General features: G+C 37.3%; 3 protein-coding genes and 1 pseudogene across 5 annotated transcripts; 3 read left to right on the top strand and 1 right to left on the bottom strand.

The window, feature by feature from the left end:
* The first annotated feature begins 16,658 nt into the window (after positions 1-16,658).
* On the top strand, positions 16,659-21,694 carry LOC132283362 (probable inactive leucine-rich repeat receptor-like protein kinase At3g03770). Of its 2 annotated transcripts, XM_059785302.1 has the most exons (7): positions 16,664-18,500; positions 18,683-18,816; positions 19,316-19,559; positions 20,151-20,362; positions 20,446-20,471; positions 20,671-20,782; positions 21,197-21,694. In XM_059785302.1, the coding sequence occupies exons 1-7, from the start codon at positions 17,144-17,146 to the stop codon at positions 21,425-21,427; spliced, it is 2,316 nt and encodes a 771-aa protein (XP_059641285.1). In that variant the 5' UTR covers positions 16,664-17,143; the 3' UTR covers positions 21,428-21,694. The 2 variants fall into 2 exon arrangements, 1 of the variants encoding a protein (XP_059641285.1); XR_009472015.1 differs by lacking the exon at positions 20,446-20,471 and having other exon boundaries at positions 16,659-18,500; positions 21,197-21,334.
* A 2,254-nt stretch (positions 21,695-23,948) lies between these two features.
* LOC132283363 (uncharacterized) lies at positions 23,949-37,317 on the top strand. 2 transcript variants are annotated; one of them, XM_059785303.1, is made up of 6 exons: positions 23,949-24,373; positions 24,471-24,897; positions 35,681-35,904; positions 35,988-36,013; positions 36,211-36,322; positions 36,795-37,317. In XM_059785303.1, exons 3-6 carry the CDS (start codon positions 35,845-35,847, stop codon positions 36,900-36,902), a joined length of 306 nt encoding a protein of 101 aa, XP_059641286.1. In that variant the 5' UTR covers positions 23,949-24,373; positions 24,471-24,897; positions 35,681-35,844; the 3' UTR covers positions 36,903-37,317. The 2 variants fall into 2 exon arrangements, with proteins under 2 accessions (XP_059641286.1, XP_059641287.1); XM_059785304.1 differs by having other exon boundaries at positions 24,468-24,897.
* Positions 37,318-39,403: 2,086 nt separating this feature from the next.
* On the top strand, positions 39,404-65,521 carry LOC132281148 (probable inactive leucine-rich repeat receptor-like protein kinase At3g03770; annotated as a pseudogene).
* LOC132284903 (uncharacterized) lies at positions 52,592-65,145 on the bottom strand. The gene is made up of 2 exons (XM_059787047.1): positions 64,905-65,145; positions 52,592-55,429 (listed from the first exon to the last, which is right to left on the bottom strand). Exon 2 carries the CDS (start codon positions 54,826-54,828, stop codon positions 54,139-54,141), a length of 690 nt encoding a protein of 229 aa, XP_059643030.1. The 5' UTR covers positions 54,829-55,429; positions 64,905-65,145; the 3' UTR covers positions 52,592-54,138.
* Positions 65,522-72,089: the final 6,568 nt, after the last annotated feature.

Raw genomic sequence — 72,089 nt, 5'->3', positions numbered from 1 at the left:
TTATATATATACTTATGGTACCGTGATACGAGCTTGAGTCTCCTTATCACGGTTAGGGTGCGTATATCGCCTAGGATTGATAACCAGACCTGATGACGTTTCCCTGGTTGTTCTACTCGGGTTGAAACGGATTATGTGGGCTGGTGAACGTCCTATAGTGTGTACTTATATCTATATGGACTACTTTAGCTATTGTTGAGCTATCTAGGATGTATTTGCATATCGGGTTTATGTATGGATTATAGTAGTTTGGAATTTGCATATGGACCTGACCCACCCTTATTTTTCAGGTGTTCGACAGTACTAGGCTTAGAGCTTGTTCGTGGTGATGCAGATACAGTCATTCACTCTTCCAACCAAATAGGATTTTCTTTCTGATTTTAGTTTTGGATTTTAAATTCTATAAAGTTTTATCATTTGGGATTATTAGGGGTCCACTAGATGGATTCCCAAGTTGTATGGATTGGAAGGTTTTAAATGATATTTATTTATTATTTAAAGTTTGAGGTTTTTACTTTAGATTTCTATCAGCGGATTGTTATTTTATTCTTAAATTAGTTTTTATTCTTACTTGTTTACATATTAATTGTCTGGTATCCCTCGGATCTGTGCTCGGACTTGATCACCCGTGGCTCTAGAATCGAGGGGTATCACAGATGTCATATAATTATATTCTCATATCTGTATGTTTGACTCCATCAGGTGCATCACAGTGACTTCAGTGAGAGAGTGCTACCCAATTTTCAAGACCACCCTTATACCTCTCTCATTTCTTTATCTGTTTATTCTATTTACACTTGCATGTCCACTGTGCACTGATTATCCAATTTTGTTATCTGATGAGTTTATCCAAGTGCTAATTTTCAAGACCACAGTTAATCCCAAGTTTTGGGGGGCCATGCCACCCACTTCGGATACTTCAGTCTTGACCATTCTTGCTTAGTTGCACTGGTATACTCTTTCCTTTGTTCTCTTTGCACATTAAGGACATTGTGCCATTTAAGTTTGGGGGGAATGGTGCTTTACAGTGTTAGTTTTAAATTCAAAATTTTGAGCATGACTTGTGTATTTGAGGGATATTTCTATGATATCCATATCTAGCTATGATTTTGATCTTTTGAGGACTATATTGCTTAAAATTTAAAAATTGCTTGACTTGAGAGTCCAATACTCCTTGTATGCCTCAGGGATATGCCATTTAGGAGTAAATTTTTTGAAAGATTGATATCTTGCTTGCACTTATGGTCCACATCATCTTGATTTTGTGATTGCTTTGAGATTCACTCTAGGATTCTACACTAGCACCGGCGCACTCTAGCATTCATTTGTGCGGTACATGCTTTGTTGATTATTGAATTGGTTATATCACAATTGGACTAGTAGTGCATTGAAAGCTTTCATTCTTGATAAAGGTGGATAACAACCCCTTTTCACTAAGTAGCCGAGATTCTAACCTTATCAAGCACTGAACTTCTCGCACCGAAAGGTGGAGGGTCCAAACTCTAGGTTAATAATTGAATTAGAAAAAAAAAAAAAAAAAAAAAAAAAAAAAAAAAAAAGAAGTTACAAAAGTAATAAAAAGTGAGGACTTCTTCCAAAAGGAAAGAAGTAGGAAATGATTAGATAGAGGTTGTCTTGATTTATAGCCTAGTTGATTTGAGCTTGTAAGTCCATAGGGGTGTTTGAACGCCTAATGCCCTAAAGCCGTCTGGTTTGGGAGTCATTGACCTAACGCTCGACCTCATGAATCACTAGAAAGCTTAAGAGATCAATACATTGCACCATGCTTCCATCTTTGATCCTAAAAAAAAATAAAAAAAAAAATTGAGTGAAAAGAATAAGCGCACCTACAACAATAAAGCTTTAATAAAAGGTCCACTTTTTGTCTTGATGACCGGTACTAGATTTGTATGCTATTTTGAGGGTAAGGATATGATTAATTCTTTAGTTGGCTAAGATAGCAACATATTTGATGTCAGTCCACTCAAAAAGGATTCTAGAGTTGTTTTGATTTGCATAATCGTTTTCTTGATATATGGAGGACCATACTTGCTTGCTTGATGTTGAAATTTTAGGAGATTGCTCAGAAATGTTTGAAACATTGCATACTTGAGGTAGTTTTCTCCCAATGCTTGTTTGCAATATTGGTGCCTCTTTTGAAAGAATGAGCTTAATGTTTGTGGGTACTATTTCTGGAAACCCTCACGAGACTTCACTCGTCCACTAGGAGTAACCTAGGGGTTTAAAAGGCTTGTTGCATATGCTAAGTGCAATCGTGTTTCCTACGAAAGTGGCGTTATTCATTTATTGTTTTCTAGTTATAGTTGTTTAGTTGTTCATTTCATTCCTTTACTTTTTAGTTCATTACTAGGGACTAGCAATATTTAAGTTTGGGGGTGTGATGAGCGCTGAAAAGTGCGTATTTAAACCCCTTAAGCTTAGGCATTCTAGCACCTTTATCTATCTTACTTTACCGTTTTAGATTGATTTCGTATTATTTCCATTTTTAGACACTTATCCCGAAAATAAGCTAACTCAGCCAAATAAGAGCTTAATTGAAGCAATTCTGGGATTAAACAATGAAATGAGCAAAGTGGAGAAAGAAGAAAGCAAATGAAGCCAAAGGTAGGAAGTAGCAAAGTTCGATCGATCCAACTTCAAGGTTCGATCGATCGAACAATGATCGATCTCAGCACTTCAAGATAGATCCAAGTCTTGGCCCAAAAGCATAAAGTCCAAAAAGTTTGATCGATCCAACACCACCCTTCGATCGATCGAACACTTTTGTCCTTATTCAAATGATTGATCCTATTCACAGTTGTACCACCCACTAACCACTTTTGTCCTTTTCCCATAAATATCTCCCAAAATATCTCGGATTTGTCTTTTTCCAAAAAGCTTAACCAGTTGGATTGATCCAGCCTAAGTTCGATGGATCTCAGCCAGTTCGATCAATCCAAGTCCAATGTTCGATCGATCGAACTTCTTCCAGTGCGAAAAAGTTAAATTTCCATCTCATTGAAAGTTGTCCTTTATCCAATCATTAGGAAATATTGTGTGCACAACCCTAGCTCATTTTTTTTGTGTCATTTTGACCTACCTATATAAGGATAAGGATTGTTTTTTACAAAGGAGTCAATTTTATTTTTCATATCATCTATTGGAGGGGAAGTTTAGAGGAGGAGGAGGCTAGAAACACCATTGGAGACTCTTTATCAACCAAGGAGCAAATCTCTTCCATGGAGTTAGCCCTTGAGGGTTGGAACAACATCACCATGAGTGGCTAGACATCCTCTTGGGGCTAGAGTTAGCCCCAAGCATGCTTTCTATATCTTAACCTTGTGTATTATTGAGGGATTAGTGTTGTAATTGATGTTTTGACACTTTGATATATATAGATCTTGTTTATTCAATGATTTATGTGGTTTAATGCTTCCAATTGATCATTTCATTCTATCTATATGTCTATGTATGATAGAATAGATGTTCATGTGTTTGTCTCTAGATTTAGTGTTATTGATGCATGTCTATGTGTATTGATATTATAGATTTAGAGATTGTAAAAACATAGTGCTTAAAAGAATGCTCTTATGATTTTCTTGATGGTTCATACTTATTCCTTGATGGATTGTGCCTCTCCCCTAGTTTATTTTCATGTTAGTAGTGTAGATGTAGTGTAGTTGTAGTGTAGTATTAAATGGGAGGACAATCTATGCTTGTTGTTTGATGATCCAAGCTTTTGAATGCAAGTAGTATATGTCTCATCCTTGTGTTGTATTTAGATTGTGAGCTTAATGAAAGGATTAATGACTTGTTTTGATCTATTGTGCATTTCACATGTTGTTTAGACAATATATGCTTCATTGTTTAGATATATTATGCCTTTCACATGATGTTTAGACAATACATGCTTAACTAGTCATCATTACTTGTTGAAACAACCAAACACACACACACCAATATTGCAACACGCCATTTGCCCTCATTAATCACTTGTCAATTGTATAGAAATGAATTGCTTGGTGGTGATCTCTAAACCCCAAGATCTCTCTCTTTCTTTTACTTACTCTTAATTGCATTCTTTGTTATCACTTAGTTTAATTTAGTTGCTCTTTAATCAATCAACCAACCAATTGTTTGATCACTCGACTTACTAGCCCAAATAACGATTCCACGACCTTATTCGATCCTCACAATCCCTTAGGACGATCCCTACTCGCCCTAGCTATATTTATAGTGAAAGGTAGTAGTGGTTTCTATAAATGTAAAACTCTTGGCCCTCGCCTAAAATTCACACTCTTAAGCTTATAGTAAGACGACGACCATAGTTGATGTACTGTTTCAATTCTGTTTTATCAACTATTTGGATTATGTGGATTTATGTGATGTACTGGTTGAGTTGTTGCATCATTTATGGATCATATGCATGGTATGTACCGGTATGGGATGGTGACATCCAGAGGGGCGGATTAGATCAAAACGCTAATTTCAACCCATTCATACATACGGAATGGATTAGCTAAAATAGTTAAATCCTACATAATTTCATGTCCTGTCAACTAAAACAGTTGAACGACATATTAGATGGTTATTTATATTTTCTGTTAGTAGAATGGATAGGGATTTAATTAAAATATTTAAATCCTAATTTGATGTCGTGTCATGGCAACGAACTGTTGAGCGGCACTATATTGGTTTGGATGGGAATTTATATATATAAATTATGGTACCGCGATCTGAGCTTGAGTCTCATAGTCGACGGTTAGGGAGCTTATATGCAGTAGGATGCGTAGCTAGCTATGTTAGTTGAGGTATACCCTGTTAGGCTTAGGTAGTCATGCCCACTCAGGTGCGTTTTTGCATGTTGCCTTCTATTCAGGTTGAGACCCTCAGCATAGCCTAGTGAGAGTCCTGTAGTGTGGTTATATGTATATATTTACGGACTATATAGATATGGTTGAGACATTTAGGATGTATCTGCGTATCGGGTCTCTGTTTGGATTGTAGTTAGGATAGAACTTGTTCGTGAGCCTGACCAACTATTATTTTTCAAGTAACGGACGGTATTAGGTCTTAGAGCTTGTTCATGCCGAAGCAGAGATGACTACTCACTCTACCGACGGCATAGGTGGTTCCTGCATGGTTTAGCATTGGATTCCTTTCCGGTGATTCGTTTATCAGTGTTGGTCTTATTAGGGGTCCACCAGATGGATTCCTGAGTTGTATTAGAATTGGAAAAGTTAGATGTATCAGATTAATACTTTATTTATAAAATTGTATTCTGAGGTTTTCAGTTTTGGATTATCATTCTAGTTTCTTTTCAGCAGTTTTATTTATTCCTGTTTCCTTAATTGTATTCTGTGTTCGTTTATTACTAATTGGTTTGATATCCTCGGGTAGTCGGGCGTGGGCCTGGCCAACCCGCATCCGAAAATCCGGGGGTATCACGGTACTCGACCAATGACCTTTCATTCCACACCTATAGCAAGGCTTGTATCATATATCTCAGGAGCTTTGTTCTGCAAAGCTTTTTCTTTTGCTTGCGTGGTTGCATTTGAATTCCACTTCTGGTGGGACGGTGTGGAGTTCCTTTTAGGAACCAATGAGGAATTATGACCACCACGATTATTATAATTATTTCTATAGCGACCATATCCACGACCACCACGACGTCTGTGTCCGCGTCCACGTCCATGGCCGTGAAATGATGACACATTTGCTTCTGGGAATGGTACAGATCCAATGGGACGGGACTGGTGGTTTTACATCAAAAGCTTATTATTCTGTTCAGCCACCAACAAACAAGAAATCAGCTCAGAATATTTGGTAAATCTGCGCTCTCTATATTGCTGCTGCAAGAGCACATTTGAGGCATGAAATGTGGAGTATGTTTTTTCCAACATATCATCATCAGTAATTTTTTCTCCACATAATTTCAATTGTGAGCTGATTTTAAATAAGGCTGAATTGTACTCACTTACACTTTTAAAATCCTGTAATCGCAGGTGGATCCAGTCAAAGCGAGCTTTTGGAAGGATCACAGTTTTTTAATGCTCATATCGTTCTTTCAAATTTTTCCACAGTGTAAATGGATCCTTAACCGTGAGGTACTCTATTTTTAATTCCTCATGAAGGTGATGGCGAAGAAAGATCATGGTTTTTGCGCGGTCCTGCAGGGACGCATTATTTTCTTCCTTAATTGTCTCTCCTAGATTCATGGCATCCAAGTGGATCTCGGCGTCAAGGATCCATGACAAGTAGTTTTTGCTCGAGATATCAAGTGCCACAAATTCAAGCTTGGTAAGATTTGACATTATGAAGGAACTATAAATGATAAAATAACATAGTTAGAATTATTTCACACAAAGAATAATCAATTTGAGATTATAAAAATACTGCAGTCACTATAATATGATTTGTCAGTAAATATACTATATAATGTCAAAAAGTTAATCATGTACTTTCAGTAAACAAAACAATAGCAAAAAGACAAAATATGTTTACACTAAAAGGCACATATAATTTATATTTCTACGTTTTGCAAAACTTCAGGTTTGTAAGAGTACTCAGTGTAAATGACTTCAGGTCAAAGAATTTTAGATTCATTTGGACTTCAGGCCAACAAATTTTGCGAAACTTCGGATTCGCTAAGAGTACCAAATATTTGTGAAACTTCAGGCTCACAAAGAGTATATTAATATATGCAAAACTTCAAGTTTGCAAATTAAATAATTTAGTATTTGCGAGACTTCGGACTCAGCAATTTACTTTTTAAGAATGGACAAAAATATTCTATATATATAAATAAATAAGTATTTGCGAGACTGCATGCTCAATAATTTTAACTATATGTGAGACTTGAATAACAACAGTTTAATATAAATCATTATTTTTCTTACCCTTTGAAGTGAGAAATATAAATAGAATTTTCTTCTCAGTTGATCGAGTCTCGTGTTGATAACGTGTAATGAATATATGTTTATATGTATATTGTACTAATATTCAGAGAAACCACACACAGAGTGAGACAGAGAGAGAACACGAGAGAGAGAGAGAGATGAAAATGATTTTTCATTGAAGTATATCCCAAATGGTACGCCCACATGGTCTTTATATAGGCTGAGCTTTTAGCTTCCAGTATAAGCCTTTAACTGCGATCTTTCTTTCCAAGCTAGAGTGACCTCATGGATGACATCATTTATTATGGATCCCACACAAACATAGATATATATAACATTAGCCACTAAATAATTGTTCTAAACAAACTCAAATGTGAATACTATTAAGGATGAGGTGTGGTGGCCCCACCTTATTGATCATAGATTGACAAAAACAAAAAACAAATAAAAAATATGAAGAGAACCATGTCTATATAAATAATTATGTCGACTTGACATACTTGAAAACAAACCACCTTATTTTTATACAAAAGATTTTTACTTTTTAATTTTATTTTTTTTATCTATCTTTTGGTGAGAAGTGCTTATCACCATTTTCGCCGTTATTAGCCCAATTCTATATAATTGAAACTTAATCTATTATGGATGGAAGAATAAATGATTAAAGAATCTTGGATATTAAGTTTATTAACAGAGAAGATGATATTTAATTTTTAATTACTTTATATTAGGGTATTTGAGAAACTCTGACCTTTACAGTTGGATTACTAATTTCTTTACTAATTTCTATAAATTCTCTAAATAGCACTCGTTTAATATTTTCAATTCACTTCACTCCTCTACCTTTTAGCTTATTTTATATATGGTCGCTCAACAATCATCAGACAAACCAATACAAAATAAAAGTAGAAAGTAAAATTAAGTAGATTGTATTGAAGCTACTATTTGAAGAAATAAATCACAAGTGACTTTTGATTTCTTAAATAATTGAAATACGTGTGTTTGGCAAATGCAGTAGTTTTTCTAATGGTATGTATGTACCCTATCACATTCAGTACCTCTATTATATTCAATTTCACGTAATTTTCACGCAATTAATAAGTTTGTCAGATTGGGTAATTTTATCAAGGCTATACAATATTCCAATGATTCCAATTTGTTTAAAGCTTTATCGAGTTTAGGACAATAAGTAACAACTAACTTTTTTTTTACTTTTTCAAGTCTGTTTGACAGATGTGCTTTTGTCAAAGGTATTTGGACTCACTCATCTCCTAAAGATGCCAATTGTGGCCAAATTTATTTTGTGATAAATAATTTTTGAGAGAGATATAGAGATGAACTTATAGAAACTTTGATAGATTCTTCAACTACAAGGCAATCACAAATAGGGGACAGGTTAGAATCGAATGAAGACTTCCATGAATAGGAGTGTAGCAACACTTGATTTCACCACCTTCAAATTTACCAAATGTTCCATATTATTATATGAAATTGTAGAATAGTATGAAAATTGCATTCTTTGTGTGTTTCTCCTCCAATGTCATGTATAAATATGATCGCTGTCACCAAGGCTTTGAAGAATTCCAAACACTTAGGAACTAAGTAATGATTTGTAGCAGCGTAATTCCGTCAAAACAACAAAAAATAAAAAATAAAAAATAATTGGTTCGTGTGAAAGTTTCTTCTTCCAGGTAAGTCGTTACCACAGAAAAGATTGGAGAAATAGGTACTCTCTCTTCTAGTAAAATAGAGAAGGTTAATCTAGAAATATATTATAATTTATAAGGTTAAAATTGTCATCGCAACATTTATCACTTAAATACTTTATCCGCTCTTGCTTGAGAAGTGAATTCTTTTCCTTTTTTTTTTCTGTTTTTTTTTTTTTTTTTTTTTTTTTTTACACTTGAGAAGTGAATTCCAGAAGCCACTTTCTTTGAACAATCTTTTGAACAGTTGGGCGTTTTGAAGAAACCCGTTTTGGAGCCCAGTAAGCTTGGCCAAACTACACTTTCTTGAATTCCAAGGCCCAAGCCACGATAAGCAAGTAGGTCCCAGCAAAATATATGTAGGTTTGCAGCGACCCTAATCAGAAATGGTGGTTATACGTAATTAAACGACATCGTTGAAGTTCTATGTAATGCTTCTTAAAATGTGTTTAACAATGCAATCTAGGGTTTTTCTGGTCGATCGAAACAAACCCAAATGAAGAGGGAAGCCATTGGAGTGCACAGAAGTGTATGTATTCTCGATTCTAAGATATGGTAATCTTATATATACAAGTAGATATATTTATATAGATATCAGTACAGTGATTCAATTACATGTCATGTGTCTTTGTTTTCAACCTCATCAGTCAATCCCATCTTGGGTGGTTCAAATTCAACAGACCCACAATCTCTTACAGTCTCTTATCTATTAAACTCATGTGGGTTGTTCTTAGAGTCAACCATTTCAGCTTCTAAGAAGCTCCAGTTTGAAAAAACAAACCAACCAGACTCAGTCTTGAACCTTTTGAAAACCCATGGTTTAACTCCGACCCATATAAAAGATCTGACAACAACTCGTCCTCTGATACTTCTAGCTGATCCACACAAAACCATCAAACCCCATATTGAGTTGTTACAATATCTAAGGACTTTCTGGCATTACTAACCTTGTACAAGCGCTCAAAAAAAAAACCGCGTGTGCCTGAAACTGATGCACATGCAGTTGTTTGGCTTTTCAAATCTAATGGTTTCAGTGAAAAGCAAATTTCAAGCTTAAGCATGAAGCTTCCATCTTTATTTTCATTAGAATAAATAGTACCATTTTAACCATTGCTTAAAAAAAAAATTTATACAGAGAGGCTTGATTAATTAGAATAAATTGGGCAAACATTTTAACCATTTCTTAAAATATATATATAATTAAAGTATTATTAATTTATTAGTAGCATTTTTTTCCCTTTTTTAGTAGCATTTTTAATTTATTAGTAGCATTTTTAATTTATTAGTAGCATTTTTTTCCCTTTTTTCTTCTACTAAATTATTTCAACATGAGTAAAGGTTAATAGTTATCATCTTTTTTTTTTTGCCCTTTATAGTTAATTATTTTTAAGCAAATATCGATTATTACTTAAACATGTTTCTATTCTAATTTTAAATAATATACAATAATGGGTTAAAAAACATGTTTAAGTAATGCAAAGACCGACGTAAAATAAAACTTTAATAACGTGTGCCATGTTGTAGTGAATGCTAGAAGAAAACTTACTATTGAATTCAATAAATGACCTAATCTTTAATATAAATAAATAAATAAAAGGCCTAATCTTTTGGCACCATGATGGGCAATTTTTAGCCACCTCCAAGTTTGGCAACTGATTGCTTTTCCTTTGGTCCTCATCCTTCTTTATTACGTGATTTCGTTATCTCCATCAATTAAAGAAAAAGTACTATTTTTTTATTTTTTTTGTTGAGAAAAGTATATAATTTTTTTTCTTTCTATCTTTGTCAGTTAAAGAAGAGATACTTTTCTAAAGTTAAAGATTTTCTTAAAGAATTTTATTTATTATTTTTTTATTCATGCAAATAATAAAAACATAAACTTGCTTCCATAAGTATCACTAGACTTTTCACTAGTTAAAGATTTAATTATTTGTTATTATTTTTTGATAAAAATAAATAAAAAGAAAATGTTTACAACTAAATAGAAGATGACATTTTTTTTTCTAATAATGATTCTAACTGATAACTTTAGGGTGGGTTATATTAACGCTTCAAAATAGTTCTTGCGCTCCACTATTATTTTTATTAAAATAAAATACCAAGAATGCCCTAGTTCCACTTCGACAAAAACTCCACCACCACCCACCACACGGTCGTCTTACTTCTCACTCTTCCTCTTTCCTATTCCCATCATTCGTCATATTCTTTTCTTTTCTTTTTTTTGGTTCAATCGATTATGCCTAATTCGTTTTCTGACTCAAAAATATGAATGCAAACTCATAGCAATGTTATTTATATCATTTATGAATACTTTTTTAATTGTCCAGTGATATATAGATAGGAAGAAAATTATGAAGCCAGATAGAGAATAATACAAAGTCTCATTATAAAGAAGAAAAAAGAAAAAAGAGAAAAGAGAAAAGAGAGATCATTATAAACTTGGAAGTCAATTCCATATTGTGTTGGGAGGTTTTTAATATCAATGCACCGCCTTTCATATCACATCCATTCATTTTGACATGTTATGTGGTTGACGTACTTGCTAGTGGTGATACTACGAGGCATAAAAGGAATGAAATTTTAGGGTGCAAAAAAAATGAGTGTTTAAGAAAATTTCACTAGAGTCTCATTTCAATTTAATATTAAAAGAATTAGTGCAACGCCATATTATTTTGTAGAGCGCTAATATCACTACCCTAATTTGTTGAAATCTTATGAATGAAATTTGCCTGCAACTTAAGTTGGAAAATCCAACCACGTTATTCTAACAACATTAATTTGTTGAAAACTTGTGAATGAAATTTGTATGCAAAGTTGAAAATCCAACCATGATATTCTAACAATGTGAATGTGATTCTGAGTGTTCATGTTTATCACGTTAGAACTACAACGTGATCGAGTATAAGTAGTCATTTAACGTATCATTTATCGTATTAGATATGAGATATTTCAGAGAAGAACTAAAACGACCTGCCTGTTAGTATATGGCAGTTGAAAAGCTGAAGCATTGCAACATTTGGAATAACAATATTTCAGGCTTACAACTGAAACAATGCAACCTTTGCCGATGGTTGTGTCTGGTGACGAAGAGACGTTTGTTTGGCTATAAATACCCCTTTGGTCATTAGCAATTTGCACCATTCAGAATTTTTTTTACAGATTTCTAAATCTTCTCTCCCTTTTTCTTCTTTGCATACATATACTATTTATAGTTCTAGTGTGCGAGTGAGTTCAGTTTAAAAGAGCGAGTATTACACTGAGCCGGTTCACCCATTTCTCATGTTAAGAAAGAAAAGTCGTTGTATCCTGAGAGACAGATGCTACTGAGTCCGTCAGCACTATAGCGGAGCGAATCTATCTTAAGAAAATAAAATCAAATTCATATTGTTTATATGTATATATATATATTTGCATTTTTATTATTATACTACTAAATAATTATATTAGTTTAGTATAATATTTTAAACCATTATCATAATATTATATATATTATTATTTAATAACAATAAACATATATAATATAATTTTCATAATATTTAAATAGTGATATTATAATATATGATACACATACACTTTTGAACAACATAATTTAATACATTTCTTAATTATTAATAATTAGAGTGAAAGGCAGCTCTATTAATCCAGGCTTTTAAGAAATAATCATAATAAAATATTAGTAGTCTCCTCTAATAAAATGTTGGAAGAGAAAATGTGTGTATATATATATTTTGACATGATCTTAGGCAGTTTATTCTTATTCAAGCCTTTAATATTTTATACTGGGTCCCACTGGTAAAATCTTTATTGCCAATTGTTATTTTGATCATATAACTCTCATTTTCTTTCTCTATCTTATGATAGTAATAAAGGAAGTAGTCATCCCTCAATGATTTTAACCCATTTAAGAGAATTATTTGAAGGTATGGCAATAAAATGTTGGGGTCCACCTTTTCCCAAATTTTTAAGGGTACTTGGATGCGAGAGTCCTCTTTGCCCTCCCATCATTTCTTTTTCATTTATTTCAACTTAAATGTTCTTTTGCCTCAGCAAACCTAACTTTTTGTACAAGGGTCACACTGCCCTAAATTTGAGGTTTGTAATATTAATGATAGTGGGGTCCACTGATATTATATATACTTGAAAGATGATTTCTCATTCCCCCTCATTATCCTCATAGTGCCCTCAAGGGATGGCCCACCAGAGTCCCACAATGACTTCATCTATTCACTATTTATTCAAAGCTAAAGTCACACAACTAAAAAGCAACACCATTCATGACAAATCATTATCATCGCTGTCAAATGATACGTAGTAAATAAACTGAATAAATTTGCTTTTACTTGTATAATAGACTTTTACTGTTTACATGTTAGGCTTTTACCGTTTTACTTGTAAAAAGTCACTTTTTAATAGTGAATAAACGAGTTTTGGAATAGAGTATAATAAACATTGAAAGGTCTGATGTATAATTTGTTTAAATTTCAATAAACAACGGTGTATATATATATATGTTTTTGAGTAGTTTTCGTGCCAGGCTACACTGATGATGTGACATTTCATTTAATTGATATATACCATTTACTACTCATGACAGTAACTCATAAAACCACTGGTATTAGTTGGCCATAACTCATACATAAGTCTTTGTATATGATGTGGCCTTTGAGAAATTTTAAAGCTAATTAATAAATTGATTTTAAAAGAAAAGTAGTTAGAAGTTTTGAATTAATAGACTACAATTACCGTTACCTATTTCACTTGCAAATCAATATCTTATCTTACATGTGACAGAGACAAACAAATTAAACCTAACAAAAATAAAATGCAATATTTCATACTGAAAAATAAATACAAATATTTAAAGCAAATGTCTCTGATGTGGCGCCTTCAGAATATTTAAAACTAATTATTAGTTAATTTTACCTGATTAGACAAACAGATTGAACCCTAAATGTAAATAAAATGAAAATTTTCGTACTAAAACATAAAACAAATACAAGTATGAAGACTTGAACCAAAGTTGAGTTAGAATATTTAAATTTAATTATTAATTACTTTTAATAGAATAAAATTCCTCACCGCTATCATGCTTTAGCGTTTTATCTCATTTGCATTTTCTTTTGTATGTGACAAGACAAATAGATTAAACTGAATGAAAATAAAATGCAAATTTTCATACTAAGATGAAGAACAAATGCAAATACAAAGGCTTGAAACAAAGTTGTGCTAAAATATTTAAATCTAATTATTAATTGCTTATAATAGAAAAGTAAATAGTATAAGCTTGAGTAGTTTCTCGTTCAAAGTATCAATTATTTTTCAAAAACATGTGTACTATAATGATGATTAAGACAGCTAATAGTGTTCTTGAAAAATATATGGAATCTTTCTCAGATATGGGCCATGGTTTCATTTATCGGATAATAACCTTTTATCCACCAACATGATAAGGATAGATTTCAGAGTAGGTTACTAATAATTCTATTATATTACATTCCACATTTGAAAGTAAAGTTGTAAAATCAATGTAAAAACTTTTTGTAATTCGTTACATGTTCCGAGTTATTCTTGGACACATAAGTAAATGCGTTAAAAATGTGTAATTTATTTTTTTGCTTAATATCTAATATTGATTGGCCAAAACTGCTGGATCGTCTAAAAATTTCTTAGTCATCCCATGTGATTTTTATTTGTCTTTTATATAATGTGTAGGGATGTTCAAAAAATTCGGTAAATCGAAAAATCGAATCGGATCGGATTGAATAGGGCAGTTTGGGCTAATTGTATAACGGTTTGGTCCGGTCTTGGGTTCAAAATTATGAAATCATAATTTTGTTGTCCGGTCTTGATTTAGAGTCCTACTGAACTAGACCGACTCGGATTGAACCATTACTATGTTATATATATATATATATATATATATATATTCTAAACTTAAATCAAGGAAAGTTTTCACTCTCACTTGCCACCCCTTTTTCTTTTTCTTTTTTGTTCTTTAAATTCTTTAAATTTCTTTTTAAAAAGTCAAATTTCATTTTTCAAATATATCTAAATTTTCTTTCCTTTCAAATATATCTAAATTTCTTTCCTTTATTCTTCTTAAAATTCTTCTTTTTGTGTGTTATATCAATGTTAGTTGATTTTTTTATTTTTTTTAACTAATCCCCCTCTGAATTACAATAAAATAAAAAAGAAATCAATTGAAACCGACAAACTGAACCGAACCAAACCAGTTTTTCTCAATTTGGATTGGTTTGGTTCCATCGGCATTATGGTTTGGTCTGGTTTCAAAAATAGTGGAACCGTTATAAATGATTTGGTCCCAAAAAACTCCCAATCCGGTCCAAACTGGACCGTGTGCACCCCTAATTATATGCGCTCCTTGTTTCATTAATTTTGGAGAATATTATTATGTGGCCCGGGCCAATTAACGCTTGACGTACTAACAAAAAGCTAAATAAAACTCAAAACCATTCTAACGTATTTATTAATGTGTCAATTGTTGATTGGCCCGGAACCAATAGACTAGGACATATAATAATTTCTCTTAATTTTGGCCTTCTTTGGATTTGATGAGTTCTTCATTATTGCAACAAGCCGCCAACTAACTCTTGGGGCTTGTATTACCCATTTCAAAACTGAGAAAATATACAATGTGCCAAGTACACCGGGCACATCATAACTGTTATTGTACTGGCACACATGTTTAGTGACGAACCCAAAAAATTTTGTGAGAGAGGGCGACCTTTTAATTTGTGGAACAAACTTAAATAGTGGGTTTATTTTTGTAATTTCAATGGTTTTTTTTTTTCTTCGTAATTTTAAAAAATTTAAAGTATAAAATGCCAAAAAAAAAAAAAAAAAAATCAATTGAGCGAATTGTAATTTTAGTGGGGCATCTTCATAAATTTCAAAAATTTGAAATATAAAATGCAAAAAAAAAAAAAGAATCCAATGAAGGCGAATTATAAGGATAATGTTTCAGTCTTGTCCCATCAAAACAAATTGTGTCTTACATAATAACGTGTCCCAATAAGAGATTGATATATTTTTTAAACTTAAAAAAATATAAAAGAGGTGTCAACCTGTCCCACGTCACAGAGGACTGGCCTCAAACTGTCCCAAGTCATAGAGGACGGGTAATGTCCAAACATATTTCCACTACCAAAATTTGCCAAAACAGACTTTTATGGGCAAAAAGGCCATCAGGTCGCTAAATTTATTTCATATTCAAGACAGCCTGTCTTGTTATGTACAGTTCAATCACAATTCCCAAGGCCAATCACTTTTGATTCCTATTTTGCTCTTCAATTGGATTTATTTTCATTAATCAAGCTACCATTTAAGTTTTTTAATACTACAGTACAATTCAAAACAATCATAAACCAGTGGACCATTAACCCACTTGGCATGTTTGGACATTTGTCGGTTTGGGTGAGTATTTATCTAATAAAGGTAAATAATAGTAGTAAATTTTTAAATAATTCCCTTAACTTAGGAATCTCAAGTTAATTTTATATTATTTTGCAGTTTTCTTCAAACCGTGCATCTTATTGTTTCTAGAACTTCTAAGAGAAACTTAAAAGACCATAGTCTATTGGTATTTATTTCAAAAAAGAAAGAAACTCCATATGAAATTGAAAATGTGTTTTTTGAGTTGCATATTCTCGAGGGAAAAAAAAAGACAGATTTCTAAGAAAGCATCCACTTGTACATGCAAGAAAAATGTGGATATCTTATGAGGAAGTTCCAGTTCAACAACTCAAATGAATGTTTGGTTCAAATTAGATTGTTTTTAGCAAAACAATCAGAAACAGCCAGAGCAACCAAAAAAGTTGAACATGTTGTATTGTGGGTCATTCAGGACAATAATTGGACCATCTTGCTACCAGTGAAACCATTATTGATAAAAAGCAGATTAAAACCCAATTGTGCAATTAGAATCCAAATCATGGTCAATTTGGGGAATAATTAACATCAACGGTCAAAATAACAGATTCTTGCTGTGTCTTCTCTTTGACCACCGTATCTTCACTACTCAATTTACTACTCATTGTTATACATATATATAGAGAGAGAGAGACTGTACTATGAGGGAAGATTCACTCCATCCAATGAAAAACACCATGTGGAAGAGCTAAATGCATTTAGCTTCAGGCATCCCAATTTCCCAAATCCTAAGGACTTCATAGCAAAGACTTTCCCACCATGTGGAAGCTCTAAAAACACCATGTGGAAACATTAACCAAGCCTTTCCTTCATGGGTCATGCCCAAACTTGCTTATTTCTACTACAGACTTCACCAAATGCCATAGTGTTCTGCTTCTACTGCTGTTTCATGGGGGTCTGTTAAAATTCTCCACATTTCTTTCAAAAACTGTCATAATCTGACTTCTTTCTCTTGTTGGGGTTTTTTTTTTCTTCTTCTGAGTTATCTTGTTTAACAACCCTTGTCTACTTCTTGTTTGATCTCTCTTGTAAAGTCTCATTTTTGCACATACTCTCTCTTTCACTTCAATAAATATTCACAAGGACAGTATGGGATGGTGGTCTAGCTTGTTTGTCCAACTCTGTGTTTCATGGACTTTCTTTTTCTTGGGTACCCATCAATTACAATCCTCACATTCACAAGTACTTCTTCAGCTAAAGAAGCAATTGGAGTACCCAAAGCAATTGGAGATTTGGCAAAACAGAAGCACAGATTTCTGCAGCTTGTCAACACTACAAGTGAACATCACATGCCAGGACAACTTTGTCACTGAGCTCAGAATAGTGGGTGATAAGACAGCCAAGGTAAGCAACTTTAATGGCTTTGCAGTTCCATATCAAACTCTGTCACAGAACTTCTCTATGGATTCTTTTGTAACTACCTTAGCCAGGCTTACAAGCTTGAGAGTTGTTAGTCTGGTGTCTATGGGCATTTGGGGTCCACTTCCAGACAAAATCCATAGATTGTATTCACTCGAGTATTTGGATTTGAGCGCAAACTATCTGTTTGGTTTAATTCCTCTTAAGATATCTAGAATGGTGATGCTTCAAACTGTTATACTGGATGGCAATTTCTTCAATGGTACAATCCCTGATTCCTTGAACTCATTGTCAAATCTGACAAATTTGAGCTTGCGGAACAACAGGTTGATTGGGCCATTACCATCTTCAATACAGAGAATTGCCACTCTGACTGATCTTGCTCTGTCAAACAATGAAATCTCTGGCAAGTTACCAGATCTAAGTAGCTTAACTAGCCTACATGTGTTGGATTTGAGTGGTAACAAGTTAGATTCTGAACTACCCAGTATGCCCAAAGGTCTAGTCATGGCATTCCTCAGCAACAACTCCTTCTCTGGCACAATCCCGCGGAAATATAGCCAATTGAATCAGCTTCAACACCTTGATCTGTCTTTCAATTCTCTTAGAGGGACACCTCCAGCTGAACTTTTCTCATTGCCCAACATCAGCTATTTAAATTTGGGATCAAATATGTTGAGTGGATCGCTTCCAATCCATTTGAGCTGTGGCAGTGAACTTGGCTTAGTTGATGTATCTAATAACAGGCTAAGGGGTTGGTTGCCTTCTTGTTTGAGCAGTGAATCAGATAAAAGAGTAGTCAAGTATGGTGGAAATTGCTTGTCGATTGATACAAGCCATCAGAATCCCGAGTCATATTGTGTGGAAGAAGCTGACATGAAGATGAAAGAATCTGGAGGAAAGAATTTAGGGATATTAGTCAGCATCATTGGAGGAGTAGCTGTTGTTATAGTGCTTCTGGCTTTCGGATTTATTGTTCTGTGTAGAAGATATTACGCTCGAGGGACATCAGAACAACATTTATTGCACAAGTCAGTACAAGATAACTCAGTCACAGGGTTCTCCTCTGAGCTCCTAACCAATGCAAGTAGGTCCAATTGTGAGATCATATTGAAACTTTTTTTTTCATATATCTTTTAGTTCAAATGTTGCTCACATGACAATCTTAGTTTGATATTCTTTTAAAAAATGGTGATTACCCCAATAGCTTGTAAATGTAATTCCTAGCATTTGATGAGCATCTATGTTGATTCCTAATCTTTTCTTCAGGGTATATTGCTGAAGCAACAAAGTTAGGCACACAAGGTGTCCCAGTCCATCAGTCTTTCTCTTTAGAAGAGTTAAAGGCCGCTACGAAAGACTTCAATAATTCTACTTTCATGGGTGAAGGTTCATATGGGAAGGTACCATCTAAAATATAATGTGCTATAGAGCTTTAAACTATGTTGGTGAAGTCATAATGGTCACAGTAGTGATTCATTTATATGTGACCTTTAGCTATTTAGTACTAAGAGAGTAGAATTATTGAACATGGGAATGCAATATAGGTCCTCACAGAGAATCCTCATTTTAAATGGTGAACCAGTACTAAGAGAGTCAAATTATTTAGTCTGTACGCATCTGCAATGCCTTAGGTAACTCTTTGTCTGCTGAGTGGCGTGCCATGCCGCTTCTGCAATGGCACAAAACTAAAAATTATATAATGGCACAAGCCTGCATGTAGGGACATTTAATGATCTTTAATTGATAACTCTAGAATAACATCTCCTTTGCAGGCTAAGATGCAATATTAACCGAGCGCCTTTCTATCATTGTGGATGAATATTATAGTAACTCAAATGCTTAAGTTCGTAGTTACATTTAACTGTACTTCTATTAACTCTCTCACCTTTGTTTTCCCAGCTTTATAAAGGAAGACTAGAGAATGGGACCCTAGTAGCCATAAGGTGCCTGATTGTGTCAAAGAAATATACAATCCGGAATCTTAAACTCAGGTTGGATTTGCTTGCAAAGCTTCGGCACCATCATCTGGTTTGCCTTTTGGGGCACTGTATTCATGGTGGCGGACGAGATGATGTTATTGGAAACAAAGTCTATCTTGTATATGAGTATGTGTCAAATGGCAACTATCATACTCATCTTACTGGTATGTCGCAAATATCAACTAAGCATTTTTTTTAAAGGTCATTGGAAGCATAGATCATATGGATCCAACCAACCATCAAAATACAGAATATCCACACACAAGGTTCAAAAACAAATGGTCCTCTGATTTTACTGCTATCAAATACCACAATTTCCATTAAACACTTGTTAGTTTTGAAAGGGTCCCATTCAACTTTTCGTTTCTTTCCTTGCCAGACCATATCTCTAAATACAAAGATTATTGGTTTGGGTGCACAATAGACCCTGTGAGTTTGGATTTCTGTCGCTAGGCCTTCCCCTGTTTGGCTTTAAAGCTTTTGAAATGTGTTCTGAACCCTATTCTATTTTTCTTCCTTTTTTGGTAATAAAATTTACTTACCAAAGCCAAAAAATATGAGTCCTGGAATGAGTTCACTTTGATCCAAATAAAAATAGGCTTTCTTTAGATACTGTCGTATCTTTGCATAAAAAGATACAAGTACTCGGAGATATTATAAATTGAATTTGATGCCATACCACTAACCTAACATAATTCAGTATAATTTGTATGTTGGACTCATTCTAACTATAATCCTGCACATTACCTACATAGGAGATGATCCAGAAAAGGTTCTCAAATGGTCAGATAGATTGACCATTCTTATTGGTGTTGCCAAGGCTGTGCACTTTCTACATACTGGAATTATTCCTGGTTTCTTCAACAATCGATTGAAAGCAAGTAATATATTGCTGACTGAGCATCGGATGGCAAAGCTCAGCGACTACGGATTCTCCATTATAACAGAAGAAACTGACAATTATGAGGTATGCATCTCTTATTGAAAATGTCGATTTTGATAATAACGCTTTGGGCCCCTAAACAGTTAACCTGTCTTCTTGGTTTGTAGGAAAACGAAGAAGGCCTTAAATCATGGTAATGACATTTTCTTATCAACTTCTATACTGTAGAAAGAGCGAATATTTGAATATTCCATTTAAAAATAAATAAAAATAAGATATGATGAATTTTCAGTTTTGGTTGAAGTAGCTTTGAACCAAGTTTATATTTTTACCTAAAGTTGAGTGCACTAGTTATTCGCATACAATTTAACATCGATTACCCATATTTTCAGGCAAATGAAATGTCTTGAAGATGATGTTTACAGTTTTGGATTCATATTACTCGAGTCACTGATGGGGCCCTCTGTATCTGCAAGAAGGGAGGCAATTCTGCTAAATGAAATGGTATTTACCGGATCTGATTTAAATGTGGATAACATATACTGCATACATAACTGACGGTTCTCGCCCTAATCTCACAAGCTACTTCTGAACAAAATCAGCTAATTCTAACACATGCTTGGTTTATACCTGCTGACAATAAGTACACAACCTCTCTGTTTTTACGGAAATGCTACTGCAGCAAGCTCATAATGGTTTTGTTGTCTTACTATCCCAACTCCCACAAACCAAGGCTACATTGTCATTCATAGTTCTACCCCCTTATAATATATCAGTATCCGTTATCAATCGTTGGTGATTTTCAAAGAGAATGAAAAAACTATCATCCGTGATTCAGTTATCTATTGCTTTTCAATCGGTTTATACTTGCTGATAATTGATATTACAAATACTGAATCTAGGTTTGACATTTCACAGGGCTCTTTCGGCAGCCAAGATGGTCAGGCAAAGACAGTGGATCCAATTGTACTCACCACTAGTTCACAAGAATCTATATCGATTGTTCTCTCCATAACAAACAAGTGCATTTCTCCTGATTCGTCAACTCGTCCATCCTTTGAGGATGTCCTTTGGAACTTGCAGTATGCAGCTCAAGTCCAGGCAACAGCAGACGGTGACCAAAAATCTGAGACAATGTTACATTCATGAACTGATTTGCTGTGGAGCAGTTTCATTACACTGCCATTTCATCTCCAATGTCACTGAAACATTCTATACAATTTGGCAGGTATAGCATGCCTTAAGAGGCACTGTAAACACAAGAATGTGCAATGCTTATCATTACACAGTGTCACTGAATTGTAATATATGTGTTTATGTATGCATTACTTACAGCTAAGTGCTAAGTAAAGATCAAAGTGTCACTGGACAAATTGGTACATCTTGTTAAATGAGATTTTATTCCACTCGACTTCATTTAACAATATCCACTAAGATCTAAAACTATTTAACAATTTAATCTGGCCTATTTTTTTTTGTACTTCTTGCTGATCACTGCAATATTACTTGGTTTAGTGTTGCCCTAAATGTTAGATGATGCCAATATGCGAGATGACCTATTCCTCAATATGTGCTTGTGTGGAACAAAGAGTTCTTTACGTGAGTTTAACTTGAAATGTGTTTAGAGAAGTGAATGTAAGTTTAGGGATACTACGTACGGAAGTGTTTTTGACATTATAAGTAGAATTGAAGGGTTGGTTGGTTTGTTTGATTGTTTGATATTTTTTTATTTTTTATTTTTTTTTCACAAAGTAGAATCGAAGTTGACTTGTTAAAAGTCTTGTTTTGAATGTTGAATTTGAAAAGCTTTGATTTGAAAAGAAAAGTTAGCATTCGAACCGTGAATTTATTAGTTGTCACTGGTGTCGACTGCCTAAACTCAAGTCCAATTAGGGTAGGGCTTATTGATGTGCTAGAAGTTGGTATACGTATGAACACTCGAATGTCTTTGATGATACGAATGTAGTAAAACCTAAGAGCTTGAGTGTCACTTGACTTGATGAATTAAAAAATGTACGTAACTTGTAAGTAAGCTACATTTTGAATTGAATGGAAGTTGAACTTATGGCATGCCCCAAAATTCAATCATGCATCCGATCATATCATCATAGTTTACAGTATCATATTTGGATATTGGGGGAGCTGAAATTAAAAAAATAAGAAAAGAAAAGAAAAGAATAAAAAAGAGAGTAATAATCCGTCATTATATTTGGACAAAGATAAAATGAAAGTATTTTTTATTATTTAGAGGGAGATGATATTATTGACGACTGTAATACACCGACTTAAAATCGACATAAAAATATAATGTATCAACTTAAATAACTATTATTACTATTTTTTGTTTGTTTTCATAAAATACTTCAATTCCTCTTTCCTTATCTTTTCAATTTTTCATAACTGTATCATTTACTTTTTCGTTTTCACAACAACCTTTATGATACTCAAATATAAGAATTTGATTTGTACAAAATTTAGAACAAAAATTACAATGTTTTACAATTTGTCAATGCTTTGGAATTTTTCTTTAAATTCCTTTTTTTATTTTTGTTTTTGCGAGTCACATAGATCATTAATTTTGATCATTATAGCAATGGACAAATACCTATCAAAATAATATGTAGATATTAATGATCAAAGATACAATCTTTTATATAAAACGACGTAAGTATCTCAGAGCATCTCCTGTTATGTGTGTGTGTGTATATATATATATATATATATATATATATATTTTAGTGTAAATCTGATATGTCATAATAAATTTACACATAAATTTTGGATTATTTATTTTTAGCTCCAACGTTATTTTATACATTTTGTGTAAAAATATATCTCGTAATAACAATCAACCAGTATCTGAATCCACAAACTTACTTAATATATCTTTTTTTACAAACTTACTTAATATATGGTTGATTTACTTAATATTCATTTTTACAAACCTATTTAATATATGATTGATTTATTAATAGAATGAGAAATATGGAAGAAAAAGAAAATATGTGGATGTGGTTGTATAAAAAGGTTAAGTAAAATATATAATAATTTTATACATTGTAACATTGTATTTTAACAAAATGTTAAATATAAAAAAAAAATAAAAAATAAAATAAAATTACATATCGTGACAATGTATATTTTATAAAGAATATTTTAAGAGAATGCTATCAACGGGTCATTTAGAGATGCAATATAATATATGGAAAATGATAGGATCACCGAATGATTTTCCCGAATAAATCCTCAATCTGACGTGTTTTTTGCCCACCTTACCTATTTAAACAGTTTCCAAAAAAATATTATTTAACACGTGATAAGTGTAGCCAATTACATTAAATTGGGGACTTATTCGAGGATTCTTTTTTAGTTCCCCTATCATTACTCATAATATATATATAATTTGACATACATATTAATTAAAACTTTTAATCCCTAGTACTATATTAAGATTTTGAAACACTACTACCACTACTTTTTTTTTTTTTTTAATAATTTAGAACTCCTCACGAAGGAGTTCTTGCGGACCCCAACATGTGACACCAAATTGAAAGTGTAAGGCTGCCCCTCCATACACCAGTAAGTCAAGAGAATCTTAGCAATGGAAAGGCTTGAACCTGGGCCGGGTGATGAACAAGCCACACCTTACCATCACTGCTAGGCTCGGGGGCACTAGTACCACTACTCTTGTTTATTTGCCAAACTGCTTTTCAAGTTTAATTCTCGACCTCTCTTTCTTAGCCTCTTCGCAAACTCTGCATTTTTGTCCTCGAAACCATGTTTTATCTCATCCTTCTCAATCTTTCTGAGTTGTTCTTGATACAAGCGATTTTGTGATCAACGCACATCCCACTTATTTTCATCGTAATTCGCTAGAGGTCCAAACAGATGATCAGAGAGGGTTAGGGTTTGAGAGGGTTTCAGAGAGGGTTAGGGTTTGAGAGTATTGGGATTGTGATGGGTATGACGATGGTTCAATTTCTGATATTTTTGGCGGGAATTGGGGTGTGTATCTATTTTGGGTCGAATCACTGACCATACAGTCCCAGCTGGTGAAGCTTTAAAGTTCCGCGTTTGTCTTGTTCGTTCCGAGAAGTGAGTAATTTGTTTCCCATTCCATTTGCAGAATTGTGTTTTTCATTCTTCTATATTGTGGTGATAATTTACTCATGGTATGTTTGACTTGAAGCAGTGAAGAAATCAAGGGAGATGATCTCGTTGTTGGCCTGAAGTTGATCACAAAATCGCTTGTATCAAGCAACAACTCATGAAGATTGAGAAGGATGAGATAAAACATGGTTTCAAGGACAAAAATGCAGAGTTGTGTGAATGAGGCTAAGAAAGATGGGTTGAGAATTAAGCTTGAAAAGCAGTTGGGCAAAGCAGGAAAACTTCGGGATGTCTTGTCTGGCCTAGAGTCGTCTATCAAAGATGCCATGAGGAAGTTACCAACTCAGTTGTGGTTTTACGCCCGGAAGAAATAGAGATCGTTTCTGCAGTGAACACTTGGATCGGCAGGCAGCTAGGGGTTCTGGTTCCCCGTGGGCCTTTTACGATACTCTCACCAATAACCGGCTGACAAGGGTTCGTCCAAGGGCTTCTATTGTTCATTACGAGAAGTGAGTAATTTGTTTCCCATTCCATTTGCAGAATTGTGTTTTTCATTCCTCTATATTGTGGTGATAATTTACTGTGATAACTGATTAGGGTTAGGGTTGAGAGAGGGAGGAAGTAGATAGATTAATTAGGAAAAGCTATCTAAAATGTCATGGAATCATCTTCATTATAGCAATAGTAGTGATCTTAATGACATAGTACTCTAATCTCCAAGTTCACAATCAGATGTAACTGATTTTATTGATCCAATAGTGAACCCAACTGGCTGGAGGTACAGAGTACTATGATTTGTAGGGTTAGAGAGAGAGAGAGGAGGGAACTGAATGGAGGGTTGATGAGAGAGAGGGGGAGAACGAGGAAGGAGGTGATCGGCAGCAGGGGTGGAGACATATCGGAGGAGGTGGAGGCAGGGATGGAGAAGGTGGAGAGAAATATTCAGGAAAAAAGGTTGAGAGAGAAATGACAATTAAGGGCAAAATTGTCAATTCATGCAAAAAGGATAGTCAAGGTAATTAAGGCTGTATTCGACCAGTGTGTGTAATCAAGGTAAACCTCAAGGGGTGTGAGCGTAAATTTCCCTTTTAAAACTAGTTTAATGACTTGTGTTACCTACATTTTGTTCTTTGAGGTTTCCCTTATTTTAGTTTCTTCATAAAGATTAGTTATCTGATCTTTCAAATGGTAATTGGGGTATGCAGTTGTTTCCTATAGATATATTTATGAAATGCATGGTCCCATGGAGTTTGTTTGAAAGTATGATCTGAAAAACTACAAGAAATGGACCAATTAAATGCAAACAGTTCTACTTTCATAACAGTTAAAGATGTAATTTAAAGTTTTAGGGAATGACTTTGGTTCATTCTTTTGGGGTAATATGGTAAAAATCATGATATCTAAATTACATGTTCTACATTATAGTGCAGAAATATTGTCATTGTTATTTTGCTTTTTTGAATTTGATTAGATGTTGGTAATTGAAGAGAATAATTGTTTAAGAATTATTGTCCCTCTTAAAATTGTTAACCAACTGAATAAGCGGGCAAAGTAATTTCTCTTCCTTTGGAGTAAAAGTGTTATATGGTGGTTCACAGTTCCTTCTCCTTGTAAGTTGTAGTATTAGTATCTTTTATTGTCACTCCCTGAATTTTACATTTTTGTGCCTTCCTCTTCAATTCTGTTTTGCTTTTATGTTTCTTGCTCTTCAATTCATTTTCTTTGAACTTTTATCCTTCTTTCTTGCGCTCTTTTTGCCTTTTTCTTTCTTTTTGTAGTAGTAGTTTTTGCTTACCCCATTGATAAATTCTTAAACAAGACTACATAGGCACATGCTTTGTTCTTTTAACACCTCCTTTAACATCTGGTCAAATTTCTCCCAGTAATCACTATTAGATTTGAACACTGGACCATCTCTTTCTATTATCAGTAGTTAACCATCAATTCTTCTAGAACTTAAGACTATTATTCAAGAGACAAGTCCAAAAATATTTAAGAAGCTTTCTCACGTAACATCTAAGAATGATATATATATTTAAAGACAGGACCACCTTGTTCTATTATCAGAAGTTAATTATCAATTCTTCTAGGACATAAGACTTATTATATAAGAAAAAAGTCCAAAAATATTTAAGTAGCTTTCTCACTTGACATCTTTGAAGCTTATATAGACATTGTGAAAAACTCAATCACAATTAATGGGACAAAAAATATGATCACTATACTAGGTAAAAAGGGATTTGTACTGATGGTTCATTGGGTCTTAGTTTAGAGATGGTATAATCTCATTCTTTCCAAAGCAGAGTTTGAATGTTTGAGTTCGTGTGTGAGGAGGCCCCGGACGACATGGGCCGGATCCGACTTGCAAACACTACATTCAGTCCGTACAGCTGGGTCGGCCCATATAAAGACACTGCCATATGGGCCGAACGCGAGTAAGCCCATCAAAGGTGACCAGGACTTATGGAGGAATAGGCCCAGATCCAGCAATCAGTCAATATCTTGTAAATATCTTGTAAATATCTTGAAAATATCTATAAATAGGATAAGGAATAAAGAGGAGGGGGATCTTTTTGGTTGAGGTGTAAGAATTCTAGAGAGAGAAAGAGGGGAACGAATTTCTTGCATCTTCAATTGGCGCCGTCTGTGGGAAACGCATGGAAGTTTGGTTGATCAATGAAGTGGATTCAAACCAATTCGGTTGATCGAGACTCGATCTTTGGGATTTGAATCCAGATTTGAGCGATTGTGACCTATTCTGGAGGAATTACAATTCTTGAAGCTTTGGCAGGAGTGGCTTCAGATCTACGCAACAACGAGTTGTTCGATTGTGGCAGGATCTGACGGATTTAGAGTTCAGACAATTCAGATCTCGTAAACAGTGAGCATAATTCGGAGAATTAGAAGCCAGATCTAAAAATTCCTACTCACGAAGCTCGGATCTACTCGCGAACTTGAGATTAATGCCTTTACTCCGTTCAGGAATAATGATAGGTGAAAGCTCCAATCCGATGGAGGCTGTCCAGCAAACAAAGCTTGAGGAGTTGATGAACTTGATTGAAGCTCTCAAAAAAGAGAATGCAGAATTGAAAGCTGGAATGCAACATCGGCAAATACCTGCGGTTTCGCATCCACTTCCGGTCGGAGAAGGAGGTGTTCAATCTAATATCGCGCGTCAAGGCGAACAGGACGAGAACAATCAGTCAGCTCACCACCGTGATGAAAGGATGATGGACAATTTGCCGCCAAATGTTCGTCGAGTTGAAGATCATGAAGGATCGACTCACGTTGATCCGCATCGGGAACAGTTCGACCGAGAGGAAGTGATAGAGGTTGATCGCCGTCGAGTAGCGTCGCCTTGGCAAAGAGAGTTCATAGAGGAACGGTCGTTCGATCCGTCTTACCGGCCCTCCATGGTTACTATCACTCATCACGGTTCGGAGGGCAGAACCGTAACTCACAGAGCTACCGCTGGACTCCAGAGAGAGAATGAAGCTCTCCGATCCGCAGCTCGGACGGTGGATTCACCGTTCACCGACGAGATCTTGAATGCCCCGCATCCAAGGAAGTTTGCTATGCCAGTCTTTATTCTGTTCGACGGAACGACCGATCCGATCGATCATGTGTATCATATCCAGTTGAAAATGGCCCTGAATACGGAAAACGACTCTTTAATGTGCAAATGTTTCCCTACAAGCCTAGCCGGACCGGCGCTCAGCTGGTTCAAAAACTTGCCTAGGAGCTCCATTGGTAGCTTCAGAAACCTGTGCGATCGGTTCATAAGCCAGTACTATGGGAACAAGCGCCCGCCGAAGGACATCTCGAGCCTATTCACGATGAGGCAGCACAAGGATGAACGTCTCCAGGCTTTTCTTACCAGGTTTAATCTCACTAAGAGTATGGTGATCGAATGCCACCCTTCTACAGCAGTTCAAGCCTTCAAGTTAGCCATGACACGCGGAACTCCGTTTCACACCAGTCTGGTAGTGAACACGCCGACTACTATGGATGAACTCAATGAAAGAGCCGATGGCTTTGTGCGCCTAGAAGAAGAGGAGGCAGCTAATGCTCGGACAACGTCGCTTGTGTCGACCGAGGAAAAGTCCAAGGCAAAGATCAGGCAGAAGCAGGCTCAGCCGCAACGTCAGACCTCTTGGAAGGCAGAAAAAAGGTCCAGGGAGGAAGAGCTGATTACTCCGCTGAAGGTCACTCTGGCGAGGCTGTATCAGGAGAACAAAGATAAGTTTCATCCACCACTGCCAATTAGGCAACCCCTCGAACAGAGGGATCAAACTAAACATTGTGCTTTTCATTCTGATTTCGGTCATCAGACTAACGAATGCAGGAACCTGAGGAGGCAAGTGGAGATGTTGATAGCTAGAGGGGAGTTCGCGAGTTATGTTCAAGGTTCGGCGATGGAGCAGAGTCGACCGGTGGAACAAATAAAAAGGAGTCATAAACAAAGCTCCCACAATTCACAACCAGTTCGTATAATCAATGCTATCCATGGTCGACTCGAGCCTAGTGAAGAGTCAGATGAGCTGCTCCGGGCGCGCCTGCGGCAGGCGCAGATGAAGAAAAGGGTCGGCAGTGTGAATACTCTACACCAGCAGAGCCCGTCGATGCAGATAAAGTTCGACTGGACAGACCTGCAGCGTGTTCAACTGCCTCATGAAGACCCGTTGGTAGTCAGTTTGACAGTGGCAGATTGCTTGGTGCGCAGAGTTCTGATCGATCCTGGGAGCAGTGCGAATGTCATGCCGAGGGACACATTTGACAGGCTCGAGATTAAACCAGAGAGGCTCAAGCCCACTGGAAATCCCTTGTTAGGGTTTGATGGGAAGAGGGTGGAGCCCGTCGGGATGGTGGAAGTGGAAGTTCAAGTTGCAGAACGAGCTCTTATGGAAACTTTTGTGGTTGTGGAAATTCACCCCTCGTATAATCTCCTGATGGGAAGAGGATGGATTCACAGAGTCCAAGGTGTACCCTCAACTCTGCATCAGGTCATGAGGTGCCTCGGACCCGATGGAGATAAAGTGATAGACATTCGGGGGGATCAGGTTGCAGCCAAAGAGTGTTATTCCGTCACACTAAAGCATGCTGGGAAAGGAAAGGCGCCCGTCCGTTCGGCAAGCCCCAGATAGCAATTACAGGAACCTCCGCTCGAGCAGAATAGGGTGGAGGAGTCAGTCGACTTGACCGAGGAGTCCCTTCTGGATGTGCAGATCGATCAGTCCAGGCCAGAACGAACTACCAGAGTAGGTATAAGACTGACCAGAGGAGAGCAGCAAGAGTTAGTGGATTTCTTGTCCCACAATGCCGACGTATTTGCATGGAGTCACCTAGACATGCCTGGAATTAGTCCCTCCGTATCCTGTCATTCCCTGAATGTCAATCCCAATTTCAAACCAGTGAAACAGAAGCAGCGAAGATTTGCTCCAGAACGTAATCAGATCATAGCGGAAGAAGTCGATAGGCTGCTTGATGCGGGATTTATCAGAGAGGTGCACTACCCTGATTGGTTGTCCAACGTCGTTGTTGTGCAGAAGAAGAATGGGAAATGGCGAGTATGCATTGATTTCACCAATTTGAACAAAGCCTGTCCGAAGGACAGCTTCCCGCTGCCTAAGATTGATCAAATGGTGGATGCCACCACTGGGTATGAGCGTTTAACCTTTCTGGACGCTTATTCAGGTTATAATCAGATTCCTATGGACCCCGCAGATGAAGAAAAAACTTCTTTTGTCACCGAGCGAGGAACATACTGCTACAAAGTTATGCCTTTCGGACTAAAGAATGCGGGAGCAACTTATCAAAGACTTGTTAGCAAAGTTTTTAAGAATCAAATGGGTAAGATTGTGGAAGCCTATATTGATGATATGGTGGTAAAGAGTAGAAAGAAGGATGATCATCTGAAGCATCTGCAAGATGTATTTGATGTACTAAAGCGATATGGGATGAGGCTCAATCCAACTAAGTGCTCGTTCGGTGTGAGTTCCGGACAGTTTCTGGGACACGTGGTCAACCGCAGAGGCATCGAAGTTAGCCCCGCTCAAGCAGAGGCTTTGATTAAGAATGCCGAGCCAAAGACGATCAGAGAGGTGCAAGCCCTCACAGGACGAATAGCTGCATTAAGTCGATTTATTTCAAAATTGTCAGATCACTGCAAACCGTTCTTTGACACGATTCGGAGCCATGGAAGGCAGGTCTGGGGGGATGAGCAACGACAAGCATTGACTCATTTGAAGGAATATATGCAGAATCCACCAGTCCTGTCAGCCCCAGATCCGGAAGAAAAGTTATTTCTATATCTTGGAGTATCTGGTGTCGCGACGAGTGCCGTTCTGATTCGTTGCAAGGAAGGGGTGCAATACCCGGTATTTTATGTAAGCAAAACACTGACGGAGGCAGAAAAAAGATACTCAAAGGCCGAACGGGTGGTACTTGCACTTGTAAATGCAAAAAGAAAGTTGAGGCATTATTTCGAATCCCACCCCATAGCTGTTCTAACGACTTTCCCAATCAGAACGCTTATGCACAAGCCAGAGCTCTCGGGCAGAATGACAAAATGGGCCATAGAGTTGAGTTCATTTGACATAACGTATGAGCCGAGAACAGCTGTTAAAGGGCAAGCGGTGGCCAATTTCCTGCTAGAATGTGACGCCGAAGATACGGAAGAAGACCTTAGATGCGGCTCTTGGAAACTTTTTGTGGATGGCTCCTCTAACCAGATGGGGGCTGGAATTGGGATCAAACTGCAAACCCCAGAGGGAGCAGGGGCTTTGATCGCTCGGTGCAAGAGAGCACCCGGCCCGGAGACCCGGGTCCTTCTAATGAGAGGCTCCTCCTCAGGATCGACTTCACTGTCAGGATGAGGCCTTTTGCCTCGTTCTTTGTCCCGACCGCCCCCCGCAGCAGCAGGAGCTATGGTAGCTTGGGGAGACGCGCTCTGGTTGGCAGCAGGGGCGCTGGCAACAGGGTTAATAGCCACTGTGCTCGGGACAGTGTCAGAGATGGTGGCTGAGGAAGAGGCTGACGCTGGAGAGGAGGTCGCCCCAGCAGCAGGAGTGGCTGGGGGAGTATTTTTCTTCCTGCCAAAAGAAGGAATCTGAAGTCTGCTCATGTTGTAGCCGAGTGATGAGAGCGCTAAGAGGTTGTCTGAAGTGAGGAGATCTGAGCAGGAAGGAATATCGTTCAGAACGTATTTCTTCAAGTAGTTACTCCTATCCCTGCAAACACTATAGCTCAAGTCATCACAAGGTATTCCTAAGGAACGGCATAAGAAAGTGCAAAAACGAGGAACGCATGTTTCGCAGGGGCAATCATGTTTATGAGATTTGAATTTCTTATAGGAGGAGACAGAACAGACACCAAAGGCGCTCGGGATTGGGTAACCCTCTGCAGCCGGCGAAGACCAAGCCCCACTAATGCCCACGATGCTATCCCTCCAACCCTTCTCAGATTTTATTGTGTCCGTACATATGGACATCTTCTCGAACGGGTAGAGGTGGTAGAAGGGTTCGTTAGTACGGATCTTACTGACCTTATAGCACAGAAGAAGGTCTATGAGGTCAAGGTCCAGATTTCTGTCACGCATCAACAAGAGCATAACAGATATGATTCTAAAGAAGTTGGGGTTGACCTGCAGAGGGGATATCCCCAATCTATTGAAGACATAACTAAAGAAAGGGTGCAGAGGGAACCTAACAACATTCAATTGAAGGTTCGTGAATAAGACTTCGCCGGGCAGGAGGCCGGCGCCGGTCATAATGTTAACATCCTGAGGGCAAACCCTAACTTCGATGTTGTCAGGAAGTCTAAGTCTCATACGAAGAACATCCAGATCTACAACCATGGTGGAAGTGCTTGAAGAATCTAAAAGGGGGTAAATGGAAGCCTGCTGAAAGTAAAAAAGAACGAAACTAACCTCGGAGGACTGCAAGATCGCTGGAAGAATGACTCTTGAAGGATTTCACCAGAAAAAGCTTAGCACTGTTCTAGAAAGAGAGAGACTTGACTGATGATGGAGACGGTAAAAGGACGTGAAGTGGTGTTCTAGAGCATTATAAAGGCGAGGGGGCTCGAGGGCCGAAGCGTCGGGAAGGCGAGAAATTCCTCGAGCCCCGGAACATTGATTCTGGATCTGACCGTCCGTTCCCCCACGTGGTTATCTCGAGCCGTCAACATCATGATGAGACGCCATCAATAATTACCCCTTATTAAATAAGGGGCAATTATGGGGGCAGTTGAGGAGGCCCCGGACGACATGGTTAGGATCCGACTTGCAAACACTACATTCAGTCCGTACAGCTGGGTCGGCCCATATAAAGACACTGCCATATGGGCTGAACGCGAGTAAGCCCATCAAAGGTGACCAGGACTTATGGAGGAATAGGCCCAGATCCAGCAATCAGTCAATATCTTGTAAATATCTTGTAAATATCTTGAAAATATCTATAAATAGGATAAGGAATAAAGAGGAGGGGTATCTTTTTGGTTGAGGTGTAAAAATTCTAGAGAGAGAAAGAGGGGAACGAATTTCTTGCATCTTCAGTGTGCATTTTAACATGAGAATATGAGATCTCCTTGCATGAGAGCTAAACTATAGGTTTCTTTTATTTATTTATATTTTTTTATTCAGCATATTTAGAAGGTGCCTCATCTTTTATACCCTTTTCCTCCTTCACATCATACTTGTCCAACACCTTGGTTTAACACTTTGGCTTGTAATTACTATGACATTCGCTAGATTTGTAAATTAATTACCTACATCAAGTGTTGTGATGAGGACGCTTTCACGTGAATTTATAGTACATTCAATTGAAAATAGACAATAATTCGCTACTTCTTAATTATAAACAACTACTAATGTTGTTGGAGAATATGGATGAATTTCTTGTCTTTGAATTCAATCTCCATGCTCCTTGTAATCAATATGTGTGCACTTTTAGAAGTGGGTGTTTTTAATTTGCTTGTAGCTGGGAGGTGTTCCTCCTTGTTGGTTGGTTAACAAAAGCATGCTTAGGAATATATATGTCTCCATTGTGTTAATTATGAAGATGTGAAATGAGTAGTGCAGTATTTTCATGGTTTTTAGTCTTAGACAAGAAGACACTTCAAGAGATCACCCTATAGGTTTGTTTATTTTCAGATAAAAGTTAAATTTGGGGTCTTTGGCCTTTTCATTGTCTTGTTTGGGGTCTCTGGCTTTTTCATTGTCTTGTTTGGGGTCTGGCTTTTTCATTGTCTTGTTTGGGGTCTGGCTTTTTCATTGTCTTAGTTTTGGTTTGAGGTTTGTTGATATATCTAGTTCTGGTTAACAGTGCAATATGCTCTGTTTGGCTACTTGTAATGATTGTTTGCTGACTGGACAATAAAAAATGATTAATTATTATATAATTCAAAATTATATAGTTTTGATTAATTATAATTCCACACATAAAAAAGTGTTAACAGTATCTTTTTTCAAATTTTTATTTGCATGTCTAATTGTAATTAATTGGTATTTGTAATAATTTTTAGAATACGGAATCTCAATATTAAATTTATCAACTATCGATAGATAGTTTATCTCGCTAATATACGAACTTATTCACCAGCTTTACGGGTCGAGCCTCGTTATTAACGAGCTCAAAAGTAGCATTCTCAAGCTGCGTTTTTTATGCATAATCATGTTGTACCAAAATTATAAATGACTGGAAATGGCAAAACCTCTAATGCCAAGCCAAATTAGTTGTCGTTGTAAAGATGTGAGGAGGCAGAAGTGGGGCCCAGGCAGGGAGAGCTGAAGAATGTTACTCCATATATAGGCGTTGCAAAAGAAGGATTACTGATTGATTGCTACGTCAAAATTAGTAGCTTTACTAAAGGCAACATGAAAACTGTGGTTAAATTTGGGGTCTGTGGCTTTTTCATTGGCTTGTTTGGGGTCTGGCTTTTTCATTGTCTTGTTTGGGGTCTGTGGTTTTTTCATTGTCTTAGTTTTGGTTTGAGGTTTGTTGATATATATAGTTCTGGTTAACAGTTCAATATGCTCTGTTTGGCTACGTGTAATGACTGTTTGCTGACTAGACAATAGAAAAAGATAAGAAATATTGGAAAGGACATTTACTTCCACCACTCCACCCCAAATATTGGAAAGGACATTTAATCTGACATTCGCTAGGTTTGGATTGGACCAATTTTAAAATATTTTTGAATCAAATCGCTCCTATTGTTTTATTAAAAATTAAAACTGAACTGAACCGTAAAACTAATGGAACTGAACCAAATCAACCTATTAGGAAACGCTTCAATTCAGTTCAGTTCGCTTATACAGTTTTAGCCTTTTTTAGTATTCAATCCAATATATATTACATATAATATTATAATTTATTATAATATCATTATATATATATTATAATATATAGTTGAGTAGCTAAAAGGCTGATCTTATTATTTTATTATTTATATCATAAAAATATATATATGGTTCATTCAGTCTAACAAAATCGAACTAGACCGACCTATTCCTGATCTGGTTCAATTTGCCTGTTCAAACCTGCTTTTAATGCACCCTTACTAGTTGTCTTCTCTTGCCAACTGTGTACACTTACACTCCCACACCAGGGATAAAATCGTAAATGTGAATCTCTTTAGGCCCCCACAAAATCACGTGTCATTCGAACGCCACATGATCACATCATATGTTCTCTATTGCGAGAGAGGCAGAGAATATATATCATCTTCCACCGGAATACCCCTGCAACTACCATACTCTCTCTCTACATATGTATGTATATAAATGTACAGTAGTGTTCAACTGCTTCCTGGTTAGTAGGGAGGAGTATACTCACTTTTAATGGTAGCCTTACGATTTAATCTGACGGTAATAGACCAATTAAATGTAAACATTTCTACTTTCTTAACGGTTAAAGATGTATTTTAAAGTTTTAGGGAATGACTTTGGTTCATTTCCTTGCCAGACCATATCTCTAAATACAAAGACCCTGTGAGTTTGTATTTCTTTTGCTTGGCCTTCCCGTCTGGCTTTAAAGCTTTTTAGTCATGTAGTGTGTTCTGAACCCTATTCTATATATAAAGTTTACTTATCAAAGCCAAAAAATATGAGTCCTGGAATAAGGTCACTTTGATCCAAATAAAAATAGGCTTTCTTTAGATACCGTCTTATCTTTGCATAAAAAGATACAAGTACTCAGAGAAATTATAAATTCAATTTGATGCCATACCACTAACCTAACATAATTCAGTATAAACTTTTATGTTGGACTCATTCTAACTATAATCCTGCAGATTACCTACATAGAAGACGATCCAGGAAAGGTTCTCAAATGGTTAGATAGATTGGCTGTTCTTATTGGTGTTGCCAAGGCTGTGCACTTTCTACATACTGGAATTATTCCTGGTTTCTTCAACAATCGATTGAAAGCAAGTAATATATTGCGACTGAGCATCGGATGGCAAAGCTCAGCGACTACGGATTCTTCATTATAACAGAAGAAACTGACAATTATGAGGTATGCATCTCTTATTGAAAATGTAGATTTTGATAATAACGCTTTGGGCCCCTAAACAGTTAACCTGTCTTCTTGGCTTGTAGAAAAACGAAGGCGGCCTTAAATCATGGTAATGACATTTTCTTATCAACATCTATACTGTAGAAAGAACAGATATTTGAATATTCCATTTAAAAAATAAATAAAAATAAGATATGAATTTTCGGTTTCGGTTGAAGTAGCTTTGAACCAAGTTTATATTGTTACCTCAAGTTGAGTGCACTAGTTATTCGCATACAATTTAACAACGCTTACCCATATTTTCAGGCAAATGAAATGTCTTGAAGATGATGTTTACAGTTTTGGATTCATATTACTCGAGTCACTGATGGGGCCTTCTGTATCTGCAAGAAGGGAGGCAATTTTGCTAAATGAAATGGTATTTACCTGATCTGATTTAAATGTGGATGATATATACTGCATACATACCTGATGGTTCTTGCCCAAATATCACAAGCTACTTATGAACAAAATCAGCTAATTCTAACACTAACTTGGTTTATACCTGTTTACAATAAGTACACAACCTCTCTGTTTTTGCGGAAATGCTACTGCAGCAACTCTGCTGCTCATACTGGTTTTTAATGCCTTACTATCCCCACTCCCCCAAACCAAGGCTACATTTTCATTCATAGTTCTACCCCCTTATAATATTTCAGTATCCGTTCATTAGTGGGTACCACTTAAGGACTACCCCCTTATAGGATTTTAGTTATCATCGTTGGCGATTTTTCAAAGAGAATGAAAAAACTATCATCCGTGATTCAGTAAACTATTGTTTTTCAATCGTTTTATACTTCTTGATAATAATTGATATTACAAATACTGAATCTAGGTTTGACCTTTCACAGGCCTCTTTTGGCAGCCAAGATGGTCAGGCAAAGGCAGTGGATCCAATTGTACTCACCACTAGTTCGCAAGAATCTCTATCGATTGTTCTCTCCATAACAAACAAGTGAATTTCTCCTGATTCATCAACTCGTCCGTCCTTTGAGGATGTCCTTTGGAACTTGCAGTATGCAGCTCAAGTCCAAGTGACAGTAGATGGCGACCAAAAATCTGAGACATTGTTACATTCATGAACTGATTTGCTATGGAGCAGTTTCAATACACTGCCATTTCATCTCCGAAGTCGCTGAAACATTGTAGACAATTTGGCAGATATAGCATGCCAATAGAAGCATTGTAAACCCATGAATTTGCTGCAACTTGGCTAAATGAGCTGCTTTCACAACATTTATCATTAGGTTCTGTCACTGAATTGTAATACATATGGTTCTGTATTCATTAGTTACTGCTGAGAAAAGATCAAATGTCACCAGACGCATTAGTATACCTTGTCAATTTAGATTTTCTTCCACTCAACTTCATTTACCATCTGCTGAAATCTAAAACTGTTTTAAGAATTTAATCTGGCCTAAATTTTTGTACTTCTTGCTGGTTACTGCAACATTTTCTTATTGTGAATCTCAAGTTGTTCATCTTAACTGCCTGAAACAGTTCCAAGACAATCTCATTCATGGAAGCTAAACACTTTTATGTTTTGGAAGCGTCTGCTAGAGAGGTCAGAGAATTCGTGGCAACTTGATATTACTAAAGGATCTTCTATAAGTTTAGTTCTTCACAACGGTAGTTGGGTGAGACCATGGTTTATGGTTGAAGAAATAATAGAAATTTGGATTCAAATTGTTGTTGCACCTATTAAACAAGGGGTTGACAGTATCAGATGGAAACATGGGAATGCCTCTTTTAAATATTTTTGGAAGCAATTACAAATCTGAAGCTCCTAAGAAATATTGGTCCAGTTTGAAATAGTTGCTTGGCTCTCCAAAATAAACAGCCAACTCTTTCAAACCTGCAGCTTAGAGGTACATGTGTTACTCTTGTTTTCCATAATTGCGTGAGGAATTCTGATTTGAGGATCATTTATTTTTTGTTAATTTGCTCAAGACATTTGGAGATGGTTTGCGTGAGGTATAAATTTTGTAATTGACTAATTTCAATATCAAAACGTGTTTGATTGAGTTGTAATTTTCAAGTTTGCTTTTGTCGGAAAAGGAACTACATGTGCAAGAACTCTCAACATACTTTGATTCAATTAGAAGAACGTCATTTAATTCATGTGAATTAGGATACACGTTGTACAATTTTATTTAGTCGGAATACATTGCATTTTGAGTTTTTGAAAAACTTGATCTTAAAAGTGTGTTCTGGCAAAGTCTCACCAATGGCACTTTTGTTGGACCAGTCGCACGTTGACGATTAATAAAAGATTTTCGAGATTTATCACTCTCTAGTGTCTATATAAACACATTTTCTCCAGTGTCTATATAAACGACCGATGTTTGAGATCAATTTACAACATTAATTCCGTTGTTTTTGACAGAAAATTATCTTTGAATTTTCTGTTTGTTTGTTTTTATTTGAGAGTATATACTATTCCACGAGAGTGAATTAGGTTGGTGTTCTTGTACTGATAAATCATTAACAAAGATAGAGCATTGGCTGAGTGTTTACAGCAAATCAGCCCCATATTGCCTCTCTGAGGTCATCAAAGTACACTTTCCGGCAATCAGGAGGGTAAGTGACTGGATTTTTGTGTTTAATGGCCAAAATACCCTGGCATATGACCGATGTTCCTCTATAAGAACCCATTTACATTTTATATGAATTAAATTTGCAGAGGAGAAAGAGATAGTTTTCCATTAAAGCGACCAAGACCTCTCAAACAGCGAAGGTAAAAAAACAAACCCAATACGAACATTCCATTTTCAAACAGACCCTTTGATTTTTTTCAACCTGGAGCAAGATTCTTTGATTTATGAGACAAAGTAGTGTAGGTATACAATTCAGTTCTCTCTCTAGCTTGTCCATGTTATGGAATTTGCACTCATAATTTATCAATTCAGCATCCCTTTTTTCCTGTATGGCATCTAATAATTCTTTCAAAAGTAGAAGACCGGTAACTTTTTGTTTTTAAATTTTCCTGTATGGCATCTAATAATTCTTTCAAAAGTACAAGACCGGTAACTTTGTTTTTGAATTATATAATTGTGTGTAAGTAGGAACATGTCTAATGCAACAATTTAAACGTCTCTCTCAACCATAAGCTTCAGAGATACTGAATTTAGGTAAAAATGTTGAGGCTTCAGAGATACTGAATTTAGGTAAAAATGTTGAGTTGAGGGGTGTTGTGGATATTTTACACCTATGATATTTTATAAAATTTATAATAAATTAAAAAGTAGGGGTAAATAAGTAATTGTGACACTCCAGTGGTAGAGGGTGATCTTCGGGACCATATGCAACATTCGTACATTTGTTCCAAAACATAGTTTAAAGATATTTTTGTAATATTTTAATAGTTAGGGCCCAAATTCCCGGCAATTTAAATAACTCAATTATGAAACCTGAACCCTTAAAACCTAGTGAATAGATACAGTGGTTGAGGTGATCATCCATGAAGCTGTTGGATTTTTATTTGAAGAATTGCCTAATTCATGTCTTTCCAGTAAAGAAGAAGAAAAATAACAAGAAGGTATGTCTAAAATCAGTTTATTACACAGAATTTGTTAGTTGATCCAGTTATTTACAAATAGGTTACTAAGTACCTTTTTATAGAGGTCTCTTTCACTTAATGGATGGCTAGAATGCAGCTATGATTCACTCTTTAGAATTCTCATCTAGATATTTACAAAGTGTCTACTCTTCTCTAGTTCTTTAGAATCTTCCTTACTACACAAAATCCTACAACACTTCAGAATACTTCCATCAAAACTCCACACAACTCTAGCCTCCAATTCTCTACATTTGTCAAGCAAACTTTATACACAGTTCTCCTCAGCATTTGCAAGCCACTTGCTTAGCACAACCTCCTTTGATGGGACGTGACAATTTGCAATCATCGAAATGAAAGTAATTCCTCTTGAAATGTTGTCGAGAATCAATGAATGAGAGTTTGATAAAATGATTACACATCATTCCGTGGCTTATGGAGATTACGTTGGGAGTCGTCGTTTGAAGATTTAAGCCTTCAACCTTGCCTAAATGTGGTACAAGCTTGAGCCATAAGTAATCGAGGGTCCTACAAGGTTTTAATTGCATTTTGATGAACTTATGATGATGATGATGATGATGATGATGATTGGGTGAAGACAGTGACCTCCAAGGGTACTACGATTTGCAAGACTTTTTTATTTAGAAAAACGAAACTGAATAACTTTTGATGCATTTAGTCTTTTTTTTTGAGTATCCTAACTTATTAAAGTTTTAGGGAATGACTATGGTTTTTTACTTGGGTGATATGACAGAAATCATGATATCTACATCACATGTTCTCCATGCCTCACTGCTAACTTGTGCACCCTTTACATGTAAAGAATGTTATGTTTGTTTACATTATCCAGTGTAGGAGTATCGTCAATGTTATATTGGTCAGAGAGAGTACATTTCAAAATTAGAGATAATGAATGTCAGATTCGAAGCAATGGATGAATAGAGGTTGTATTTGGATCCATAGCTGCTATTGTTTTGAAGTTTCGAAAGAAAGAAATTTAGGTTGGAACTTGGAACCATGGTTTCCATGGAGCTTTCCCAGAGAAATTCTATTCTATATGAAAAATAGGTCTTGGGATGGATGAAAGGCCTTGTCATCATTCACGGATTGATTAGCATCTTACATTCACGGATTGATTTGTTGTGGAGCTGTTTCATAACACTGCCATTTTATCTCCATAGTCATTGAACATTCTAGATAATTTGGCTGACATAGAATGGCTTAGAGGCATTGTAACCGCACGAATGAGCTGCAACTTGGGCTCAATTAAGGAGCTGTTTTCACTACATGTATCATTAGCTCCTTGAATTGTAATATAAATGTTTTTATATGAATTAGTTACTTATAAGTAAAGATCAGAGCGTCACTGGACAAATTATTACTTCTTCAGCTAAGGAAGCATTTGAAGTATCTAAAGCAATTGGAGATTCAGTATAATAGAAGAACAGATTTTTGCTATTTGTCCATGATACAAGTGAACATCACACGCCAGGACAACTTTGTCACTAAGCTAAGAGTATTTGGGTGATAAGCCAAGGAAGGTAAGCAATTTTAATGGATTTTCAGTTCCAAATCAAACTCTATCACAGAACTTCTCTTAGTTCTCTATGGATTCTTTAACAGCCACCTTAACTAGGATTGAAAGCTTGAGAGTTCTTAGTCTAGTGTCTTTGTGCATTTGGGGTCCACTTCCAGACAAATCCATAGATTATATTCACTTGAATATTTGGATTTGAGTACAAATTATGTGTTTGGTTCAATTCCTCCTCAGATGTCTAGAATGGTGATACTTCAAACTGTTATAATGCATGACAATTTTTTCCTTGGACTCATTGTCAAATCTGTCAAATTTAAGCTTGAGGAAGAATTGGTTGATTGGGCAATTACGATCTTCAATACAGAGAATTGCCACTCTGACTGATGTTCCTCTGTCAAACAATGAAATCTCTGGCAAATTACCAGATTTAAGGAGTCATGGCATTATATGCCCAAAGGTCTAGTCATGGCATTTCTCAGCAACAACTCCTTCTCTGGCATAATTCCATGGCAATATGGTCAATTGGATCAGCTTCAATAGCTTGATCTGTCTTTGAATTCTACTAGGACACATCCAGCTGCACTTTTCTCTTTGCCCAACAAATATGCTAAGTGGATCACTTCCAATCCATTTGAGCTGTGGCAGTGAACTTGGCTTACATGATATATCTAATAACAGGATAAGGGATTAGTTGCCTTCTCGTTTGAGCAGTGAATCAGATAAGAGAGTAGTTAAGTATGGTGCGAATTGCTTTTCTATTGATACTACTCATCAGCATCCAGAATTATATTGTTTAGAAGAAGCCGAGCTGAAGATGAAAGAATCTAGAGGAAAGAATGTAGGGATATTAGTGGGCATCATTGGAGGAATTTCTGCTGTTATAGTGCTTCTGGCTTTTGGAATACATTTATTGCACAAATCAATACAAGATAACTCAGTCACAGAGTTTTTTCCTCTGAGCTCCTAGCCAATGCAAGTAGGTCCAATTGTGAGATCATATTGAACCTTTTTGTTTCTGGTAGTTCAAATGTTGCACACCTGACAACCTTGGGGTTTATAAAAAAATGGAGATTACACCAATAGCTTGTAAATGTAATTCCTAACATTTGATAAGCCTTTATTGTAACGACCCTAAACTAACACCATTTAAAAAAAAAAAATTCGGCATGACCTTCGCTAAAAATCGTCCTACAACAACCTGTTTAAATGCACTTTTAACTTGTCCCAACACAATAAATATCTAATACATTCCATGGTGGTACAACCACATACTATATCATCCAGGTATCATAATTACAGTCCCAAAACACAAGATAAATATCAAATATCCATACTTTACGACATTTAGACAGCTTATATAAAAGTTACAGCCCATAGGTATAATTATATTATTAAAAGTCCATAAGTCTCTATACTAAACATAACAAACTAAGGTTTTGCAAAATATATGGGACCTGAATACAAAAATAGCAAAACGATCTTCTAATCCATGCTAGGCCTATGGTGGAACGTTATCCGCCACTTCATTCCCGTTTCCTGAAAAATGTTAAATATAAGGGGTGAGCATAAGCTCAGTAGGAAGTGCCTAAGGCACACCTCTTGAGACTCCGTGAATCTACACAATGAATAGGAATAAGGAAATTGGGATCATACAATGTCGGGAGTAAAAATATAACCACAATACCACATTATTAATCCGATACCACAATTGAATATGCCAGGCAATGATATGTCATGCCATGCAATGTCACTCCCATTTTCCAAAACCATTACTGTTATTATTTCCAAACCGTTAGTGAACCCGTCCCATGGCAACTCCATGGTGGCACGAGAAGAGGATTGGTTATTGTCCCTGACCCTTGGCAACTCCATGGCGTCATTTGGGGCCCAGGTAACTCAACCACACTAGGGCGATTTCCCTAGTCCCCTTTAGGCCTCGCTAACGCCGCGGTCCCTAGGCAACTCCTAGGCGGCCGGATTTTTCACAAAATTATTTTCAAAATTCTATCCCAAAAATATATATATGTATATATATTTATTTATTATTATTATTATTTTTTTGTCAAATTCATGTTCCCATCTCTTTCCCAATGAAGTACATAGATGCTCCATGCCTTTTTGGTCATAGCAACATTTATTTTCACACGTCAATTTTAAGATTTAATTACTTAGCATGCTTCACAAGAAGTTTTCAAAAAAATAACATACTTCCTTCAACAAAATTCTAGCATGGTAAGCAAGTAAGGCATGGAATTAAATTTATATAAGCATATATTTCATGTAACACTAATTAAAACACATAGACACATATCTCATTGCAACAATATAATCATTTCAAGGAAAAACTAACACAATTTAACATGCTTGACAACAAATCAAATAAGATGATTCACAAAGGAGCAAGAAAAAGTGAATTAGGAACCCCTACCTCAATTATATACAAAACGTCCAAATTTTCGACCTCAAACCCTCAAAATAGGTCTCAATTTTCGGACTCCCTAGAGTGGCCAAAAGCTGAAATTGTTGGTATGGATTTGAAGATCTCGTCGTGGGCTTCAATTTGCCGCAAGCGGCATCCAAAATTTCCAACAAATGAGAGAGAAATCAAAGAGTGAAATTCATGAAGCAAGAAAAAGAAAAATAAGAGAAGTGAGACCAGAAGGCTTCTGTCGGGGAGAGAGACTAATAAGGCTTAATGGCCTCTTGGCCGCTAAATTAAAAAGCAAATGGTGGTGGGTCCCACCATAAAAGAATATCCCACCATTGACTTATATATATATATATACATGAACACACTATAACATTACATTCTCCCCAACTTAAAAAGATTTTGTTCTCGAAATCAAGACATACCTGAGGAAGAAAACAACGCTGGGTACTTGGAGCGAACCTCCTGTTCAAGCTCCTAGGTAGCCTCCTCGACTCCATGGTGTCTCCAAAGAACTTTAACCATTGGTATCGTCTTGTTCCTTAACACCTTCTGTTGTGGGTCAAGGATCTGAACTGGTCCCTCCTCGTAGGAAACATCCTCATCAATGTCCACATCAACCCAACTCAAAATGTGAGATGGATCCGGCTCGTACTTTCGTAGCATCGATACATGAAAGACATTGTAGACTCTGTCCATCTGTGGTGGCAAAACAAGTCTATAGGCAACCTCTCCTACACGGTCCAAAATCTCAAAAGGTCTTATGAATCGTGGCGACAACTTGCCACTTTTCCTAAATCTCATCAATCCCTTCTGTGGAAAAACCCGTAGAAAAACATGGTCTCCCACCTTAAAAGATAACGGCCGTCTTCGCTTATCTGCATAGCTTTTCTGTCGACTCTGAGCTGTAAGTAACCTTTGTCTGATCAGCTTAATCTTCTCAGTAGTCTCGAGTACTATGTTCGGTCCTGAGGCGGCGGTCTCACCCACCTCAGTTCAACAAACAGGAAACCTACAAGGTCTACCATACAACGCCTCAAATGGAGCCATCTAGAAACTCGCCTGATAACTGTTGTTGTAGGCAAACTCAATAAGCAGTAGATGATCTTCCCAATTACCACCCAAGTTAAGCACACTTGCTCGAAGCATATCCTCCAAGATCTGGATAGTGCGCTCCGACTGGCCGTCTGTATGTGGATGGAATGCCAAACTAAGATGCAACGCTGAACCAAACGCTGCTTGAAGTCCTTCCCAGAACTTCGAAGTGAACTTGGCATCCCTATCTGAAACAATGGTTACAGGAACTCCATGTAACCTTACAATTTCCTTTACATATAGTACACCAAGCTTCTCTGCATCATCTGTTGCCTTAATAGGCAAAAAGTGAGTCGTTTTGGTCAATTTGTCAATGATGACCCATACAGCTTCATTGCCCCTCCGTGACCTTGGAAGACCTGTCACAAAATCCATAGCAATGTGTTCCCATTTCCACTGCGCTACAGGCAATGGTTGCAACAAATCGGCTGGTCTCTGATGCTCGGCCTTCACCTGCTGACAGGTAAGGCATCTAGCCACAAACTGTGCAACATCTTTCTTCATCCCGTTCCACCAATACTGACGTCTCAAATTGTGATACATCTTGGTACCACCTGGATGAACTGCAAAGCGGGAAGTGTGAAACTTCAGCAAGATGTCCTCACGACAAACCGTGGGAACCACCAACAAACCCCTGAACCGTAGACCCCCATCTGCATGCAAGGCCTAATCTTTCACTATCTCACCACTGGAGATCAAAACGTGAATGGCATCTAAATCCGAGTCATGTCTCTGTGACTTAATCACTCGTACAACAAGAGTAGGCTGAGCCACAAGACTAAACAAGAATACTGGCTCACTGTCAACATCGTCATCAAAACAATACAATCCCAACTCTACCAAATCCTTAAGCATCTTCCACTCTTGAATAACCAAACAGGCCAGAGTCCTACGAGATTTCAGGCTTAAGGCATCTGCTACCACATTTGCCTTGCCCGGATGATATTGCAAGTTAAAATTGTAGTCCTCCAAGAATTCAACCCATCTTCTCTGTCTGTTGTTCAAGTCCTTTTAGGAGAAAAGGTACTTGAGACTTTTGTGATCCAAGTACACCTTGAATTTCTCACCATACAAGTAATGTCTCCAACACTTTAAGGCAAATACAACTGCCGCTAACTCTAAATCATGAGTAGGGTAGTTAAGCTCATGAGTCTTCAACTGTCGAGACCCATAAGCCACTACTCTACCATTCTGTATCAATACACATCCCAAGCCATCACGTGAAGCGTCACAATAAATCACATAACCCAAGCCACGCTCAAGTATCACCAACACTGGAGCTGTAGTCAATCTTATCTTCAGTTCCTGAAAAGATGACTCACAGGCTTCATTCCACACAAACTTGATCCCTTTCTGGGTCAAACGGGTCATAGGCGCTGCTAAAGAAGAGATATCCTTCACAAATCTCCGATAGTAAGCCAAGGAAACTCCGGATCTCAAACACATTATTGGGTTGCTCCCAATTCAGAATAGCTTCAATCTTTGATGGATCAATTGACACTCCACCTTCTGAAACAACATGCCCCAAAACTTCACCTCTTGTAGCCAAACTCACACTTCTCATATTTGGCATACAATCGGTGCTCCCACAAAATCTGCAATACAATGCTCAAATGGATCTCGTGCTCCTCTCGAGTCCGTGAATACACAAGAATGTCATCCACGAAAACTACCACAAACTGGTCCAAGTAATTGTGAAAGATGCGGTTCATCAAGTCCATGAATGCCTCCAGCGTCAAGGTTATTTTTGGCCAGATATGGCAGCCCAGGCCAATTTCTTGCAACGCACCTGTCCGTGATGTCAGGCTGTAATGGACGAGTCCGAATCGTGTATTCTCGAGATGGCTGATTGGCGTCGCCGGTTCATTGATTTCCTTACACATGGTGCACTTCCAGATGATAAGCAAGCCGCTGCAAAGCTCAAGAGGAAGTCTGCAAGATTTGAGGTATGGGAAGGTGAACTTTTTCGTCGAACCCTCAATAGTACGTATCTGCGATGTTTATCTCGTAAGGATGCCATGGAAGCTCTCAAGGAGGCTCACCAGTTGGAGCATCAAGGCTCAAGCAAGTTTTTCGTGTATATATTACAAAAGGGAATTTATTGGCCTACTATGGAGCGCGATGCCAAGTCTTATGTACAAAGATGTCAACTTTGTCAACATCATCATCATCAGATCCATACACTAGCTACACCCCTCCATCTTATCGAAGTCCCTTGGCCATTTCACACATGGAGGCTAGATCTTATCGGGCCAATCCACCCACCGGTACGAGGTCACATGTGGATCCTTGTTCTAACAGAGTACTTCACAAAATGGATCGAGGCGATTCCCCTTAATCATGCCACCGGCGGAGCCGTCGCGGCTTTCATCCAAGAGAATATCATTTGCCGCTTCGGGATTCCTCACTACCTTCTGCTAGATTTCCAGAACGTTTAGTTTTCTCTTTCGCCTCACTGCGAGGTGCTCTAAACTCCGCATCTTTAAGCAACCTGGTGATAAGGTGGTGGCACTACTGGACCTCACCAAGATCAACTCATTATAAATCTTGAGAATTTGGTCCCAGACAAGTTGTGGGACGCAAAACCAGTACTCCTTTTCAGCGGCATATAGGGCTTTCAGAAAATCCCCCTTATGCTCGGAATGGCCTGGCACACGAAGGACGTTCTTGGCCAGGACCGAATTAAGAAACCACAGCCAGTATGGTAAGAAGGATTTATTGGTGCTTGTGGTTCGATTGCTGGTAAATTGACCGTGACAAATTTCTCCCACAATGTCCGCCAAAGTTATCTCCCATAATGTCCGCCAAAGATAGCCGAGCCAGTGGTTTAACATAAAGAGATAGGCCTGCCTCATCCACTAATGAAGCCAATGGGCAATCCATAGCTATAGGAAGGTCATCCAGGCCAAATTCATAAATGTCGCCACCAATGGTAGTTTTGATGATGTTCGATTCCACACATGAATGGAACAGGTTTGAGTAGAACAGATGGACCACGCGCGGGTAGTAGGCATAAGCACGTGGCTTAAAAAGTGATGTGAGGCCACGTGCTCTCAATTCGCGGACTGACCATGCCATTTCTTGATTTTGCTCAAAATCATTTTCAATGGTGAATTTTGCTTCAGGGACGATTGGCCATTCAGCCTAATTTGGAGTTAGAGGTACATTAGAAGGGCCCTCGAATGAGCGAGCACTCTTGGAAGCCACTTAAGGGGCCATTGGAGTGAAGAAAACGCATTAGTCAAGCCAAAAGGCATAACAAGGAACTCATAGTGTCCATACCGTGTACGGAACGCTGTCTTCAGGATATCCTCATCCCTAACCCGCAACTGATAATAGCCAGACCTTAAGTCAATCTTCGAGAAACAATTAGCTCCCCTCAACTGATCAAACAAATCATCTATCCTTGGCAAAGGATACTTATTCTTAATGGTGGCACGATTCAACTTTCGGTAATCAATGTGCAACCTCAAAGAACCATCTTTCTTCTTAGCAAACAAGACAAGTGTGCCCCACGGTGACACACTCGGTCGGATGAAACCTTTTATCCTCAAATCATCAAGCTGCCTCTTCAATTCTTCCAATTCAACTGGTGCCATACGATACGGTGCTATAAAAATCGGCGCGGTACCTGGCATTAACTCAATAGTGAACTCCATTTCTTGGTGTGGAGGCAACTCTGTCAAATCTTCTGGAAACATATCCAGAAAATCACGAACAACTGCAGGATAATCATCTTTCACAAGATCATCTTCTTCGGCTATAAGGCTAGTGTAACGACCCGGTCATTTGCCTCCCTTTCCTTTTTCTTGAAATTTTACAAATGAATTTTTTTCGTTTAATTTTCTTTTCTGAACTCTGTTTCGTGTCGCTTAGTGTTATCTCGAGTGTTCAGAATTGGTTTCTGAGACTCTTTCATATGAATTGACAACTTCCTTTGAGGACCGAGTCATTTCTGCATTTTCACTTTTCGGACACTATGCGTCTTTCGTCCTTTTCCCTGTTTCGTCTTTTTCCCTATTCTGTCTTTTCCCCATTTGTCACATTGTTGGCACAACCTCGCTTCTCATGCTCGGAGTTGGTTTTTGACTTCACGTGCCTTCATCTTGAGTGGTTTCTTCAAAATACGTATCTTTACTTTTGCAAGAAAGTACTTTGGTTGCTCCCGGTGTCCATAAGGGCATGGATGCAAAGTTCTTTGAAATTATTTTCTTTTCTTAGGGTGCTTTTTCGTAAATATCTTTTGCAGATATTTTATTTCAGGGGTTTTTAAGAAAATATTTTTGGAAGATATTTTCATTCTGGGCCATAAGTGCAGTTTTCACTTTTTGGAGGGGCCATTGTGCAATTAATGAAAGTTATTGCAAAATGTCTTGTTTTGAGCCTGGATCCTCGTATGGGATTCATTTTCACCTTTTGTTGAGTTGTGTACTCTTGGAATTTCCTCCTGGTCGATGTTTTCCAGTTTCAGGATTTCTGGCCCCGGTTTTTGCCAAACTTATTTTGGGCATAACTTTCTGTTCGGGACTCGGTTTTTGACGCCATTTCTTCCGTTGTTCATATTTTATCATTTTGAATCTTTTTCATTCACAAAGTTTTGCCATTTGAGTGCATCTGCTCAAATTTTACTTTTTCGGACCCAACGGGGCCCGTTCGGGCACTTTTTGAGATTTCTATAAAAAGGGGGTGAGATATTTCATTTTTCATCTTCTCCCATCTTCATGCATGACCTGGAGCTCCCATGGCAGCCCAAAGGGTGCTGCCATCTTCTCTCTCCTCTTTTGTTTCACTTTTCCTTGATGGAAAGTCTTCAGCCTTAACGTTTGTCGCTCCCCTCGACGTACTCTACCATTCCCCCTTATTAGAATCCATTTTCGACAATTTTTTGAGTTTGGGTTTGGAGTCAAGTTGAGATTTTCATGGGGCTTCTTGTGAATCCTTGTTCCCGGGGTAGTCCCCGACAAAACCTCTCGGTATTGTCGGATTCGGAGCACTTTCGTTTCGGTGGGGATTTGAGATTTTCATCTCAAATTGAGGTAGGAGATGTTCTAGGTTTAAATTCTTGTTATATAGCATGCTTGTGATGCTTATACAACTTGTTGGCATGATTAAATATAAAAACTAGAGATTTTATTATTTATTTTTCTTGTACGGGATCTAATTTTTCCGGTTGCTCATGACTTGGTTTAAACATGTAGCATGATTTTATATTACCCCTTGATATGCTCATTGTCGTGTATTAAAATTGGAACATTTGAATAAGTATTAAAGATTTTATTTAATATTTATCTTAGGTGAAAGATTAATTCACATGACCTTAACTAGCTTGAAATTAATATGTGTTAGCATATTATATTAGGCCTCAGCATGGTCTTCAACATAGTTAAATTTGAAAGTAATTGGAGGTGTTTTGAAAATTAGTAATTATTAATTAATTTGATTAATTAATTTGCCCCGAGTACACTATTCACTCCATTTGAATTCTGACTTGATATTCTTGATCTACATGCCATATAGCTTTACATATATTTGATTTAGAATATTCGGTGAGGTTTTGAAACTTTTTATTTAATTAAATTCCATGTTTAAGATTTAATCCTCATGGTGATATACAACTTGGAATTGTATTGTGGCATGCTAGAAAATTAAGCTTAGGTATAGTTGTTCACATATATTAAATTGAGATTAATTGCATGAGAATTGGAACTTTTAATTTATATTTAACTTTAGTGAAAGTTTAATTCACATGGTCTTAAATGGAATGAAATAAACTTGTAATGTAATATTACATTAGTTCTTGCCATGCTTTCCAATATAGGTTAATTTGAGAGCATTTGGTTAAGTTTGAAAATTAAGAGATTTTAATTAAAAGAATTAATTAAAATCTATTTTGTGGTCCCATTAGTTTAATTAAGGTTTTAACTTGATATTTGTATTGGCTATGACTTGTTTACTAGTATATATTAATTTGGAACTATTTGAAGTTGTTTTAAAACCTTGGGATTTAAATTAGCATGATTTAATTAAAATTCTACTTTGTTGTTCTAACAACCTAATTAAGTTTTAGAATGGATATAGGTGATGACCTTGCCATGTCCTTTAACATGTGTTAAATTGAGGTTAATTGGAATTGAATCGGAATCTATAGAATTTAATTGTGTTTATCTATTTAAATTCTATCAATTTGCTTCATGATCTAGTTGTGTTTTAGAAGTGGTTTCTATATTCAAATCATGGACTTAGACTTATTGTATATTCATTTGGTTATGTTTTAAACATTGGATAACATAGTTGCTATGTTTGTATTCATGAGAATATGTTTTCCTTATTGAATATATTGTTGCCTTGTGTAATGATTTGCACACTTCGTGTTTAACATCTTTCATGCATAGCGTGTAACGAATCGCACACTGAAGATTCGACATTCATCATATCATATTAGCTGTGGATTTAGAGTATGTATTGTATAGATTTCCAAATTTGGTTGTGCTTAGTAGATAGTTGATTATCTTGCATATTCCTGTTGATATATGCGTTGTTGCACAACTTGTTGATTTTGGAAACTTGGGGATGTCGTTATTTGACTATGGCTAGGACGTGGTTCTAGTATGGGGGATAGTCCCTCTATATGGTCTAGTGCGCACATAGGGAGGTTATCCATGGGCTAGTAACCCTAAAGTAACTATGTTGTCGGTCTGATCCGGCGTGACGTTTGAGTATCCACTTTGTTTGATTTCGCATTTCATTTTCAAGTTGATAACTAGATGATGTTGTAACTTGTTGTTTCTTAATTGTCATTCCATTTTAAGTTACAGGATGTTAACTTTACGAAATTGTGCTTTATACGTTGTATTGGAAGTTCCAATGTTGGTTAAATTGCATCGATATTGAAAATCGTGTTTTGACGTTCTAATAAAGCTCAGGATTGATCCTATTGATTCATTTATAACTTAGACGTTAGGTGGCATGACCTACTTCTGTTGTTTTTGTGCTTTAGATTTCAAGCTGATAGCTTTAAGAAATTGTATTTTGTTGCCTTGTATAATATGCTTTTATGTGGTTAGATTGTATTGAAGTTGTAAATTGCATTTTGATTGTTCAGCATGGCCTAGGATGATTCCTTAGACTTATTTATAACATAGACGTTAGGTGACATGATCACTTTAGTTGTTTCTGTATTCGAGATTGCAAGTTAATACCTTTAAGAACCTATATCTTGTTGCTTTGTATAACGTGCTTCCATATTGTTTAAATGGCATAGATGATGTGATTTATGCTAGAAACACTCTAAGGTAGCTTGGGATGCTCCCTGAGTCTCATTTCGATATAAATGTTAGGTGGCATGAACTCCTTTAACATGTTTCACCTTAAGGTGATAAATTTGTAAAATGCTAGGTCGATGCATGCTCATCTCCTACGAGTAGCTTTATGTTACTCACCCCTACGATACTGGGGCATATTTCAGGTACGAAGACTTGGTTCGTGACGCTACGAAGACTTGGTTCGTGACGCCTAGCATTCCTTGGATGTCGTGTAACTTTCAAGTTTCCATTTCATGCAAATGTTAGCATGAAATGTCATTTTGTAGACTTATATGTCAAAATATGTATATTTGATTCCATGTATGTAATGTGTACATAAGTGCACTCCTTTCAATGTATTTGATATGTATGAGATGAGGCCGGAGGCCAATGACATGTGTATTGTATTCTATACAACTTTTTAACTTCATGAAATATTATGAAAACCTTGAAAAATCGCAAGTCATTGCTTCACCATGGTTGCATCGGGTGTGGGAATTCCATTTTCATTCTTTTATAGGGTTTTATTAATCATGTTTGAAGTGTGGCCAAGGGCCAAACGGTCTTTTGATCCCGTTTTGTATTTTTGGATTCCGAGTTTTAATTCCAAGTTCCATTTTTGCCTTTTTGCCCGTTGGGGGGTCGGATTTTGTATCGGTGGTATTTTTAAGTCATGGACCATTGTAGCACGTCCAAATAGGTAAGTTACGTTTGCGTGCATGGTCATTTCTGGGCACAACCTTATCGTTTGTGTTTTGAGTCTCTTGTGAATTCATTTCGCACTTTTTTTTGCATATTCTGATCTAGGGGCATTAAAGACTTTTCACGGTGGTTTTATTTTATTCTTTCAACATGGTTGAATAGAAAACATGATTTTAGGGGGGGTTTCTTTTCCGTGTTTTTCCAGAAAAAGCCATCTTGGCATCGGAAATCGCATCCGAAGTTCAGCTCTCAGTTTTTAAATTTAGCAGCTTTTTGGACCCTCTGGACCAGTTTTCTTGAGAGGGCATTTTGGGCATTTTTCAGTGAGTTTTTTTTTATTTATTTTTCTTACATGTTACGTAGAAAACTCGATTTTGAGGGGGGTTTCTTCTTTGTGTTTTTGCAAAAAAGTTCATCTAGGCCTCCAAATTCAGCCTTTGTTCTGGATTTTTCTGAAAAATTACCCCATAGCAGCTTTATGGCTGCTGCTGCCAGCCATGGTGCACCCAGCTCACGCGCGGCGTGCATGGGCGCGTGCATGGGTGTGCGCATGGGGCTGTCATGGCTCCTCGTCGGGCCGTCGCGACGTCATTTCTTCTTTTGGGCATTTCTCCTTTGTCCGGACTCCGATTCAAGTGAATTTTTTTTTGAACTTAACTAATTTTTCTCCGTCTTTCCAACGGTATGCTCGGTTACACCCGATTCTTCCTGGATAATTACCAGTTTACCCTTTTTGCCTTAAGTGCTCGTTTTTCTTCGTCATGACGTTTCTCCTTCGTCTGGACTCCGAATCATGCGATTCTTGAGTCCATCTTGATCAGTTTTTCGTTGTCTTTCCAGCGGTATGCTCGGTGGTACCCGAATCTACGATTTTTAAAAATGACTATTTTGCCCCTGGGGGCTTATTTGTCATGTTTTTGATGTTTTGCTTCTGCATCAGTTCTTGTTGAGTTCCACGACCTCATGGAAGGTCACTTTGACTTCTTAGAGTCTTGTTTTCTATTTTTGCTTCCGCATTCGGATCCGTTATCGGGTCAATCTTCGGTTCATCATAAGACGCGCTGGCCTAAAAAACCAGGGTCGTCACAGCTAGCCAAGAAGTAATCACCACGACTCCGTCCACGAACTTCATAAAATAATGAAATGTGGGAATCATTCCGATCTCCCATGAAAAAGAAACAGTCTCCCTCGGGAGTGCAAACTGTGACTCTACCTCTAAAACAGTCGATTGTGGCACGAAAGGAAGCTAACCAATCCATCCCGAGAATGATATCAAAGCTAGTCATCTCCAGAAGGATAAGGTCAAACATAAAGATCCGCCCGGCTATCACAATGGAACAATCCTGCACAACTTGGGTCAAAGACACTGAAACCCCAGCTAGCGTATCAACACACAACGCCCGATCCATAAAACTGACCTCTAACCCCGATGCAAGTGCAAATGATGATGATATGAAGGAATGAGATGCACCAGAGTCAAACAAAACACGGCCCAAGAACCAAACACTGGAAATATACCTCAGAGAACTGACGATCTAGGAGATGCATCAGTCGGTGCAAGTGTAAAGACACGCCCCTACGGTGCCTGTGCCTGAGGACTACTAATCTGTTCACCTGACTGCTGCACTGACATAGTAGGAGTATCCCTCCTAACTGGCCGTGAACCCTGAGAGGACATGGCAGGCTGTGATGGTGGTGGTCTGAAACCTGACTGAACCGTAGTCGATTGTGACGGCCTCTGCTGTGACCCTCTGCCACTACCGGTGCCTGCTCCCTGATTAGGACAATTCTTAACCTTATGGCCCTGTTGGCCACAACCAAAACAAACCCCAAAATTAACCGATATCTGTGGACACTCTGACTTGTAGTGACCCGGCTGATTACAACGATAACAAATGACACCACCCTTGGCAGACGTTGCTGGCATAGGAGTGGTAGGAGCGGATCGTGCAAATTGCTGCCCCTGAAACTGAAATGAAACACCCCTGTTCTTTTTCCCTGAAGGTCCCTCTGCAGATGGTCTTGCATTCCTCTTTTGTCTCCACTGTTCCCTTTTTGCATTTTTATCTTTGGCCTCCATCTCTAGCATCAATGTCCTTTCCACTACCTCAAAATAAACCTTGATTCCCTGTGCTATTAACAACGGTCTCATTTTGTAGTCAAGTCCAGAGATAAACTTCCAAACTTTATCAACTTCATTACTCACCATTTCTGGAGCAAAGCGGGAAAGAGACGTGAACTTGTTCTCATATTCTGTCACTGACATATTGCCTTGGATAAGGCTATAAACTGATTCTTTAACTCCCACCTATTGGAGGTTGAATCTATCCCAACTCATCTCTTCAATCTTCTATTGATTTGTGATCGATTTCCACCAAAACTTGGCATCCTTTGTGAACTTGTAAGTGGCTAGGATGATTTTCAAGTGATCCTCCGTCACATCCATAGAAGTCAATTGAGTTTCAACTTGCTCCATGTAGTCATCCGCTACTTTGGGATCTGCACCACCTTCAAACATTATCGGCATCAACTAAGAAAACCCTTTAATAATCTTGAGACGCTTCTATGCTGGCGTCTTCTTCACTTGCATTACCAGTTGTGGTATCGGCTGCGGCTGAGTAGCAATGGTGGCCCTCAAGGCCCTCTGCAACAAGCGATTCAATACTATTTCCTCCGAATTTTCACCCTCTTCAACGGGTGCTTCCACATTATCCCTCCTTGTAGGAACAACTCTTGGGGCAATTAAATCCCGAAGAAGTGTGTCCTCATCAACTGGCTCCGCCGGATTGGAGCTAGAGCCCTCGCCAACATCACCCCTTGTTGGCCTAGGGCCAACTTCCCTGGGTTCCTCACGCCGTGACATCATTCTATAAAACAAAGAAAACAATTCAATAACGATAACACTAAGGTCCAACCGTAAACAACTCAACACAAAAGGATACTATACTAACACTTAGCATGCAATGAACACATTAATATAAGCATATAAGCACATAAACACGTAAGCAAATTAACAGTTAAGCATGTTTTTTCACATAGCAAACACTTTTGCAATTAATGAAATAACAATGCAAATGACTTCCCAGACAACCCTAGGTAGGCCTCTACCCATCGTCCTAATGGTTTTCGAATCAACGCTCTGATACCAAAATTTGTAACGACCCTAAACTGATACCATTTAAAAATAAATAAAAAAAATCGGCATGACCTCGGCTAAAAATCGTCCTACAACAACCTGTTTAAATGCACTTTTAACCTGTCCCAACAAAAGAAATATCTAATACATTCCATGGTGGTACAACCACATATTATATCATCCAGGTATCATAATTACAGTCCCAAAATACAAGATAAATATCAAATATCCATGCTTTATGTGACGTTTCCAATTTTCTACATTTTTCATTTTTCCGGTAATTCGTTGATGCAAGGGTATTTCGGCCTTTTCACATTTTGTGTACGGGTTTTTAGTTAGGTCCATTGCACTTTGTGCATTTTAATTTATGTGAATTAAGTGGTATTGGTATGTGGTGCATTTATATGTGTGAGGTGTAAAATGGAAGAAAATAAAAAGGGAAAAGAAATTTAAAAGTGGTGGGACCCACCACTATATCAAGAGTGGTTTAGAGACCACATTTCCAACCCTCATTCTCTCTCCCCGCTGAATCTCTCTCTCACTCTCTTATTGTGCTTTTTCTTTTTCTTCTCTCTTTCAATATTTGAATGAGGGTATCTCACTCAATACTTGGTGGATTTGAGTGCCGTTTGAGGCAAAACGGAGAGCACGGCGAGCTCTACGCGTTCATACCAACAATTTCAGCTTTGAGTATCCCCTTGGCTTTTGAAATTGGAGGCCCATTTTGAGGGTTTTACACAAATTGAGGTAGGGGCCCTTAATCCATGAAATCTTGTGCTTTAGTGAGTTGATCTACTTGATTTGTGTCTTAGAATGCTTAATTATGTTAATTATAGTTTAAATTGACTTGATTGAGATATATGAACATGTGAGAATGTGTAATAGATATGTTGTATGAAAAGCATGCTTATATGATAACCATGGAACCATGTGGATTAAATGCTTTATGTAAAGAGCATGTTTATGTGTTGATTTTCATATTCCAAAAATGCTAGAATCTTGTTATATGCCGTTATGTGGTAAATCCTTTGGGAATTTTTGTAAACCATGCCTTGTTAGTTAAATTTGAACTAGTCATGAGATTATGAGCATGGACATAGAATTGATGTATTCATGCATTGGCATTGGGCATGAAAGGGAAGAAATCGTTTTGAAAAGAAAAAGAGAATTTTGGGAAAGTATTTTAATGAATCGGTTTTGTAAAAACCTGGTCGCCACGGGGGTACCAAAGGGCCGGAAAGTTAATATAGCCTAGAGGGAACTATGGAGATTGCCCTAGCATGGTTGAGCTAGCTGGGCCCCATAATGACACCGCGGGGGTACCAAAGGTCAGGGACACTAGCCAATCCTTCTCTCGTGTCGCTGCGGGGTCACCAAAGGGTGGGTTATATTAACAGTTTACAAGTGATGGTTTTGATTTTGAAAACGGGGAGCGACATCGGCATGTATTGCATTCCCATTGCATTATGTTATTTATGTGGAGATTGATTATTATATTGTGGTTTCCCTACATGGCCTGATCCCCATTCTCATTGCTCTATTCTTTGTTTGGATTCACGGGGACACAAGAAGAGTGTCTTAAGTGCTACCTACTGAGCTTTATGCTCACCCTATTATTTAATAATTTTTTTTTAGGAAAAGGGAAAGAAGTGGCGGATGACTTTCCACCACAGGCCTAATTTGGATTAGAAGACTTCTTTTTGTTATTTTTATATTAAGTCCCATATTTTTGTAAAATCTTAGTTTGTTATATTTGGTATAGAGATTTGTGAACTCTTGTTATTGTAACTATATTTTGGGACTATAATTATGATAATTTGGATTAAACGGTATGTAGATGTTCTACCATAAGATGAGCGATGTTGAGGTATAATGAACGGATGGATAGGATGTTGGAGTATATTAATTGTATTATGTGTTGGGACAGGTTGGAGGTGTGTTGAAAGGCCAAGAAGGGCCATTGCGTTTTTTTTATTTGAGCAGGTAGTTGTAGTCCCATTTTTAAGGGAGGTCATGCCAAATTTTTTTTTAAAAAAAATGGTATCAGTTTAGGGTCGTTTCAAAATGTATTAGAGCAATGGTTTGAAAACCTAAGGACGACGGGTAGGGTTGACCTAAGTAGGACTTAAGTTGATTTGGATTTGTTGCATGTTAAAGTGTTTACTGTTTTGAGAAGTACACTTACTTGCTTAGTTGCTTACGTGTATATGGTTTTGAAAAGCATGCTTACCTGCGTACTTGCTTATTTGCTTACATGATTACATGTTTGTATGTTATATGTGTGTAGTACTGACTTAAATAATCCATGAGTAAGTGTTATGGGTTCAACATGTAATCGTTAAGCATTCGCACTTCTGTGTTGTATTAATTCTGTGAGTTATCACCTATAAACGGGGTAGGTATCAATATTGTGAGCAAGGGTGATGTGAATAGCACAATCTTCTGGGTCTGGTTTGATCTGAATGCGTTGTTCCACTAGGAGTTTTTTTTTTCTAGAGACTGGCAATGGTGAAGACGTTTGATCTTAGGTGTTATCCGGGACAGAAGTCCTTATTTTCTTGCACGGGCGAGAATTTATGTTGTGTTTCCTCGGTGTGGTGAGTGGACTTTTGGGGTGATGGATTAGTAGGTTATGGTGTGTGAGTCATGAAATCATTTCGTGTAAGTAAAGTTGATTAGATGTCAATAGACGTGAGGTGGTATGTAGTGTATGACTTATGAGGTTCTAGTGTTGTATGGGTTGAGTTAGGTTTGTATTTGGATTTTTATTTAGAAGTTCACTGATGTTAAGGTTGAGAGTTGTCCCTTAGATTACTGTTTGGGAATAAAAGTTAAGGTTGATCTTGAGTTGACGACGGGATGAGTAAGTTGCACCTTCTGTTATGATTTCCAGTGACGAAGGCAGAAACTAAGTGTGATGTTGTTTGGTGATCGTAGAGTATTAGTCATAGATTGTGTTGAGCCAGGATGAGGAGTGACCTCTTGGGCTTGGTGGCCTGTTCTATTTGATTTATTTGTTTTGTGGCTTTGTGGACGGGTGTGTGTGAGCGTGTGCAGGTGGCACCAGAGGGCTACCACATTGAGCGAGCTACGGGCACACAACTCAGATGAAATCGATGTGGACATTCCATTGTGTTGGATAGTAATTATACGGATTTGCTGGGTAATGATAGTGTTGGGGGTGTAAGAGTAGTATACCCTTTTGTTTGGTGGGATAAGTTAGTTGTAAGTATGACTTGAAGGTCCAATTAGATACTAATGAGAGACCATTGTTTTGTAGTCGTCGTCTGCTACAGTTTATGTGATTGACCATATAGTGTAGTGTTTGTTTTCTTCTTAGGGATTGTTTCTGTAGTATGCCATGTACGATTCTTTTCTTGTGACGGGTTGTTGCCTATAGTGTTGGGCATCACGAGTAGTGTGTGTTTCATGTTGGGTTGGTATCACTCTTGAATGAGCGGTTGGTTAGTAAAGGCTTGTTGATGCCAAGGGATTAGAGTGGTGTAGTTATTTTGGGAAGGATGATCATGGGGGTGTTAGTACTTGAGGTTTCTGTATTGGAGAATAAGTCAGTTTAGGGGTGATCCTAGTATTCAGGAAGACAGCAGTGATTGATCGCATTATTGATAGTTTTGAGGAGACAGTTGGGTGTTGAACATTTTGGATTCTTATGTTCATTTTTGTTTGAGGATTTGTTGGCAAGGCATTGCCGTGTGAATGTTCTTTTCTAGTGGTAAATAGTGGTTGTTATGGGGAGCAGTGAGAGCTATGTTTGTTCTTTGTTTACGATGATATTATTTTAAGGATGTTCGAGGAAAGATCATTTAGAAGTGACTTAATGGTCTGATGGAATAATAGGTTTGAACAGTTGTTAGAATGAGTGACAATGTAAGTGTTATGATGTCATGGTATGATGTTTAGTGCTGATGAGAACGATGATTTCTGGTATGATCCGAAGATGGATTAGAGATCGTGAGTGTTGTTGTATGTTGTTAGGTAAGTGATGGGAAGTGTGTGCCAGTTGAAGCGATTGTGGACGGCTTAGTACTTAGAGCCAACGAGAGCGGTATTGTTGGATAGGCATCTTTTTCTTTTGAGGAGTCAGTGGACAGTCGTGATTGAGGTTACGAGTCTTGAGTGTACGGTATTCGAGGTAGTGACGTCTAAGAGAACGAAGGTGGAATGGGTGGTAAAGTGTTATTTTTTCGACTTAAAGGTTGTCATTTGGAGTAACAGTTTTCCGATGGGAGCGGACGCGGTGTCCAATGTACAGTGATGGTTCCTAGTGTTAGTATGTTAAGGGCGTTGGTGCTTTTATCTAATTAGTTTTGGTTACCATAATGTTGCAGAGAAGTGTGTACGAGCTTTTTGTGTTAATTGTGTAGGACGGTCCGGTAATGGGCGAGGTCGCTTAGATTAGTGCTCGTGGTTCCGTATGTGTTCCAAGTTGGTTCTTCTCCTTGGGTATAAGGAGTTCAGTTCATCTCAGGTGAGATTGGGTGTTCATGGTTGGACGACTGATGAGTAGTGTATGATAGGATGTCTGGTTCATTAAGGTACGAGTTGTTGGTCTCTTGTGAGAGCGGGGTTTATTACCCTTCCGTTTGTTCTAGTCTTGGCAAGGACGTCGTTGTTGTGGGTCTTGTCTATGCTTAGGAGTTGTGCGCGTCCGTGGACGGACGGATTTGTGAGTAGGTGTTGCGCTGTTAGAATTTGACGATTGAGGTTCTGATTAAAGGGGGTCGACTTACTTCCACGGAGGGAGGTATAGCCTTTAGCTTTGTAGTGTTTGTTTTGAGAATGGTTTTGACTGGTAGGATATGAGGCACGGGTTACCGATTAGGGATTGTGTTTCCGTTATTGGTACTAGCGGTGATGGCTAGGAAATGTGTCTTAAATCGCAGTTTGAGGATAATTGGGTGATGTGATGTGACTCATGTATTTGGATATTTTTAGAAGTGATTGATTCTAGTAGTGTCTTGAGGACAGGTGTTGGAATTGTTGAATGTTATGTAGTTAGAGAATGATTATGGAATTCCATTGGGGATAATAGGAATGATTGATCTTGGGTTTTAGACCTTAGGTATAAGATAGTTGCATTGTATATTTTGACGAGGTCAGAATTGGATTGGATGATGTTATGGAGTTGTTTACCTGGTATAGGTATTATGAGAAAATTAGAGAACGTTGATGTTGGTTGGTGATTGGGACATTGGTGCCGCATTGTCGTGTTTATTATGGTTATGTGATTGTGTTATGATTGGAATTCTAAGAGTAGGTGTATAGCTGTATAATTGTTAAGGTTATGTAGAGCGATGGATTGATTAGAAAGTGGATCTTGTGGTTGCTTTTTGGACTGTGTGAGACTGTGTTTGAGGTTTAGACCTAAGGATAGGGATGATGTCTGTGTCGAGATCGGATTGAGGATGAGAATGGCCTGGCCAACCATTTCTCCTGAATCAATCCTTCTTTAGCACGATGTCGGATCAAAGGTCAATGATTGTTCCGACTTTTTAATGATTGTGAGAGTATGGTACTGTACGTTGTGTGGGCGTGACAATGTGGACTTACATGATTTATCTTGGGTGACGAAAGGTGCTAGGTGGTATTGGGTGTTTGATAACAGGTTAGTGGTACAATCATTGATTATTAAAGATCTTGTTTCGAGAAATTGTGCCTTGGGTGCAGGATAGCATGCTTATTGATTTGGTGATAAATCTTTATGTGGTTATTAGAGGACTCATTGTTTGATCATGTTGAAGTTGTTAAGCGTAATGATTGTTGTATAAGTATGATTATTATTTGTTAGTACGGTTATGTGGTGGTGTAGCTACTTCATGGATAGTAAGTGTTTGGTCTGTTAGAGACGTATGGACTAGAGTTGAGATGGGTTGAGAGATGGACGGGATTCATTGTTTATGGTTTAGTATGTGTTCTTTAGAGGATGAGTTGTGGTTGGATGTCGCCTTAATTGGTGATTTGGTGACCGTTTTTCTTTTGGGCTTGGAGCCTTTCGTGACAGTGTTGAGTGGATCGATGTCCATTATGAGTCAGGCGTATAGACTGGTCGGTCTTGTGTTGTGACGTGGTGAGAGTTGGGTAACCGCATTAGTTTCTGTGGTGGTATTGGTGACATCCAAAGTCAAAGGTAGTAATGTCGGTGGGTTCATAATCTTGGGGTTTTGTGAGGTATTCTTAGAGAGTTGTGGCTGTGGACCTTCTTCTTAAGGAGGGTAGATTTCGAGGACGAAATCTTTTTAAGGAGGGTAAATTATGACGTTTCCAATTTTCTACATTTTTCATTTTTCCGGTAATTCATTGATGCAAGGGTATTTCGATCTTTTCACATTTTGTGTACGGGTTTTTAGTTGGGTCCATTGCACTTTGTGCATTTTAATTTATGTGGATTAGGTATTTGTATGTGGTGCATTTATATGTGTGAGGTGTAAAATGAAAGAAAATAAAAAGGGAAAAGAAATTTAAAAGTGGTGGGACCCACCACTATATCAAGAGTGGTCTAGAGACCACATTTCAAACCCTCATTCTCTCTCCCTGTTGAATCTCTCTCTCACTCTCTTGTTATGCTTTTTCTTTTTCTTTTCTCTTTCAATCTTTGAATGAGGGTATCTTACTCAATACTTGGTGGATTTGAGTGCCGTTTGAGGCAAAACGGAGAGCACGGCGAGCTCTACGCGTTCATACCAACAATTTCAGCTTTGAGTATCCCCTTGGCTTTCAAAATTTGAGACCCATTTTGAGGGTTTTACACAAATTGAGGTAGGGGCCCTTAATCCATGAAATCTTATGCTTTAGTGAGTTGATCTACTTGATTTGTGTCTTAGAATGCTTAATTATGTTAATTATAGTTTAAATTGACTTGATTGAGATATATGAACATGTGAGAATGTGTGATAAATATGTTGTATGAAAAGCATGCTTATATGATAACCATGGAACTATGTGGATTAAATGCTTTATGTAAAGAGTATGTTTATGTGTTAATTTTCATATGCCAAAAATGCTAGAATCTTGTTATATGTCGTTATGTGGTAAATCCTTTGGGAATTTTTTTGAACCATGCCTTATTAGTTAAATTTGAACTAGTCGTGGGATTATGAGCATGGACATAGAATTGATGCATTCATGCACTGGCATTGGGTATGAAAAGGAAGAAATCGTTTTGAAAATAAAAAGAGAATTTTGGGAAAGTATTTTAATGAATCGGTTTTGTGAAAACCCGGTCGCTGCGGGGGTACCAAAGGGCTGGAAGGTTAATATAGCCTAGAGGGAATTAGGGAGATTGCCCTAGCGTGGTTGAGCTAGCTGGGCCCCATAATGACGCCGCGGGGGTACCAAGGGCCAGGGACACTAGCCAATCCTTCTCTCGTGTCGCTGTGGGGTCACCAAAGGGCGAACTATATTAACAGTTTACAAGTGATGGTTTTGATTTTGAAAACGGGGAGCGACATCGGCATACATTGCATTCCCATTGCATTATGTTACTTATGTGGAGATTGATTATTATATTGTGGTTTCCCTACATAGCCTGATCCCCATTCTCATTGCTCTATTCTATGTTTAGATTCACGGGGACACAAGAAGCGTGTCTTAAGTGTTACCGACTGAACTTTATGCTCACCCTATTATTTAATAATTTTTTTTTATGAAATGGGAAAGAAGTGGCGGATGACTTTCCACCACAGGCCTAATTTGGATTAGAAGACTTCTTTTTGCTATTTTTGTATTAAGTCCGATATTTTTGTAAAATCTTAGTTTGTTATATTTGGTATAGAGATTTGTGAACTCTTGTTATTGTAACTATATTTTGGGATTGTAATTATGATAATTTGGATTAAACGTTACGTAGATATTCTACCATGAGATGAGCCATGTTGAGGTATAATGAACGGATGGATGGAATGTTGGAGTATATTAATTGTATTATGTGTTGGGATAGGTTGGAGGTGTTTTGAAAGGTCGGGAAGGGCCATTGCGTTTTTTTTTTTTTTTTATTTGAGCAGGTGGTTGTAATCCCTTTTTTAAGGGAGGTCATGCTAATTTTTTTATTTTTTTATAAATGGTATCAGTTTAGGGTTGTTTCACTTTACGACATTTATACAGCTTATTTTAAAGTTACAGCCCATAGGTATAATTATATTATTAAAAGTCCATAAGTCTCGATACTAAATATAACAAACTAAGGTTTTGCAAAATATATGGGACTTGAATACAAAAATAGCAAAACGATCTTCTAATTTATGCTAGGCCTGTGGTGGAACATTATCCGCCACTTCATTCCCATTTCTTGAAAAATGTTAAATATAAGGGGTGAGCATAAGCTTAGTAGAAAGTGCCTAAGGCACACCTCTTGAGACCCCGTGAATCCACACAATGAATAGGAATAAAAAAATTAGAATCATACAATGTCGGGAGTAAAAATATAACCACAATACCACATCATTAATCCGATACCACAATTAAATATGCTAGGCAATGATATGTCATACCATGCAATGTCACTCCTATTTTCCAAAACCATTACCGTCATCATTTCCAAACCATTAGTGAACCCGTCCCATGGCAACTCTATGGCGGCACGAGGGGAGGATTGGTTACTATCCCTGACCCATGGCAACTCCATAACGTCATTTGGGGCCTAGGTAACTTAACCACACTAGGGCGATTTCCCTAGTCCCCTTTAGGCCCCACGCGATCCCTAGGTAACTCCTAAGTGGCCGGGTTTTTCACAAAATCATTTTCAAAATTCTATCCCAAATATATATATATATATATATATATATATATATATATATTTTATTATTATTATTTTATTTTTTTTGTTAAATTCATGTTCCCATCTCTTTCCCAATGAAGTACATAGATGCTCCATGCCTTTTTGGTCATAGCAACATTTATCATCACACGCCAATTTTAAGATTTAATTACTTAGCATACTTCACAAGAAGTTTTCAAAAAAATAACATACTTCCTTCAACAAAATTCTAGCATGGTAAGCAAGTAAGGCATGGAATTAAATTCATATAAACATATATTTCATGTAACACCAATTAAAACACATAGACACATATCTCATTGCAACAATATAATCATTTCAAGGAAAAACTAACACAATTTAACATACTTGACAACAAATCAAATAAGATGATTCACAAAGGAGTAAGAAAAAGTGAATTAGGAACCCCTACCTCAATTATATACAAAACCCCCAAATTTTCTACCTCAAACCCTCAAAATGGGTCTCAATTTTCGGACTCCCTAGAGTGTCCAAAAGCTGAAATTGTTGGTATGGATTTGAAGATCTCGTCGTGGGCGTCAATTTGCCGCAAACGGTATCCAAAATTTCCAACAAATGAGAGAGAAATCAAAGAGTGAAATTCATGAAGCAAGAAAAAGAAAAATTAGAGAAGTGAGACCAGAAGGCTTCTGTCGGGGAGAGAGACTAATGAGGCTTAATGGCCTCTTGGCCACTAAATTAAAAAGCAAGTGGTGGTGGGTCCAACCATAAAAGAATATCCCACCATTAACTTATATATATATATATATATATATATATATATATATATATATATATATATATATATATATACATGAACACACTATAACATTGCATTTATGTTGATTCCTAATCTTTTCTTCAGGGTATATTGCTCAAGCAACAAAGTTAGGCACACAAGGTGTCCCAGTGAATCAGTCATTTTCTTTAGAAGAGTTGAAGGCCGCTGTGAAAGACTTTGATAGTTTTACTTTCATGGGCGAAGGTTCATATGGGAAGGTACAATCTAAACTATATAATGTGCTATAGAGCATTAAATTACGTTGGTGAAGTCATAATGGTCGCAGTAGCAATTCATTTATGTGTGGCCTTTAGCAATTAAGTACTAAGAGAGTAAAATTATTGAAAAGAATGCAATATAGGTTCTCAAAGAGAAACCTCACTTTAAATAGTGAACCAATAACTTTTGCAATACCTTAGGTAACTTAACTCTCTGTTTGCTGAGTGGCATGCATGCCGTGTAGCGACCCAAATTCGGGGGATTCAGATCGCTAATCGTGTCCCAACCCGACTCGAGGACACTAGGGGCAAAATGGTCATTATGCACCTTACCATATGTTAGGAGTCATAACGATAGCGTATCAATCATATTTAATCAAAACGGATCATGAAAAAAATGATAACCTCGACTTGGGGTTTACCCTAGGCTCCTATGGTTGATAAGGGTAAAATAGTTTTTTCTTATCAAAATCATGGAATGAGGCCTACACCATTTGAAAGATGGCTCAAAAATATCCAAGTTAGACTCAAGAATGACCCTATTAGATTTAAAACGAAGGAGTTATGGGCGTTCAAAGTTTGGGTTAATATGGCTATAGAATCAGACCCCTTTGTGCTCGAGCACAACCCCTTTGTGCTCTATCACAAATATTTGTTGAATCCTTGCGACATTGATTCAAAAAAACTTACTTGATTAATGATTACTATTAATTTAAAACACCTTCCTCCCTATATACTTGTTTTTGTCCTTTTACAATCTAGATTGATCCAATATCCCTCAAGAATTTATTCTCTCCCTCTCCTTTTGACAATTTGTGCAATATAAAATTATTTAAGCAATTTTTGATCTACAATTTCAAGAAAATCAACTACGCAAATTAGAGACATGTATAAGTTCAGTAAAAACTTTAAACCTTTAATTTCTTATTTAATATTTCAAAATATACAATTAACGTAATTGCAGTAGCAATTGCTTCTTCTTCTTTTTCTCCTTTTTTCTTATTTTCTCTTTGCAACAAAAAATTGTGCCATTTCCTGACTTGTGCGTAATTCCTCTTGCTTAAAAACCCTCATCACACTTGCACATACACCCCTTTGGAGAAATGGATATTTTATAAACTAAAATTAAGGTCAATTTTCTAAATAATGGAAAATTAAGCACTCGGAATACTACTAAAATGGAGATCAAGCTTCAAAAGCCAAGAGTTGAACAAGAAACAGACGGAAAAGTCAGTAACTTTGTTTCAAAATTATGGAACCAAGAAATTACGCAAATCTACACACCAAATTATGCCGAAGGCAAACAAGAACAGAATTATCCACACAAATCTACACACCAAATCAAAAGGTAAAAAATACTAATTTAAATCAAAGGAGAGTTAAAAGTACAAATATGCTATTAACCGGATGAAAGCCAACTTATGAAGAATTTATTTTGACAACTAAAATATAAATATATAACGTAGATCAAAGTTATCCGAGCCATCCCATGTTTATGCCTAAAATATCTAAAAAGCCACAGCAATTCTAAAAGCATCTGCTGAAGGAGAACAGTAGCGACTTGACTAAAGGCCTCAATGCAACATTGTATCTAAAACCACAACATTATCAGTTGTTCTTACGCTTCTCAAGCATTGCTCGTACCGTCATTGGAAGACCATGAAGCCGAATGAATCCATCCACATCAGCTTGATTGTACATCTGCCCACCATCCAATGATGAAATATCTTTTCTATACAGGCTGTGGGGGCTTCTCCGATCCACAACGGTAACAGATCCTTTGTACAGTTTCAGATCAACTGATCCAGTTGTATTTGTTGTGATCTTCTCCATGAAAGCGTCCATGGACTCACGAAGAGGGTCGAACCACTGGCCTGCATGCACCAGCTCAGCATATTTAAGGGCGAGGGAGTCTTTTACTTGCATTGTTTTGCGATCAAGGGTCAGGGATTCGAGTTCGCGAACAGCAGTGTAGACAATGGTCCCACCAGGAGCTTCATAGACTCTATGGTTTTTCACTCCAACAAGCTGATTTTCAACCATGTCCATGCGGCCAATCCCGTGTTTTCCACCTATTTCATTGAGCTTAGAGAGAAGAGATGCAGGAGAGAGCCTCTCTCCATTAACCGAAACAGGAAGTCCTGAAACTAGCCCAATTTTTACATATCTGCAGAGAATTGAGAACATGGAAAAGGAAATGTAACAAAGTGCGAAAAAAGAGAGAACATAAATAAGTTGAGTTCATATCAAAAAAGAAAACTTACTCGGGTTTGTCAGGTGCAAGTTCTGGGTCAACAGTCGTCACGTACCCCTTCATTGTCACAAAGAAAAACAGTTATGAGATTGATGGGAATTTTACAAGTAGACTAAAATTAGGTTTCTCTCTAATTTTCTTTTCTCTACTTCTTGTTATATACGTTCTCTTTCGCACTCTTGACTTTATAATTATGATAAATATGAAGTTGATTATCTATTAATCAAAATGACGCCAGAAAAATAGAGAAATATGAGGTAACACAATTGAACACTTAAAGGGATAGGAAAGCTCTCCACCCAAAGGAATCCACCTAAGAGATAAGAATCATAAAAGCAAAGATCACCAGAAGAACTCCTCCTTCTTAAGAAGCCAAAGACTCAAATATCATTCAAATTCACCAAAAACTGACTTCTAAGTACATCAATATGGTCTTAAACAGCAATAGGCAGATTTCCAAAACCAACTACACAAAAACCAATTAAAGAAAATAAAAAGACACAAGACTTCTTTGACTCACAGCTTAATATACTTTATTAAATAATTAGGGACTTAAAAGTCCATCAAAAGAAGTCTTAAAAACCAGAATAATAATCTTGGAAACTGATCAAAAGAGTTGGAACCAAGAATAGAGAGAAAACAGCCCAACAAGTGTCTATTTCCCAAGTGCAGAATTTTCAGTCAGCAAAAACTCCCTTCACTAAAAAGGCCATAACTCCTTCTAGGAATGTCAGAATTGCGCACCGTTTTTTTGCATTGGAAAGTAGACTTCTAGATCTATCCAACCATAGGTGGCTTCTCACCAAATTCTCTCTGGAGTGTTTTCCGCTGGGCTTCAAAGTTGACCCAAAACTGCATTTTGCATTTTCTGAAAAACATAGTCCATGTAACCTTGAGTTGGTTGGGCTTTGGCGAGGGAAACTCTGGTGTCATCAAATTATTCAAACATGTAGATCGTTGAGGAAATTAGGGTTCTTATATAAGGGAAAGAGAACTCTTCAATATAATTTTAAGGAGCTTTAAGTGAATTATGTATTAATCTAATTATTCATACATAAAAATTGGTTCAAAAAATTAAGGTTCTTATTGAAGAAAAAGAGATAACCCTAAAATGTCTGTCAAAGAGATTTTTTGGGGCTGAGATTTACCATACATAATTTTTTCCTTTTTTTTTTCTCTCAATCATTCCATGTATTACAAAATCGGTTTCAGAATACACAAAGTAAAGTTCATATCATCTGCCACAAAGTTGCCATATCATGTTATATAATTCAAGTTATTTTTGTGATACAATAACTTGTGATGTTTAGCATTTTTCATTTATAAAATATGTCAAACTAATAACATTGACTTCCAGAAGTTTGACCTTGGTTAGATATCAGCTCCATGAAGGAGTTGCACTAATTGGTAACTGAAGCCTAGCACCAGCCAACACACAATGCTTATCAGACTATTTACCATCTAAGCTTTTTCCTAGCCAACTTTAGCCATTGCAAACAGACATGGATTCCTCATAAAGTCATGACCAAAAATGTCGGAAGAAGATTAAAAATTTCTATTACTAAATTCATATTGCTATGCTTAATTCTGAATGGACTGGTCAAATTGGGGACATCCCTTAAAAATAGTAGTGAATGATTCTCTTGAGAATTCTAAGCAAACACATTTCAAAGGTTATAGACACTACAATAAGTTATTTAACAAACCTAAGGTTCGATTCTTACCAGAGTTTTACATATAAAAAACAAACAAAGAAGTTAGTTAACAAACAATCTCGAGCAACAATTAAGATGCAATAAGGCACAAAGCTTGTACCAGGAAGGATACCGTCAAGCTCATCAGGTCTGAGGTATCTTAGGAGTTCTCTCAAACCACTTATCAAATGATTAACATTATTTCCTGGAATATAAGTGGCATTAATGGCCTCTCCAAGCAGCTTGAGCTCAAGAGTCTTATTACTGAGTTTAAGCTTAATGTTCTCTCAATAATTGAGACCAGAGTTGCCTTCAACAATATGGAGGATATTCATAGAAGGAATGCTGCTAGCTGGTCAATTGCCCTTAATTATTCTCATTCCCAACTTGGGAGAATATGGTTGTAATGGAATCCTAGAAGAGTTGGTCTTACTGTTACTTATGTAACCAAGCAGGCCATCCACTGCCATATCTCACTTAATGGCACTCACACAATCTTTAACCTCACATTTGTTTATGGTTCAAATCTGACTGCTGGAAGGAAGTCCTTATGGCCTGATATTATAGCACACTCTTCTCTATTTGCCTCTCCTCCATGTCTTATTCTTGGAGACTTCAATGCCATCTCCAACACTGAGGAAAGGCATGGGGGCTCTAATAAGTGGTTACTAGCCATGTATGAGTTTAGGAAATGCCTGCTTGAAGCTGAACTGGAGGATCTTAGGTACAATGGCATTCTCTACACATGGAACAAAAGCCCAGGTCCTGCATGCATTGCAAGGAAAATAGACAGGAGCACTAATCAACTTTGAATGGCACTCTGCCTTTCCTTATGCAGAATGACCTTTTCTTCCACAGGGGCTATCAGACCACAGTCCCATCCAAGCTAAAATCAACAACACTATCCCTAAAATGGCAATTCCTTCAAGTTCTTCAATGCTTGGTGCTCTCACCCCCTTTTTCTTCCTATTGTTGACATGGAATGAAAGTTCTTTATCAGAGAACATCTATGTTCCAAGTAGTACAGAAGCTAAAAGCACTCAAAAAATCTCTAAGGGCAGACACCTATTTCAACTTGTCTTCACAAATACTCAAAGTTAAGGAGGATCTTCATAGCTGCCAATCTGATCTGGACAACACACCACATGATGAAGAACTGAGATTGATTGAGAAAGATCTTTCGATTGAATATGCTAACCTATTACTTGCTGAGGAGAATGTAATGAGGCGGAAGTCAAGGGTCACATGGCATCAGCTTGGAGACTCCAACACCTCCTATTTCCACAAATCTTTTTTGTCAAGATCAAACAGTAAGAAAATTCTTAGTCTCTCCACTTCCACAGGTACCACTACAGATACTGAGGATGGTGTTACGGCATAGATTCTGGCTCACTTCAAATCCCTACTAGGTGAAAGCCCACCAGTTCATCATGGGAGAGATGCACTCATTCTTTTCATTACCGAAACAGTTCCTGCCCATTTGCACCAATCTCTTGAAGCTATTCCAACAATGCATCTTCTCCATCAGCAAGGATAAAGCCTCTAGTCCTGATGGCTTTAATGGCCAATTATTTCATCAAGCATGGCCAAATATTGGCAGATCAATCATCAAAGCAGCCAGAGAATTTATCCAAAATGGGAAGCTCTTGAGGGAAACCAATTCAGCATACATCTCCTTGGTGCCTAAATGCCAAAATCCCACATCTCTGAATGACTAAAGGCCTATCAGTTGTTGTAATGTGGTGTATATGCGTATTGCCAAGTTGATTGCATACAAGCTACAACCCACCCTTCCACTCATTATCCAACCATCATAGATTGCATTTGTTCAGGGTAGGAGGATTACTGACTCTATTCTTCTGACTCAGGAGCTTATGAAGGGGAACCACAACTCTCCTCTTGCCCCTAGGTGTGCATGGAAGGTTGATATAAGAAAAGTCTTTGATACAGTTGGCTAGAAATTCATCCTGGACTTTCTCTACCTGTTGGCTTACCTCTCTAAGCTGATCCAATGGATACGAGCCTGCATCACATTCCCTTCATTCACAATTGCTATCAATGGGAAATTTCATGGATATTTTCATGGGGTCAAGGGCAAGGGGATCCACTCTCCCCTTCTTTGTTTGTTATTTGCATGGAAATACTATCAGGTATCATCAATAATTTTGTGGCCATATGCTCCTAATTCAGATATCAATGGAGGTGCAAAAAGGTGGGGCTTACTCATCTCTCATTTGCTGATGACCTAATATTATTCTGCCATGGTGACAACACTTCTATATCCATTCTAAAATCTGATTGGGATCATTTTTCAACACATTCTGAGCTTACTATTAACCCCTCTAAGAGCTCAGTATTTTTCTCTAGTATTGATCAACCAAACCAACTCATGCTCTCGGATTTTCTTGGGTTTGAAATTGGTTCACTGCCATTTACGCATCTTGGGGTAGCACTAATCTCTTCTGGACTAAACTGCTGACTGCCAGCCTTTCCTTGACAAAATCGCAACAAGGATCAACCATTGGTCCTCCAAAAGCCTGTCATATGCAGGAAGACTAGTGCTAATCAAGTCAATACTCATCTCAACTCAAATGTACTGGTCTAGTATTTTTATTCTACCCAAAAAGGTGATCATAGACATCAATGCCCT

This window comes from Cornus florida, unplaced genomic scaffold (assembly GCF_030987335.1).
Source record: "Cornus florida cultivar Cherokee Brave unplaced genomic scaffold, ASM3098733v1 CherokeeBrave_3.0.0_Hap2_Chr11, whole genome shotgun sequence".
Taxonomy (NCBI): domain Eukaryota; kingdom Viridiplantae; phylum Streptophyta; class Magnoliopsida; order Cornales; family Cornaceae; genus Cornus; species Cornus florida.
This window is presented reverse-complemented; position numbering and strand designations above follow the sequence as displayed.

What these genes read in the sequence shown, in the direction of transcription:
- LOC132283362 (XM_059785302.1), top strand. Translation starts at nt 17,144, where the DNA reads ATGGGATGGTGGTCTAGCTTGTTTGTCCAACTCTGTGTTTCATGGACT. An exon ending in TGAGCTCCTAACCAATGCAA is followed by an intron (nt 18,501 to 18,682) that starts GTAGGTCCAATT and finishes TCTTTTCTTCAG; the next exon opens with GGTATATTGCTGAAGCAACA. An exon ending in GTGAAGGTTCATATGGGAAG is followed by an intron (nt 18,817 to 19,315) that starts GTACCATCTAAA and finishes TTGTTTTCCCAG; the next exon opens with CTTTATAAAGGAAGACTAGA.
- LOC132283363 (XM_059785303.1), top strand. Translation starts at nt 35,845, where the DNA reads ATGGCAAAGCTCAGCGACTACGGATTCTTCATTATAACAGAAGAAACT. An exon ending in GAAGGCGGCCTTAAATCATG is followed by an intron (nt 36,014 to 36,210) that starts GTAATGACATTT and finishes CCATATTTTCAG; the next exon opens with GCAAATGAAATGTCTTGAAG. An exon ending in CAATTTTGCTAAATGAAATG is followed by an intron (nt 36,323 to 36,794) that starts GTATTTACCTGA and finishes GACCTTTCACAG; the next exon opens with GCCTCTTTTGGCAGCCAAGA.
- LOC132284903 (XM_059787047.1), bottom strand. Translation starts at nt 54,828, where the DNA reads ATGTCAGTGACAGAATATGAGAACAAGTTCACGTCTCTTTCCCGCTTT.